The sequence below is a fragment of the Mus musculus genome, chromosome 16 (genome assembly GCF_000001635.26).
Source record: "Mus musculus strain C57BL/6J chromosome 16, GRCm38.p6 C57BL/6J".
Lineage (NCBI taxonomy): Eukaryota > Metazoa > Chordata > Mammalia > Rodentia > Muridae > Mus > Mus musculus.
In genome coordinates, this window is record NC_000082.6 from 86752089 (window position 1) to 86809006 (window position 56918).

Below are 56918 nucleotides of genomic sequence, written 5' to 3' on the forward strand. Positions count from 1 at the left end.
CTGGGCTAATATCCACTCAGCAGTGAGTGCATATCAAGTGACTTCTTTTGTGATTGGATTACCTCACTCCGGATGATATCCTCCAGATATATCCATTTGCCTAGGAATTTCATAAATTCATTCTTTTTAATAGCTGGTAGTACTCCATTGTGTAAATGTATCACATTTTTTTGTATCCATTCCCCTGTTGAGGGGCACCTGGGTTCTTTCCACCTTCTGGCTATTATAAATAAAGCTGCTATGAATATAGTAGAGCATGTTTCTTTCTTACTAGTTGGAATGTCTTCTGGGTATATGCCCAGGAGAGGTGTTGCTAGATCTAGTGGTAGTACCATGTCCAATTTTCTGAGGAACCGCCAGACTGATTTCCAGAGTGGTTGTACAAGCTTGCAATCCCACCAACAATGGAGGAGTGTTCCTCTTTCTCCACATCCTTGCCAGCACCTGCTGTCACTTGAATTTTTGATCCTAGCCATTCTGACTAGTATGAGGTTGAATCTCGGGGTTGTTTTGATTTGCATTTCCCTGATGATTAAGGATGCTGAACATTTTTCCAAGTGCTTCTCAGCCCTTCTGTATTCCTCAGTTGAGAATTCTTTGTTTAGCACTGTACCCCATTTTTAATAAGGTTATTTGAATTTCTGGAGTTCAGCTTCTTGAGCTCCTTGTATATATTGGATATTGTCCCCTATCAGATTTAGGATTAGTTAAAAATTCTTTCCCAATCTGTTGGTGACCTTTTTGTCTTATTGACAATATCTTTTGCCCTACAGAAGCGTTGCAATTTTGTGAGGTCCCATTTGTCGATTCTTAATCTTACTGCACAAGCCATTGCTGTTCTGTTTAAGTATTTTTCCCCTGTGCTCATATCTTCGAGGGTTTTCCCCACTTTCTCCTCTATAATTTTCAGTGTCTCTGGTTTTATGTGGAGTTCTTTGATCCACTTAGACTTGAGCTTTGTACAATTAGATAAGAATGGATCAATTCTAATTCTTCTAAATGATAATTGCCAGTTGTGCCAGCACCATTTTTGAAAATGTTGTCTTTTTTCCACTGGATGGATTTAGCTCCCTTGTCATAGATTAAGTGACCATAGGTGTGTGGGTTCATTTCTGGGTCTTCAATTCTATTCCATTGATCTACTTGTCTGTCACTATACCAGTACCATGCCGTTTTTATCACAATTGCTCTGTAGTACAGCTTGAGATCAGGCATGTTGATTCCCCCAGAGGTTCTTTTATTGTTGAGAATAGTTTTTCCTATCCTAGGTTTTTTGTTATTCCAGATGAATTTGCAGATTGCACTTTCTAACTCAGTGAAAGAATTGGTGTGTAATTTTGATGGGGATTGCATTGAATCTGTAGATTGCTTTCGGCAGGACAGCCATTTTTACTATATTAATCCTGCCAATCCATGAGCATGGGAGATCTTTCCATTTTCTGAGATCTTCAATTTCTTTCTTCAGAGACTTGAAGTTCTTGTCATACAGATCTTTCACTTCCTTAGTTAGAGTCACACCAAGATCTTTTATATTATTTGTGACTATTGTGAAGGGTGTTGTTTCCCTAATACATTTCTCATCCTGTTTATCTTTGTGCAGAGAAAGGCCACTGATTTGTTGGAGTTGATTTTATATGCAGCTACTTTGCTGAAGTTATCAGGTTTAGGAGTTCTCTGGTGGAATTTTTAGGGTCACTGATATATAATATCATATCATCTGCAAACAGTGATATTTTGACTTCTTCCTTTCCAATTTGTTTCCCCTTGATCTCCTTTTGTTGTCGAATTGCTCTGCTAGGACTTTAAGTACAATATTGAATAGGTAGGGAGAAAGTGGGCAGTCTTCTCTAGTCCCTCATTTAAGTGGGATTGCTTCTAGCTTCTCTCCACTTACTTTGATGTTGGCTACAGGTTTGCTGTATATTGCTTTTATTATGTTTAGGTGTAGGCCTTGAGTTCCTGATCTTTCCATGACTTTTATAATGAAGGGGTGTTGGATATTGTCAAATTCTTTCTCAGCATCTAATGAGATGAACATGTGATTTTTGTCTTTGAGTTTGTTTATATAGTGGATTAAGTTGATGGATTTCCGTATATTAAACCATCCCTGCATCCCTGGGATGAAGCCTACTTGGTCATGATGGATGATCATTTTGATGTGCTCTTGGATTCAGTTTGCGAGGATTTTATTGAGTAATTTTGTATCGATATTCACAAGGGAAATTGGTCTAAAGTTCTCTTTCTTCATTGGATCTTTGTTTGGTTTAGGTATCAGAGTAATTGTGGCTTCATAGAATGAATTGGGGAGAGTACCTTCTGTTTCTATGTTGTGGAATAGTTTGAATAGAGTTGGAATTAGGTCTTCTTTGAAGGTCTGATAGAACTCTGCACTAAACCCATCTGGTCCTGGGCTTTTTTGATTGGGAGACTATTAATGACTGCTTCTATTTCTTTAGGGGAGATGGGACAGTGAAGATCATTAATCTGATCCTGATTTAACTTTGGTAACTGCTATCTGTATAGGAAGTTATCCATTTCATCCAGGTTTTCCAGTTTTGTTGAGTATAGCCTTTTGTAGTAGGATCTGATGATGTTTTGGATTTCCTCAGGATCTGTTGTTATGTCTCTCTTTTCATTTTTGATTTTGTTAATTAGGATACTGTCCCTGTGCATTCTAATTAGTCTGGCTAAGTGTTTATCTATCTTGTTGATTTTCTCAAAGAACCAGCTCCTGGTTTGGTTGATTCTTTGAATATTTCTTTTTGTTTCCACTTGGTTGATTTCAGCTCTATGTTTGATTATTTCCTGCCATCTACTCCTCTTGGGTGAATTTGCTTCCTTTCATTCTAGAGCTTCTAGGCGTGTTGTCAGGCTGCTAATGTGTGCTCTCTCTAGTTTCTTTTTGGAGGCACTCAGGGCTATGAGTTTTCCTCTTAGGACTGCTTTCATTGTGTCACATAAGTTTAGGTATGTTGTGGCTTTATTTTCATTAAACTCTAAAAAGTCTTTAATTTCTTTCTTTATTTCTGCCTTGTCCAAGGTATCATTGAGTAGATATTCAGTTTCCACGTGAATGTTGGCTTTCTATTACTTATGCTGTTATTGAAGATCAGCCTTAGTCTGTGGTGATCTGATAGCATGCATGGGATAATTTCAATATTTTTGTATCTGTTGAGGCCTGTTTTGTGACCAATTATATGGTCAATTTTGGAGGAGATACCACGAGGTGCTGAGAAGAAGGTATATCCTTTTATTTTAGGATAAAATGTTCTGTAGATATCTGTTAAATCCATTTGTTTCATGACTTCTGTTAGTGTCCATGTGTCTCTGTTTAGTTTCTGTTTCCAGGATCTGTCCTTTGGTGAGAGTGGGGTGTTGAAGTCTCCCACTATTATTGTGTAAGGTGCAATGTGTGCTTTGAGCTTTACTAAAGTTTCTTTAATGAATGTGGCTGCCCTTGCATTTGGAGCATAGATATTTAGAATTGAGAGTTCATGTTGGTAGATTTTACCTTTGATGAGTATGAAGTGCCCCTCCTTGTCTTTTTTGATAACTTTGGGTTGGAAGTCGATTTTATTCGATATTAGAATGGGTACTCTAGCTTGTTTCTTCAGACCATTTACTTAGAAAATTGTTTCCAGCCTTTCACTCTGAGGTAGTGTCTGTCTTTATCCCTGAGGTGGGTTTCATGTAAGCAGCAAAATGTTGGGTCCTGTCTGTGTAGCCAGTCTGTTAGTCTATGGGAATTTTATTGGGGAATTTGTCCATTGATGTTAAGAGAAATCAAAGAAAAGTAATTGGTGTTATGTTCAAGCTGTCTCTGGTTGGAGCTTGATCCTCTTGTGATTCTTTTAGCCTCTGTCAGCACTCCTGGGAGTCCAACTCTCTCCTGAGTTCCAGTGGTCAGAGCACTCTCTGCAGGCAAGTTCTCCTCTTTCGGGGCAGGTGTCCTGCAGTCTGGAGCTCTGATCCACCTCCTGAGTTCTGGGGTCAGAGCCCTCCCTGTAGGCCAACTCTCCTCTGGCAAGGAATGTGCCCAGGGGTCTGGGTCTCAGCTCTGTCTCCTGGCTGAGAATGAAAGCCCAATGGGACCCTGAGCAAGAAGCTCTGTTGCTTTTATCGCCTATGTGCTCTGAGGTGATCAGGAGGTGCTGGGTGTGCTAGGGGTCCTGCGGTGTGGAGAGTCCTCTGGTGCCTTAGATGCCCTCAGCCAGGTTTATGCAGAAGATCGTGGGGCTGGCCCTGACCTGAATGGTTCCCAGCCTCTAGTCGGGTGGGGTTCCTTTGTCCCTGTTCCTGCTGGCACAAGACCCTCCATGATTCTTTGGAGCTGATGTTGTGTTCCACTCACAGGTGATTCTCCAGGTGATCCCGAGGTCCTATGGCAAGGAGAGCACTCTGGAGCCCTTAGCGGCCTCTGCTGGCCTCAGAAGGAAGATGGCAGGGGTGGCCCCAACCGGAACAGATCTAATTGGGTTTTTTTCATTGTTAAAATATTAAATCTTCAGCAGTGACATACTTCTATATTATATTTACTCACATGTTTTCTTATGTTGCCATCTTAGTCACAGCAGGCTGATTACTTTAACAACCTCAATTCTTTCTCTTTTTCTTTTTCTTTTTTTCTTTTTCTTTCTTTTTTTTTTTTTTTTTTTTTGAACAGGCTCCATGTTTATTTTTTAATTAGATATTTTCTTTATTTACATTTCAAATGTTATCGCCTTTCCTAGTTTCCCCTCCAAAAATCCCCTATCCTCTGCCCCCTCCCCCTGCTCACCAACCCACCCATTCCTGCTTCCTGGCCCAAGCATAGAAGGTTCACAGGACTAAGGGCCTCTCCTCCCATTGATGACCGACTAGGCCATCCTCAGCTACATATGCAGTTAGAGCCATGAGTCTCTCCCTGTGTTTTCTTTGATTGATGGTTTAGTCCCAGTGAGCTCTAGGGTTACTGGTTAGTTCATATTGTTATTCCTCTTAGGGATCTGCAAGCCCCTTCAGCTCCTTGGGTACTTTCTCTAGTTCCTTCATTGGGGACCCTGTGTTCCATCTAATGAATGACTGTGAGCATCCACTTCTATATTAGTCAGGCACTGGCACAGCCTCTCAGGAGACAGCTATATCAGTCTCATGTCATGGATCTGGAGGATATCATCCTGAGTGAGGTAACCCACTCACAAAAGAACACACATGATATGTGCTCACTGATAAGTGGATATTAGCCTAGAAACTCAGAATACCCAAGATACAATTTGCAAAACACACGAAAATCAAGAAGAAGAAGGAAGACCAAAGTGTGGACACTTCGATCCCTCTTAGAAGAGGGAACAAAATACCCATGGAAGGAGTTACAGAGACAAAGTTCAGAGCAGAGACTCAAGGCATGACCATCCAGAATCTGCCCCACTGGGGGAATCCATCGCATAAACAACCACCAAACCCAGACACTATTTCAGATGCCAACAACCTCAATTCTTATGAGTGTCACACAATCTATCTTTGATTCTCTTTCATGTCATGATCTACAGCACATTAACACTATTAAAAACGGACTTGTGGTTGCAGTCATCCATAATAAGTAGCATCAGTTGGGTGGCTCAGAACACAGAAATGTATTTACTCAACATCCTAAATGTTAGAAGCCCATGATCAAGGGTCATCCTTACCCAGTCCTGATGTGGAGTCTCTTCTTGGATTATGAATGGCTAACTCAGTATGATGGAGAATGTTATGCTTTCATTTTTGTTAGGTAACTCTCCTAGCAAAATGGAAGCCAGCCACCACTCTCACTCCTCCTTCACCACCTCCTTAAAGCCTCATTCCCAAATGAAATCACACTAAAGCAAATTTATGAATATTAATATATGAAAATATATTCAATATTCTCAATGTATGAACTGTGAGCAGGTACAGTTTGGTTCAGAGGAAAAAGCTCCTCTTTGTGCCCTACACTCTAGTAGTGTCCTTATGTTTCATCTTTCTCATAATACCCAAATCTTTTACCTATCAACAATAAAGGTGAAGGACCATAAGATGGCTAGAAAAGTCGGCATCTTTCATGAAAGGATTTTCACTTCTACCCACATTTGAGAATTCAGTCTTAGGGCTACAGTTAATTTCAACAGACTGAGAAGTCTAATGTAGACATAAACTCATGTACAGAAAGCACTGTGAAATTTTATATAAAAGCAGTTTACACCTCTATAAGCAATCCTAACTAAAGACATATTTAATAAATTAACTCTAAACCACTGGGGGAAAAAAGAATTGAGAAAATTTTCCAAATATAAGAACAGTAAAAACTCAATTTAATTTCTATACACTACCAATGAAATTGAATGGAACCAGGAGAAAAGTGTATTTGGGAATGGCAAGCTAGGCAATGAGGAGCTGACTCAGTCAAGAGCATGCTTGCTAGTCAGCATGGAGACTTGAATTAGAATCCACAGAATCCACATACAAAGGCAAGTGTGGCTGGAATTTAACTGCGACTCCTGTTGGTGGAGAGTGTGCAGGAGAATTGTTGCAGCTTGCTATATCTTAGCTACAGGTACAGCAATAGACATTGTCTCAAAAAGATAAAGTGGAGAATGATAGCACATGTCACTTTATGTCCTCTAGTGACAGCCACATGCTCATGCCCATACACATAAGACATACACACAAAGAATGCCAAACTAAAAAAATCTTTTTGGAATGATCGCAATGAAGGAAATTAATCATTATTGTAGTAAATTTAGAGATACTGAAGACTAGTAGCACAAACTAGGGGAGGCTATATATAGCATTTTAAGTCTGCAATAAAAAGAATCCTCCAATAAAACTGAATTACAAGGAAATGGTTATTAAACAGGATAGAATGAGTATAAAAATATAAAGAACCAAAAAGTCTGAAGTATGTGTGGTGGAACAGTTACCCAACTGACAAGTCCTGGATCGAAACAAAGAGAATTTCCTGGGATGGAAGGGATTTCCACAAACTCTCAATACTTTGGAATCTGAAGAAAATTTAGATCACTCAGGGTTAATTGAAATATTTCTTAGTGCTCAAAAACCTGGCAAAGAAAATGGTAGTACAAAAAACAGATCTTTATCTGACAGTGAATATGATGATAACAAATCAAACCAGAAAATAAGGTTGCTGGCAAAGATACTTGGCCAGAGGTGAAGAAATAGCTATTGCCAGAAACAGCAGGGAGCAAAGCTATTCTCCAAGAGATGGAAAGATTCAGGGGTGGACCAGTTGTCACCATCAAATGAAGCAAATGGTAAGTGTCCTCAAATTATAACTGTATTGGAGGTTTTTAATGTTGTTCTTGTTACTTGAGATGATTCTCATTTTGTAGTCCAGTACATGTGGGATCTCACTCTGTAACCCAAGTTAGCCTCAAACTCATAGTAATCAAGATGTTAACCTGAATGGGATGGAGCCACTCAGAAGATGAAGTTCATTAACTACTTCTGTGTATATGTATAACTTATATACCAGATGGTGTGTGTGTGTGTGTGTGCGTGCGTGTGTGTGTGTGTGTGTGTGTATGTGTGTGTGTAAAACACAAGTCTTGGTTTTTGACTTCTTAATATGAAATAATACTTCCTAATGAAAATCAACTTTCATATGTTGGTTTTCAAAATACTGTTGGAAGAATTGTGGAGATTTTCATTGTTTTGCTCAATAGCTTTGCTTCCTCTGGACAAATAAAAACATTCTATAACATTCTCAAAATACAAATAAAATATACTCAAGATGTATCCTCTGAAAGGTAACTACAAAAGTGATTTTATTTATAATAGCAACAAAATACAGACACTTAGAAATAAAGCCTTAAAGGAATATATAGTATGTATTATAAAACTTACTGATTATGGTTGAGGGAAACATTGAAATAATTTTCACAAAACAATCCTTATTTGGTTTAGAAGGCAACATTAAAAATGGCAATGCACTCTGTGATAGAGATATTTTTTTCTCCATTAATTAATTAATTAATTAATTCACATCACATTTGTAGCCTTCACCCTCCTCCCATTCCCTTCGCCATTACACTATTCCCCATTACACTATTCCCCTCACCTCTGCAGTTTTAATTTTAAATCTGACACAACTATAAATCACCTGGGAAATGAGTCTCAGTGAGTAGTAGTCTAGATAAATTTGTCCTGTGGGTATGTCCTGTGGATTCTCTGGATTACTTTACTTGATTTTGGAAGGCGCAGGCTGACAATGAACAAAGCCACTGTGTAGGTTTAGCTCTAGACAGTATAAGAGAAGAGAAAGCTCGCTCAGCAGTAAGCATGTTTGCCATTATTTCTGTCATTCATTTTCGATGTAGCTATCACTCCCTTGCAATGACAGACTATAACCTGCATTTGTAAGCTAAAATAAGCTCTCCTCTATGTTGATTTTTTTTTGTCAGAGTGTTTTACCAGAGCAATAGAAATGAAACTAAAACATACTCCAAACTTGTCTTGAGATTCAATACAATGTCTGTAAAGAGGCAGGTGTCTGTTTTACACAAGATGTCTTCTAAATGTGATTGGTACTTAACTATAATTCTGCTGTGCTTGCCAGTATCTTGAATAATCTGTATAACAACTTAGAGTTTAGGCTATATAACAAGACCTCATAACATAAATAATTATATGGTGATATGAAAATTCATATAGAAAGTCAAAATAATCTAAAATTGTCTTTGAAAAGAGCAAAGTGTTTAAAAATCTCACACCACAGTCTGAAAACTTATTGTAAAGCTATGAAAATCCAAACTAGTGCTGGCATAGAACAGAAAATACATTAACAAAACCAGACTTAGCACCCAGATAGAAGCTTTGAAATTGAGTCATCAAATTTTACCCAGGGCATAGATATATTCCAGTGCAAGAAATAATCATAATTTCAACCAATGTTGACAGGATAGAAAGATGCTCACATGCAAGAGAATGATCTTGAATATCTCTGTGTTTCAAACAAAAATATTGAGTTAAATATAAAACTTTCACAGTATTAGAAGAAAACACATATCCTTCTCCTGACCTTTAGGTAAGATTTTTCTTATGTCTGACACCCACAAAAGAAGCAACGTAATTTTAAGGTTTTCTAATTGAAACTTAAGTTGTGTCAAAAAACACAATCAAGAAAATGAAAATAAGGATTGGAGACAGAGGTTGAGTGAACATATGTTCTTTCAGGAAAATCATGCTTTGCTCCAAACATCTATGTGATGGCTTGGAAGCATCTCTAACTCCAATTTGTGTGATGTGGTGTTCTTATCTCACCTCAACAGACATCAGGCACAAACGTGGTACACAAATATGCATACAGACAAACACCCAGACACATAAAATAAAAATAAATAATTTTTAAAGGAAACTAGAAATGAAAGCTACCAGAGGGATACAATAATGACAAACAGTACATATATCCCATAATGTGTAAATTCACTCCCTAGTGCATACTATAAAGCCAGCATCATGTTGGTATCACTAACATGGACATTTTTTTTAATTAGGAATTTTCCTCGTTTACATTTTCAATGCTATCCCAAAGGTCCCCCATACCCACCCCCCCCACCCCCCACCCACCCATTCCCACTTTTTGGCCATGGCATTCCCCTGTACTGGGGCATATAAAGTTTGCAAGTCCAATGGGCCTCTCTTTGCAGTGATGGCTGACTAGGCCATCTTTTGATACATATGCAGCTAGAGACAAGAGCTTCGGGGTACTGGTTAGTTCATATTGTTGTTCTACCTAAAGGGTTGCAGATCCCTTTAGCTCCTTGGGTAATTTCTCTAGCTCCTCCATTGGGGGCCGTGTGACCCATCCAATAGCTGACTGTGATCATCCACTTCTGTGTTTGCTAGGCCCCGGCCTAGTCTCACAAGAGAGAGCTATAAACTTTACATTCAATAACTCATTGGGATATAAATAAAAATATCCTCAAAATGTCTGAGCAAAATCATTCTTACCAACAGTTAAAATTATTGTAACACAAAGCTGGCAAGAGTTTACAATGCAGCTGCAACTCTGGAAAGCTGTTTGGCAATTCTTCAATATGCAAAACTAACCATGTGCCCTATCAATCCTAGTCATATAAGTACATCCCAAAAGAAATAAAAATGCATGTCCAAAAGCATGTGATCTAATGTATACAGCGGCATTGGCATTATCCATCAGGGTCTAAATGTGAGATTATCACAGATGTTCATCAACTAGTGAATGAATAGACAAAACTACACGTGCACATGTGACGAAATACTATTCAGCAATAAAAAGAACTAATGGACTGATTCATGACATCATGTGGTTGAACCTGGAAAATGTTATGTTAAATGAAGGAAGTAATTCAGGAAATGTGGATATATATGTGTGTGTGTGTGTGTGTGTGTGTGTGTGTCTGTGTCTGTGTGTGTGTGTGTCTGTGTGTGTGTGTGTGTGTTTTCTTAATCTGTGTCTATGTGTCTGTGTGTGTCTGTGTGTGTCTGTGTGTGTCTGTGTGTGTTTTCTTAGCATGGAGAACTTGAGGCATAGTGGCTTAGAATCCCAGGAGACTAAGACAGGGAGATCTCTGAGTTCAAGGTCATATGGGACAAAGCATGGTTGGCACACACCTTTAATCTGGGCCACACCTTCTGCTGGAGATCTATGTAAGGACATTGGAAGAAGGAAGACTCTTCTTTGCCTGCTTGCCTTGTAGGACTGAGCAACTGCTAGATCCTTGCACTTCCATTCACAGATGCTGCTGTCCGTTGTTGGGGAGTTGGACTATAGACTGTAAGTCATCAACAAATTCCCTTACTATATAGAGATTATCCATAAATTCTGTAACTCTAGAGAATCCTGACTAATACAACACAGTTTACTTATATCACATAGATAAGGAATTCCACAGAGACAGGAAGTGGATCAGTGGTTGCATGTGGTTCAGGGGATGGAGTGACTGAAAAACAGCCTATCACTAACAAAGGGCTTACTTGGGGGAGATGAGAATTTTATACTTACAATTTATATATCCACACATAAAAACAAATTGAGAGAGAAAGGTCAGGAAAAAAAACTTACTCTTCCATTGATGACAATTTGATAAGCTTTATGATTAAGGTTTTTATTCTACTAGTCAGGAAGGCCTGATTTATATAAAAGAGTTTCAACCTCATGTTAGGCCCAGGTTTGTATTAGTAAGCAAATGAGAATATCTTGTCAATTTTATTTAACCTTATGCTTGTTTTTAAATATAACTATTCAAAAATGTATGCCACTTACAAATATAAATTTATGTGTAAACAAGTTTACCAAACAAAGAACGACTGTGGTTTTAGTACATGCAATGTAGCAAACATGTATATTTATATTTGAACTTACTATGTAGATGGCATTTCCTACCACTTCATGCAATGTAGTAAATATGTGTATTTATACTTGGATTTACCATATAGATTGCCTTTCATACCACTTCATATGTTTTCCTTAAAATTCTTGAGCCAGAGATTGCATGTGATATTTTTATTTCTCTGTAAGAAGGCAGAGTGAGTGTAATTCGATGATTTATCTAAAGCCACCTTGTGAAGTTTTGGTGGGTATGATTAGGGGTTGAGGGAGTGTACTTGATCCCCTCAGATCCTTAAGACCTGTATTTGTTCTTCTGTGGGTTTGCATTTTATATAAAGTTACATCTTCTCAAACTCTTGCCATTACAGGTGGAGGCCTAAATGATTAACTTGAACCAATTTGTGGCAGGCAACAAAAGGGATAAACCATGCCTCTCTGCCCCCTCTACTTCATGCTATTGTAGTTTTACTCCATAGCTCCAATTGCATCTTAAGGCTCACCTCTGAAATTTCCAGCCATGAGTCTACTATAACTCTGTGTCTAGAACACCTGTTCTGGTTGTTTTGTCTATAGGTGGGTGATAACTTTTTTATCTGCTGATTTCCAAAGGACCCTCACTCCTTTATTCTAATCGATTCCTATAACAAGTAACTTCCATTTTAATAATTTTAAATTATTTTCATCTTCTGTCTAGATGCTAATTGCTATTTTATATGATCAGTGATGTTTTAATCTGTAAAATCATTAAGCCCGAACCAATTTGTTATTGATTAAATATTTTCACCATTTGCCTAGAATGAGTCATAACTTTGAATGTTGATGGTCCTTCATATACAACTGACATAAAATATATTTGCTAACTTTACTTGTATTCCCTATATTTGAATTCCTAAAATTTGCCTATAGGCTCTTTCAACTACAGTACGAGAAATAGTACAATGAAAAAAAAATTACTGATTACCAGTTAAAATGAAAGAAATAGAATAGACTTCCTGTGCAGCTCTGAAGAATTTCATGACCGCAGCATTCTTTATCTTCAGCTCTGACCAAACAGGAGAGTTCACCTGACACTGGAGTCTTTAAGAAATAGCATGGGCTAGGACCATGCCTGGGCTGCCATAGAGTTCCTGATAAACATGAAAAACTGAAATTTTAAAACAATGAGAATTTGGGGAACAGTGAAACAGATTTCAGCTGTGAAATTTGTTGGTATGCAACTAATTATTTTGGATGACAAGATTTTAAAAATCATTTTTATAAGTACATGTGCGTGTAGTATGTATAGATAGCTATGAAATGTATATAACTCATATATGTCATTAGATCATTCCATTGGAGTATACTTTTCTAAGATCTTTATATTTTACACTTCAGAAATTTCAAACAAAACAGTGAGTCCAGACTTTAGTGTTTAAGGGGTGAGTGTGTTTATAGTTCGGGAGCAAATCTACAGATACAATCAGAAATAAATAAATTCTGATGACCCACTAACTCCTGACCTCTTTCCAGTCCACACTTGCCCAGGTCTCCAGCAACACCTTTCTACTCTCAAATGCTATGGAGGCAACTGTGTCAGATTGTAGATGTAATTAAGATCATGAACTACTTGTAATGTTATTGCTGTTGTTGTTATTATTGTTGTTAACATAATCATTAATTCAAACCATTTTGTCACATATAGCTGCTTGTTTTTACAGCTACATACTATTTTGTGTACTACATCATCTTTACCCATCAATCAATTCATAAACCCTTAGGATGTTTTGATTTCTTCTTTATAAAATAGTTCATTTAAAAGTATTTGTAAAATGTTCAATTAACATGAAATCAGTGTCAAAGGATATTAAAGTAGCTCAAGTGATGTCAACTGTGCTGTTTTTCATCTTTTACAATGCTAGGTGCTTCAGATGAGCTGATAACTCTGAAAAAATTAGCAGATTATACAACCTCTTTAAGTATTCCTTCCTAAATAAAGTAGATTAGCATTCAACGATCCCGATCAGAGTCATTCTTATGCCTTGACTTCTTGTACTCTTTCAAATTGTTTGTAAAGACCTTCTATACAAACATCACAGGAAATCATTGATACATGCGTGCATATGCACACACACACACACAGACACACACACACACAAGACTAAAGGGTGTGGATAAACAAGGTTACATTGTCTCTAAGGCTATGGAGAAAGAGATGGGACAATGGAGAGCTTGGGAGCAAGTCTACAGATACAGAAATCAGTTTCACACAAGAAAGGGCAGCAATGTAGGAAAGGGAAGGGTACAAAGTGATTGCAGAATCTTCCCTAAAATGAATGCTTTGAGGCAATTTCAATATCTGAATAACAAAAAGATTGTTAGCAGTAAATAGGACACTAAAAAAAAATCAATTATTCATGTAAAACAACTACAGCTGACTTCCACATTATTGAAGGAAATGTATTTGTCTGCTTCACTCCAAGTGTACATTATTTTTAAAGGAATGTTACAGAATTCAGCCAGAATGGAACATGAGAGAACATTATGTAAAAATCACTTCTTGTTTCAAATCTCTCAAAATCCCTGAGCCCTGTATCAGTACAGGCTCCTTACGAGGATGGAGTTCGGAACAATGTATAAAGCACAAGCGTTTGCTGTAACGATAGTCATTCTTGATTCACATTTTCATAACATCCTATTGTAATGTCCCTACCATGTTTATGCTGAAACACAACAAGGCTCTGTCAGGGATCCAACAAATGTGAAGGAGTTGGAGTCAATGTGGAATTCTCGATGTTAATATTTCCTTTCTGACCAAATGAGCTCCACATGTTTTCTGCTGCGACGAATCTCCTTCCTGTGGAATTAGGCATGCTCTGACTCATTCTTTATTTTTTGAGCACAACAATTTAATCCAGAGTAGTCCTCATTTCACATAGCCTGGGGCTCTTGGTTCATCGCTGTCTGCTGGCATTAGTGCTAAGCTACAGGGCAAAGGTGTGGAATTATAAGAGAAAGGTTCTCAGTACCCAGGTGCAGGCAAAAAAGCCTTGGCCAGTGACCTGCTAGAGAAAGGCTGTAGGTAGCCTGAGTCTGAAGAGAAAACACTGCTCAGATATCTGTTGATCTGTAGGTGTGATGAAATGCTCCAGAACAAATTTATGACATTTACATTAGACCTTTGGATTTAAATACGATGTGGCTAAATCTAAACAGCAATAAAGTGGAGCATGGAACTCCAGTGTGAATGTAAGGAGATGGTCATGAAGCTAAGGAATAACGGCAGAGATTCAAAACTAGCTCTTCAGGCCAAGAACTGGGTCTGAACCTTTTCACTACTCCTTCTAAAGCAGGTTGTTGCATAGGACATGAGAGCACAGATTAAAACATGAATAATGTTTTAATTACAGGTCAGAAAACTCAAGTGATTGTTAAGTCAGCAAAGCTGAGATAGCAACAGCTTCATCTACAACCAGCTCAGGTCTCAGTATCCTTTATCCTAGGCCTATCATTGTCTCCATCACTTCGATCACTCATGAGAACTAGATGCAGCCCATCACAGAACTCTGTAGAGTTTATAATAGTGAGCAAATATGGCACTAAGCAGAAAGTGAAAGACAGTAGGTATTTAAAGGACTGAATCATGCATTTTTATTTTTGTTGCCACCCTATCTAACGTGGTGTTCCAAGCATGATGATCCAGGCTGTGACCTACAGACTGTCTAGGTTTCTCTATTTCTATTTTCTTGTGAGTCACAATCACTGAAGAGGCCTGGTGCACGACAGGATTACATTGACAATTTGAAGAGCTTGTATGCCAGATAATGGAAGGGTAGTAAATGGCTGAGTGCAAGAGTGGGGAAAATGTCTTTGTGATTGGGAGGCTCATCAAGAAGTTCTTATGGGGTTCCCACACCAAACAACAACCTGATAGGCTGATGCTTTTGTTTCTATCAAATTTCAGAAATCGAAACCAAATGTGAGCAGAGCTAGCAAAACTTGAAAGCACATGTACAACATGTGACCCTGGGGGCCAGGAAAGTTTTTCAGAACCCTATGCTATCGGAGTTGCAGTGTGAGTGTGAGACACCAGATGTGGGTGCAGGAAAGAGAACCCAAGTCTGGAAAAGAAACCAGTGCCTTTCTCTTCTCTCTCACACATCTCTTCTCTTTCTCAGGCCCCAGCAGACATGTATATTTTGTTTTCTTCCAACTTATTAATCAGAAACTTCAAAACACAGAGACAACAAATCTAGAAACATTCCTTTTTGTTTGTTTGCTTGTTTTCTAATTCAATAACTCTTTTTATTAGATATTTTTTATTTACATTTCAAATGTTGTCCCCTTTCCTAGTTTTCTCTCTGAAAATCCCCTATCCCCTCCCCCCTACCCCTGCTCCTCAACTCACCCACTCCCACTTTCTAGCCCTGGCATTCCCCTACACTGGGGCATAGAACCTTCACAGGACCAAGGGCCTCTCCTCCCATTGATGACCAAGTAGGCCATCCTCTGAAACGTATGCAGCTAGAGCCATGGGTGCCACCATGTGTTTTCTTTGATTGTTGGTTTAGTTCCAGGGAGCTCGGGGGGTACTGGTTAGTTCATATTGTTATTCCTCCTATGGGGCTGCAAACCCCTTCAGCTTCTTGGGTATTTTCTCTAGCTCCTTCATTGGGGACCCTGTGCTCCGTCCAATGATTTTTACCACGTCAAAGCCCTTAGGGGTTATTTCAGACATTTCTGTCAGCACATGGGGATGTTCTAGTATAACACAGGTCACCAGACATTTTTATGAATATAAATGCTTTCCATGGTTTATGCAATTAAAAATAAATTGGCAAAATAGATGTTCAGTTACTTAAAAGATTAGTATGAAATAGGAATATTTCATGTATTTATTTTTATATATTCCAAAAATATTTCCAATGTTAAGGAAGTCAGATGAAACAAAATCTAAAACAAATGTAAATCATAAACTAAAATGAGTTCCATCGAAAATATTTCCTGATCTATTTAGCTTTTTAAAATCAAAATTCTTATCTAACTTTATGCATTTCTGTCTGTGATTGTGGTTATTTTCCATAGCCCTATGGCAGCCTTAAAACTATTCTCAAAATGCCTTTCAGTCGAGTTTTATGCTTCGACTAATGAAGTTCACAGATGTTGCAAAGGAAGCCCTGTTGGAATCAACCCAAATCTAAATAAATAAAAATCCCTTCCATTACTGTGTTGCATGATGGTTGTACCATATCCATTTCTTCAAGCCACAGCTTTACCTAGAAACACTCAGGGGATGTGATTGTCATTTTCTACCAGTGCTAACAGCTGATCATGTGACCAATGCTCATCCCTCATTCAAAGGCAGTTATTGTCGTCGGATACAATTATATAAAACTAATTTCCCTATGGTCAAGGTAATGAAGGAACTTAATGAAACCCTCATTCTGCTGGCCAACCTGCATCATAAACGCAAGGCCTCATACCCTATCCTGATGTAGGGAGGTAAGGTGAACACACTGTTGGGAGGAGGACACTCAAATGAATGATTGTCTCATCTGAACACTGACGATGTGACACTGAAACATCCTGAGAATTGCAGGAACTACTGTCTCTCCCCCGGGGCCTGTCTGTGGAGTAGGAAAAGCAAAATGAAACTGTGTCCTTACCTTTGATCACAAGTGTGTACCCATGACACTTCTGAAATCATGAATTACTACACAATGCCATCCAATAAACCCCGTATGGACTTTACACTTAGAATCCTGAGTCATAACATCAGTATCTGTAAGTACATTACACAGGTCAAGTCCAGAGAATCAAATCACTGAAGAAGATGTTTATGCTATTTTTTAAGTGTAGAAAGCCAAATTCCCAAAAGACAGTATTTTTAGGTTCAAATTTGTTTTATAGGAAACAGAAAAATTATAGTGGTGTTATTCTGATTAAAAAGAGCTGTGTGCATGATTCACTATAGCTGGCAGATATCCCTCATGAGCGACCCAGTGTGACCCCTTGAGTATTTATTCAAATTAATGTAACAGAACTAAGGGGTTTTGTTTTTGTTTATTTGTTTGTTTTTACTTTTTGGAGAAAGTTTTTGCTATGTATTTTCTTAAATCAGGAACTATAGTGAGCTCAGGCAGTAGACAGCGAGCAAGCAACATCCTCCCTGTCTTCTCCTTCAGTTCCTTCTTCCATGGTTTCTACCTTCAGTTTTTGACCTGATTCCCCTCTGTGACAGACTGTTACCTCAGAGTGCAAGATGAACAAACCCTGTCTTACCATATGTTTGCTAAGTGGTTATTTTTATGTGTGTCAGTGTATGTGTGTATATATATGTTGGTGTCTGTGTATGCATCTGTGGTGTGTGCCTGTGTCTGTGTTTGTCCATGTAGGTGTGTGTTTACACATTACTGTGTGCAGATGTGTGTCTGTATGTGTATCTCTGTATGAGTTCCACACTTTCTCTTTATATAGCTGTATCCTGATGATCCCTTACATTAGTTCCATAAATTTGCTACTTAGCCATTGGGAAAGTGGTTCAGTGGAAATATTATGCAGTTATCTGTGTGATTCATTCACTGGGCATCTTTCAGTTAAACACTTATTTGGATCATATTGTAGTTATTTTAATTTTCTAAAGAATTGCTATACTGATTTCCATATTGGGGATCAGTTTTATTCTTGACCCATCAGTAATAAGCCTTCCATACTGCAATACTTAACAGAGTATTTTCTACATAAATAAAACTTTATGTAAGCCATAATGCATTGCCCAGTATGGAAGCTGATCTTTTGACAACTCACATGCCCACCAAAAAGACGAGGCTGACAATAGAGATGTTCCCTGATATTTATAGTATAATTATTACATTATAATATTAAAAATTTTAATACAAAGAGAAAAATTTTATTTCTTTTCTTATGTTCCTGCCTTGTGACCTTTGGAGTTCTTGATTTCTTGTCTTTCCTCTTTCTTCTTTCATCTTACTCCAAGTTTCTTTTTCCTGTAAATAAACATAAGAGAAGACAGACATTACTTCAGTTGACTGTGCATGCATGGCAATCAAAGACCAGAGTCTCTCATGATGAAGATCATCCAACTTGATGTCCATATCATGTTAGCCCACATGGGATGATGCAGGCTACAGAAGATGAACTCTAGGACTCCCCTGTGTCCTTAGGCTAACCATAAGGCTGTGATACTAACAGATGTCTCTACTTGGGCAACAATTCTAATTTAGTCTCCATCCCGAAACTTCAGTACCATAGAAACATAAGTTCTTAATCCTGTGTGAGCATTAACTTCCTCATCTCTAAAGCAAGATTATTTTATGGTAGTGTAAGTTAATGACCACCATAAAAATTCTAAATATCAGAGAAAGTATTTTTGTGTTGTTTTTCTCTGTTTTTTATTTGTTTGTTTTAATGACACAGTGACAGTTGTGTCATAATCTCTTGAAAGTGTATCTTCCAGAGTGTAGATACAATGTGACTACCCTTCTTCCTGTTTCCTACCTTTCCTATCATGATTGACTATATCCACCCCAGGAACTGTAAGCCAAAATAAAGAGAAGGGATTCAAAAAAGAAAGAAAAGAAAAGAAAAGAAAAGAAAAGAAAAGAAAAGAAAAGAAAAGAAAAGAAAAGAAAAGAAAAGAAAAGAAAAGAAAGGGAGGGGAGGGGAGGGGAGAGGGGGAAGGGGAGGGGGAGGGGGATGGGAGGGGGACAGGAAAGGAAAGGAAAGGAAAGGAAAGGAAAGGAAAGGAAAGGAAAGAAAAGAAAAGAAAAGAAAAGAAAAGAAAAAAGAAAAGAAAAGAAAAGAAAAGAAAAGTGTATCTTTCGTGTGCAAGCAATGAAAAGAATGAAATTCTGTTCTCCGATGATAAATCTCACATTGATGAAGACTTAATCTGACTGGCTACTAGCATCTCATAAATGTTTTAGGGAATGTGGAAATATTTTTGAATTGTCTCTCTTTAAAATTTTGAAGTGTATGAATGTATCTATGAGTGAATTTCATGTGTTCTACTTACATGCAAAGGACTATGAATGCCAAAAAGGGCACTAGAAGAGGAATCACAAGTGATTTTGAGCTGCCCAATCTGTGGGTATGAGAACCCAACCTGTGAACTTGGTAGGAGCAGTAAGTGCTTTCAAACATAGTGAATTCTGAAGGTGTTCTAGTCATTTTCCTATATAAATATCAAGTTGGATATCTTAGGAAAAAATAGAGCAGGAATATAGACTCATATACACATGATAAATGCTTCCCTGTTCTATACCTAAGAGATCCCATTTGGCTGGGAAATGGAGGCCTCTGGCTTTTTCTTTAAGTCTGAAAGGTATACCTTAAACACTATGTTAGCAATAAGAGCTTCAAATTTTAAACATGAATATTATTTAAATATAAATATTAAATGTATAAGGCTGCTACTGCATACTTGAATAGAAAAAAAACGTGGCTTGCATCTTTACATCTAGCCTATCAGAGTATGAGAGAAAGAGAAAAGCCACTACAATTTAAGACTTGCCAACTCTGCTTTACAATTCTGCAGCATGGTATGGAAAAGTGAGTGGCACTGGGAAATACTAGACCTGAACTCATCTTGAAGCAAGGAACGGTTATTTCAAACAGTGGGAAGGTCCACTAGCAATTATATCCCAGTAGTATCTCTTATCTTATAGAATCAGACTAATTTCACTCCTGAGATGTGGGCTAGGGAGAGAAAAATGGGTTGGGAGAGATAGGTGAGCATACGTAAGTCATACTTTGGAGTAACTATCTATAAGCCTTGTCTCTAGAAGATTTGATGCTGGAATAATTCATTATCCTCTCACATCATTATTTGGCAATTTATAAGTATGTAAGGGAATAGCCAGTAAACTCAAAGCATTTTGTATGAGCTCTACTATGTGGCAAGAACTCATTTCTATTGAATAGTGTGAAAACTGAAGTTAATTGATGTGTTGAAGTTCAGAATAGACTTCAACTAGCAAGAACTAAATTAGACAATCACAGAAACTAATATTGTCACATATATGGAAAGTGAGCTCATAAGTGTATAAGTATCCTTTATATAGTAGATGTATTGTTTTCTCTGTCTTCAAGGCTTACTGAGAATAAACTCACCCTTTCTAGTTCATTCTGGGTTCTTGCTGGTTGGTTGAGCTCAGCTGTTCTGGCTCAAACTCCTCTCCAAGCTAGATTCAACCTAGCTTCTCTCAGCTTCTCACTCAATTTCTCTGCTTGGCCTCAAACTAACTCTGTCAATTTTCCTAGTTTCCTGGGCACTTATTCTATGGCTTCAGCTGCCTATGCTGACCTGCACTGAACTGGATAAACTCGGGAAGCAACTCAACTCCAGTTCACTGCATTCCCTGCACTGACTCCCAACTGACTCACTCTTCCTCCCTGTGCAGCTCTTAGACAGCTTCTCTTTCCTGTATTGTTCAGCTCAAGAGAACAGACTGTATCCAATCTCTGAATCATTCTGTCAGATTGTTCTCTGACTAATCATTTTGTCTGCCCCTTAATCAGACACCAGCTTTAGACATCTAATTAGATAAACTAATTTTACCTTAAATGTGTTTACCAAGGGCACCTCTATATTTTGCATACATGTATGGAAATGGGACAATAAGCCAATGTATGGAGCCACTTGCCTCTTATCCAGCTTTCCAGAGGTTGATGCAGGAGGACTGTAACATTTTAGTTCACTGTGACTATATAGCAAAAATTGTCTTCAAAATTAAGAAAATATAAAAATGAAACCCAGTAACCTCTAGATTTAAACTATATTATTAGGGTTGATTGTTTTTCTATTGTTATTGATATCCAGCTTTAATCCAAGGTGGTCAGATAGGATGCACACTGTTATTTCTTTTTTATATATTTTTGAGATTTTTTTGTCTTTAGATGTAGTCAATTTTGGATAAATTTATAGAAATTGTTAACTAACTCCTTCAGTGTGTTTTCTGGCTTCTACTTGAGCACACACACATAAATGTAAGCAAATAAATAACATAAGAAGCTCTTAGGATCCCCAAACAGTGTTATATCATACTTTGGCCAGTGAGATTTAAACTTTAAGAACATAGAATGTGACTTCCTATAAAGTCAACAAGAAAGGGAATATCATCCGGCATTTGCACGGCAGCCTTTGAGTATAGACCATTCCTCTCTTCCCTTTGCCTGCTTCAGGATATGCTGAAGTGGAGATGTTTGTTAATTATTGACCCAAAAATTAAAACTGGTCGTTTCTCAGACTAGCTTGAATACTGCTCCCGCTGGCTTTAGCTATGGTGGTGGAAGGACTACAGCTTTCATTTCGGCTCTTTCTTTTCTTTTTTTTTTAATATTTTTATTATGTACTTTCCTCATTTACATTTCCAATGCTATCCCAAAAGTCCCCCATACCCACCCACTCCAACTTTTTGGCCCTGGTATTCCCCTGTACTGGGGCATACAAAGCTTACAAGTCCAATGGGCCTCTCTTTCCAGTAATGGCCGACTAAGCCATCTTTTGATACATATGCAGCTAGAGTCAAGAGCTCCGGGGTACTGGTTAGTTCATAATGTTGTTCTACCTATAGGGTTGCAGATCCCTTTAGCTCCTTGGGTACTTTTTCTAGCTCCTACATTGGAGCCCTGTGATCACTGACTGTGAGCATCCACTTCTGTGTTTGCTAGGCCCCGGCATAGTCTCACAAGAGACAGCTACATCTGGGTCCTTTCGATAAAATCTTGTTAGTGTGTGCAATGGTGTCAGCGTTTGGAAACTGCTAGTGGGATGGATCCCCGGATATGGCAGTCTCTAGATGATCCATCCTTTCGTCACAGCTCCAAACTTTGTCCCAGGAACTTAGGATACCCAAGATAAAAGATACAATTTGCTAAACGCATGAAACTCAAGAAGAACGAAGACCAAAGTGTGGACACTTTGCCCCTTCTTAGAATTGGGAACAAAACACCCATTCCCACTCTCTCTTATCTGGTGTTACTTCCACACTCTAATCAAGCTTTTAAAAGTAGAGTTTATTTTGGTTTATTTAGAATATCTTCCTCATCTTTGAGTTGTATGTAAAACTTACATAATCAACTACACAATGAAGTGGTATCATTACTTTCTCTAACTTAGTCTTTCAACACTTAATTATTTTCAGGAATGATGTGTAGTTTTCACAGAATTAATTCAAGCTGAGATATATTTTACTTTCAAATGTCAATTTGGGGGAAAGTTTTGTATGTTATTCAATATGTAATGATGACCATAAGTAATACAAAGAGCTGCTTTTCTAGTTCAGTTTTCAAACATAGTCATTAGCACCTAGTGATGTTTCCTTTGGAGAAATGGAGTGTATGGGTGACATGAAACCTAACATTTACACATGATCACTGAGTGATGACTGTAACACTGGGAGGAAGCTAACTGAAGCTCAAACATTTCAAGGAAGCACTGCAGAGAAAGTATGTTGTTTTATTTACCTTGAAGTCTTCCGTTTGAGAAGACTGACCATTGTGACTCAAGCAATGTAAAATGTAGCTTGCTCTTTGCCAAAAGACAGCCTGAGAAATGATTATCAACCCAGCAGTGGTAATGATTCAATCTTCTAATTGCTTCAAGTGCTTTCTGGAGAGATGTGGAGGGTAAATTAGAAATATTACTCTGTTCTATGTATTCTTGCACATGAAACTCTACTCAATATTATAGGTAAATAATTATAAAAATAGGTATAGGCCATCTTCCCCTTTCCTCCCTCCAGCCTCTCCCTAATGTTCCAACTCTCAAATTGAGAGCTTATCTCTCTGCCCCCATCTCTCTCTTATAGACAGATAGATAGATAGATAGATAGATAGATAGATAGATAGATAGATAGATAGATAGATAGATAGATAGATATGGTTCTTATTATGGTTATAATATATAATATACAGTTTAATATATACAAACCTATCACATTAATATACATATACACACATACATATACATATGCACATATACGTATACATATATTTAAACATACACAAATATATAAATACAACCTGGTAAGTCCACTGTTTGCATGTTATAGGGCTAATTACTCTGTATTTGACAGCCAAATAAAACAATAAAAGTATTGTCAATGCACTTGGTTGTCTCTCATAAGTTGAAGGTAAGTCTCTACTGCTAAAGACAGTGCACATTTAGGACCCAGGACCTTAGTGATTACAGCTCAATCTAACTTAAAATCCTGCAGTCTAGCTTTCACATTTCCCCATTAGCAGAAGGTACTATACAAGCTGCCAAGGGAGAGAAGAAATTACTAGTCTACCAATCTGTGACACCTATGAACCACAACAGTGACCAACAAGGAATCCCTAATCATAAACTAGTGTCCCTTACATGGTGGTAACCAAAACCTCCCTAATTGGACTTAAGACCCACATCAATAGAAGGGAAACTGTACTAGAAACCACACAATGTTTCTGTAGAGCCATCTGAATTAGGAATCAGAAATGATCATGGGTGAAAGAGTTTCTTCTGTCTCCCTAAGCTTTCCCTGAATAATTGTTCCTTACTTTTCAAAATCATCAGTAGTTTTGTAATACTCAAAGAATTGTGAAAGAAACATGTAAGAAATGCAATGTAAAATGATATGTATTGGGAATAAAACATACACAGTGAAGTAAAAATATGATAATCTAAGTAAATATTTACATCTATGTTATTGTTAGAAGACAGCACAGGAGAGAAAGAGTAATATCTGAGAGTAATTGTAAAATGAAGTGTGTACATGAAGCTTAGCTTAGCAATCATTTGTCAAATGCAGTCATGGGCTATAATAAGTAACAGGCAAATGTTTCATAAGTGCTACAGTATGGAATTTACGTGTAATTAAGATTTATGACAATCTCCTCGGCATGTGGTTTTACTTTGGGCACATGTGGATTTGTCAACAAGTGGAATAGCAATACATTTTTCCTTCAAGTTAAAAGCAAGCTATGTAATGGTTTTGTTGTCCAGAGATATTCTTCTATATAATTGGCTGTCTAAAGACACTACTGGACCCCTGGGATTTCATCAAATTTAGGAAAATATACATTCCATACATCTCTAGCAGGATTGTTTTGCTTGTTGCTATTCACCACTTGTCTTAATTCAGGTCTATCTTCAAATTTCCTCCACATACAAAATGCATGTCATCTTTGTGGCACAATATTAAAATTTCCGTATGAATCTAAATCTATATGTCATACTCTATATATACTCTGTATATATGTATATGTACAGGTATACATATATACATATATACATATATATGTATACATACATATATGTGTGTATATGTGTGTGCATATATGTGTGTATGTCTTTCTTTCTTCCTATCCCTTTATTTTTCTCCTTATCTCCCTGTCGTCTGTTCTGCTGAGATCAAATATAATTTTTCACTAATCTGATGTAATTCTTCTACCACTAAAGCTATATCTCCAAATGTTCCCACTGTATTCTTAAACCCTGTATATTTAGTAGATTGTAGGAAGTATTGTATTTTAAGCAGACTTTCAAATAATTTTTATATGGATTCAGGTTATGAATTTCCGGTTCATACCGCATAGTTAATAATTCCTTGCTGTCACATTACATTTTGATTTTCAAAAGATCCCTCTTTCAATTAGTCATGCCTCTTTTGAGGATGTAACCTATCTTACTTATGCAAAGTAGTCAATTAATATGGAATTTGTTCAAATGCTTTCATGTTGAATTTTATATATATATATATATATATATATATATATATATATATATATATATATATATATATAGTGTGTGTGTGTGTGTGTAATTGTAATTTAGAAAACTGACATCTGGGAGGGGGCAGCATTTGGAATGTAAACAAATAAAATAATTTATTAATAAAAAATTGACATGACAGATAATATTGCTTCCCTGACACATATCTACTTTGGCTTTCATTCTATACTTCCCCAAACTATGCCTTTACTTTCAGTTAAGATGTTAACAATCACAACATTCATGGTATCCCAAACAACCCCAGGAATTGGATACTGTGAGTATACTAATATACTCAAAAAGGTTGGGGTAGGTAGGCAACTTTTGTTCAGCAAGACATGAAAGATTTTGACAAGCTGAAGAATTTTCCTAACCATAAAACCACTGAGGGGCTCTGGTACAACACTGCTACCCATGCCCATTTCCCAGACTCTCCTGCTTTCATGTGACCACAGTACTCAGTTCCAACCAACCAGACATCTACAGGAACATATGGAGGGGTTTTAAGAAAGCTTTAGTTTCTAATGAAAGACAACTCAAACATAAGTCACCATCACATCTCATCTGTTTCTTCCTTGAACATAGGTATCTGTGTCTAGGGTTACCATGGAGGCCCTGCCCTTAAAGTTGAGGAGTGGAACTAATGTCATTATTTGCTTTCCCTCTTTAAGGTATGACAAAAAATAAATATCTTTATGCCGGGCGTGGTGGTGCACGCCTTTAATCCCAGCATTCAGGAGGCAGAGGTAGGAGAATTTCTGAGTTCGAGGCAGCCTGGTCTACAAAGTGAGTTCCGGGATAGCTAGGGCTACACAGAGAAACCCTGTCTCAAACAAACAAACAAACAAACAAACAAGCAAAAATAAATATCTTTTGCCACTAATAATCAAATTGTCAATTCACTTTCTTGCTGATAATTTGACACACAAATATGTTATTCAACTAATTCCATTACAAATGTTCTCATGTACAAATGCTAATGCAAATTTGAATAAATCGTTCCTACATTACCCTGTGTTGTAGACATATGCTCTCCATAGATGTATGTGAACATCCATGGAGATGTATGTTCATTATTAACTAAAGGTTCACTATTATAAATAGAAGGCACTAATATGAACAGTCATGCACACTGTAAGTACAGTGTATAGAGCAGTGTTCCACAAAAGCACAGTTCATAAAATGAAAGAAGTCTGAGACTATTTGGAAGTTTACCATGGAAGCATTAAAGGGACCTGACATGGTTTGTAATGGTAGTTTCTCTAGTCATCCACAAGGTTTCCTAAGACAGAGAATATGTTCTCCCTTCCCTACTTAATCCTCAGCTACAAGCCAAGGTTTAGAACAAGAGCACTGATGAAGGATTCTTGAAATTGATTTCAATATATCTAATTGTGATCTCTAGAAACAAACAATGAAAAATTGGAATAGCACTACAGACTTCCAGAAAACGATCCTTCAAGTACAAAAAAATAAAATAAAATAAAATGAAACAGCTTTCATGTTTTCTTAAGAATCCTCTTTTCCTGGCAGAACATATTTTTCTAAACTCCATGTTGTGTGCAAGCTCTTCTCCAGATGTGTCCTTGTACATTAGAGGCATGCATGAAACAAAGTTCAGACACTTGTCTTTCTGTAAACATTTTAATATGTTTAGTAAAGATCACACTTTGTGACAGAGTATCAGATGGTCAGATTACATCTGAATAATCGTGTCTATATCATAATTAGGCTGTCTGAATGATGATGCATGTAAGTGGCCAGAGCCAGCAAAAAAGTGGGAAGCAATTAAATTATGTAATGAGGATTTAATTATGTTGACATGGTGAGGTTTTTTTTTATTCTGACTTTACTAAAGCATTGTGGCTAAGATAAAGACAAGTTCTCCATTTTTGGAAGCTACTTCATATTATCAATTCATGTTTAGTTTTTTAGCAACCATTTTAAAAGCACTTGTGTTGTACAAGGATAATGTCCTTAGTTCACTTCCTTCCTATCTGGATTTATATAAATGATGTTTATAAACCAGGATGAGATTTTATATTTGAAGTCTAAGTTTGATTGGCTGTTGCTTCAGACTTAATATGTGTTTTCTCCCCCACAGTCTTGTTTTATTTTCAATGTCATATTTATGTGCCTATGCACATGTATGTGACTCTCCTATGTGTCTATAAATCTAGAATGCATATGTGAGAGAAATCAGGATGGTTATCTTCCCGAAGTTGGTTTATCATTACTTAATATTATTATCATGTGGCCTCTTTCTAGATGGATTCAAAACACACATACAGGTACATGCTCTCTCTCTCTCTCTCTCTCTCTCTCTCTCTCTCTCTCTCTCTCTCTCACACACACACACACACACACACACACACACACACACACACACACACACCATTAAGGAGCTGTTATCAGTAGAAACAGGTATGCAACCAAAATCCAATTTGTTGGACCAATGAGTTTTACCAGGGTTGCTTCCAGAAACATGAGTGAGAAGCTAGTTACAGGAGAAAGATTCAAAGACAGAAGTATTAGCAAAGGGACTCTGGCTAGCTCATGTGTGCTGATCATGGATCAGACAGGCTTTGCCCTGCTCCATGATTCTCTCTGTCTTAGAAAAAAATTAACTTATACCCCTAATGCTAGTCCTCAAGGTCCATTCTCTTATTTGGACACTTCTTCCTCATAAGACTAGTTACCAAGATCCATCTATCAAAATATTAAAGTCCAGCAATTAAAAGCCCTCTTTGGCTCACTGAATCAACCTGCCTGAATAAAATTAAACATCTCCTTCTAACATGGAGTTTCCCATTGTATTTTTATAAACTGCCATTGTTCTGTGTGCCATGTCTGTCTTGTCTCTATCCAGAAGCAAGGCTTTGCTATATCTAGTTTCATTGTATCTCATATGTTATAATGCAATGTAACATGTTTGCAATTATGAACATTTTAAATTTTCCAACCTCATTGCTTTGATCGACTTTTTTGTTTTCAATCTCCCTGCATTTGTATGTTTTCTGTAGTTTCTCTTATTGTTGGTTTCATTTTTCTTCCATAACAGCAAATAAACTAAAACAGTTATTTAAATTATCTCATAAATAATATAAAATACCTTGGCGTGACTCTAACTAAGGAAGTGAAAGATCTGTATGATAAGAACTTCAAGTCTGCAAAGAAAGAAATTAAAGAAGATCTCAGAAGATGGAAAGATCTCCCATGCTCATGGATTGGCAGGATCAACATTGTAAAAATGGCTATCTTGCCAAAAGCAATCTACAGATTCAATGCAATCCCTATCAAAATTCCAACTCAATTCTTCAACGAATTAGAAAGGGCAATCAGCAGATTCATCTGGAATAACAAAAAACCTAGGATAACAAAAACTCTTCTCAAGGATAAAAGAACCTCTGGTGGAATCACCATGCCGGACCTAAAACTGTACTACAGAGCAATTGTGATCAAAACTGCATGGTACTGGTATAGCGACAGACAAGTAGACCAATGGAACAGAATTGAAGACCCAGAGATGAATCCACATTCCTATGGTCACCTGATCTTTGACAAGGGAGCTAAAACCATCCAGTGGAAAAAAGACAGCATTTTCAACAAATGGTGCTGGCACAACTGGTGGTTATCATGTAGAAGAATGCGAATTGATCCATTTCTTTCTCCTTGTACTAAGGTCAAATCTAAGTGGATTAAGGAACTCCACATAAAATCAGAGACACTGAAACTTATAGAGGAGAAAGTAGGGAAAAGCCTCGAAGATATGGGTACAGGGGAAAAACTCCTGAATAGAACAGCAATGGCTTGTGCTCTAAGATCAAGAATCGATAAATGGGACCTCATAAAATTGCAAAGCTTCTACAAAGCAAAAGACACCATCAATAAGACAAAAAGGCCACCAACAGATTGGGAAAGGATCTTTACCTATCCCAAATCGGATAGGGGACTAATATCCAATATATATAAAGAACCCAAGAAGGTGGACTCCAGAAAATCAAATAACCCCATTAAAAATGGGGCTCAGAGCTGAACAAAGAATTCTCACCTGAGGAATACCGAATGGCAGAGAAACACCTGAAAAAATGTTCAACATCCTTAATCATCAGTGAAATGCAAATCAAAACAACCCTGAGATTCCACTTCACTCCAGTCAGAATGGCTAAGATCAAAAATTCAGGTGACAGCAGATGCTGGTGAGGAGAAAGGGGAACACTCCTCCATTGTTGGTGGGATTGCAAGCTTGTACAACCACTCTGGAAATCAGTCTGGCGGTTCCTCAGAAAATTGGACATAGTACTACCGGAGGATCCCAAAATACCTCTCCTGGGCATATATCCAGAAGATGTCCCAACCGGTAAGAAGAACACATGCTCCACTATGTTCATAGCAGCCTTATTTATAATAGCCAGAAGCTGGAAAGAACCCAGATGCCCCTCAACAGAGGAATGGGTACAGAAAATATGGTACATTTACACAATGGAATACTACTCAGCTATTAAAATAATGAATTTATGAAATTCCTAGGCAAATGGATGGACCTGGAGGGTATCATCCTGAGTGAGGTAACCTAATCACAAAGAACTCACACAATATGTACTCACTGATAAGTGGATATTAGCCCAGAAACTTAGGATACCCAAGATATAAGATACAACTTGCCAAACGCATGAAATTCAAGAAGAACTAAGACCAAAGTGTGGACACTTTACCCTTTCTTAGAAATGGGAACAAAACACCCATGGAAGGAGTTACAGAGACAAAGTTTGGAGCTGAGACAAAAGGATGGACCATCTAGAGACTGCCATACCCAGGGATCCATCCCATAATCAGCTTCCAAATGCTGACACCATTGCATACACTAGCAAGATTTTGCTGAAAGGACCCAGATATAGCTCTCTCTTGTGAGGTTATTTCGAGGCCTAGCAAACACAGAAGTGGATGCTCACAGTCAGCTATTGGATGGATCACAGGGCCCCCAATGGAGAAGCTAGAGAATGTACCCAAGGAGCTAAAGGGTTCTGTAACCCTATAGGTGGAACAACAATATGAACTAACCAGTACCCCGGAGCTCTTGTCTCTAGCTGCATATGTATCAGAAGATAGCCTAGTTGTCATGATTGGAAAGAGAGGCCCATTGGTTTTGCAAACTTTATATGCCTCAGTACAGGGGAACGCCAGGGCCAAGAATTGGGAGTGGGTGGGTAGGGGAGTGGGGGACGCTGGTATGGGGGACTTTTGGGATAGCATTGGAAATGTATATGAAGAAAATACCTTATTAAAAGAGAGAAAGAGAGAGAGGGAGAGAGAGAGAGAGACCAGCATCGCTGAGGTGACATCTTCTGGGAAGTGTTTTCTGAAAACACAAAGAGGCTGTGTTCCAGAGATAGCCAAAGTTGTACCTTGTGCTGCAGCAGGAATTGGTAATGTGTAAGAGTCACCTAGGTGGTACTGGTTTGAAGGCATGAAGGCTTCATGCCGAGCATCTGAGGCTTGGCACTGTGAGAGGCCATGGAAGGCCATTGGTGAAGGTGCAGCCTCAGTTGCAATTGATGGCCTAGGACTGAAGGGGTCATGCAGTGTTTTGGAGATGCCAGAACCATGAGATGACCACCAAGAACAGTATCAGCAGTCGAGTACAGGCAGCTGGAGCTTAGAAGACAATGTGTGTGCTACAAAAGGCATGACTAGAGAAGTGAACCAAGCCTTTGGAGGAATCCAGAAGATTGTGAGTGGATCCCAGACATTGGACAGTTGGAGTTTGACTTTGCTTTTGATTGTGACTGTGCCCTGATATTTTTCCCTCTTGAAGGAAGAATATATTTTAGTGGAGCCCACAGTTAAGAGGCTTTGAATTTTAAAAGATATTGGACATTTTAAAGGGACTAAATTATTTAGATCTTGGGGATGACTAAGAAAGTAAGGATTGAGGCTTAATAGTGATGTGTTTGTATGTCAAGTTGACAAGGGGTCAATTGTACTGGCTGTTTTTCTGTGTCAACTTGACACAGGCTGTAGTTATCACAGAGAAAGGAGCTTCAGTTGCGGAAGTGCCTCCATGAGATCCACCACCCAAAATGGGCCTGGTCATTTTCTCAATTAGTGATCAAGGGGAACAGGCCCATTTTGGGTGGTGCCATCTCAGGACTGGTAGTTTTCGTTCTATAAGAGAGCAGGCTGAGCAAGCCAGGGGAAGAAGCCAGTAAAGAACATCACTCCATGGCCTCTGCATCAGCTCCTGCTTTCTGACCTACTTGAGTTCCAGTCCTGACTTCCTTTGGTGATGAACAGCAGTGTGGAAGTGTAAGCTGAAAAAAACCCTTTCCTCCTCAACTTGCTTCTTGGTCATGATGTTTGTGCAGGAATAGAAACCCTGACTAAGACAAATTGGCATATGTATCTTTAGGTTGGGTAAATTTTCCTGCATGATTTTGTTGAAAATATTTTCTGGTTCTTGTAGCTGGGAATCTTCTCTTACTTCTATCCCTATTCTTCTTAGGTTTGGTGTTTTCATAGTGTCCCAGACTTCTTGGGTGTTTTGTGTCAGGAACATTTTAGATTATCATTTCCTTTTACTGGTTGTATCAATTTCAGCCAGTACAGTCAACAGAAACACCACAACTGTGAATGATTATAGGAAGGGCAGAAAGAAGATGCAAGAGACATAGATGGAAGGGCTGCTGGTGGATACCATGCAAACAATGTGTGTATTTTCTCAGTGTCTTTTAAAGGCAAACAGCACAAAATATGACCAATCCCAGGAAGTTAAACAATGACCACACATGTTTACTTGGTGAGTTTATGGTACACAGTATTTGTGCTTGACAAAGGACATTTCCTTCAGGCTAGGACAGTCTCTTGAGAACATATGTGTAAGCTGAGGAACTTGGCAGGGTACAATGCACATCTTAATTAAAAACAAAGACAGATGCAGGCAGACTCATTCATGATTAATCACAAGCAAGAAATCAGCCAAAGATAACTCAGGAAGTGCTCTCCACATATCTCCCTTTTCCTAATCTATATAAGACAAAGCTGTCTCACCTATTGGTGCAGAAAGGATGTCCCTGATTTAGAAGGAAGTATGGCCTTTACCCTACCCATCATCAGTACATGAATTATAGCACTCACGCTCTGTCTTAGGTTGATCCCTCTCTGAGAGACTCTTATCTATCTTTCTTATCTGTAAGAGGCATTTTGTCAGTCACAGAGCAGAAATGTGTGCCTGTCTTAGCTTGTCATTTGAAAACATAGCTCTTACCCATCATTGGCATGCAAATAATCTTATATTTGTGGCCTGTCTTAGGTTGAGAAGGTTTTCAAGATGATCTTACCCATCATTGAGTACCAACTTCTGCTAGGGAGAACTTTGGAGCCTGGATTTATGTAACTCTGCTTTGACATCTGTAGAAGCCCTGATGATTTCTCTCAAAAGCACATGTAATAGACATGCCATGAAAAGGATCATAAAGCCAAGTCCTGCTGTGCCCAATGAGAGAGAAGGGAATGAGGACTATGGAGGAAAAACAGCCTGTAATTTTTTTCAGAATATCATTTGTAATGCTATTCATGTCAAAAACAAGGATTTGCATTTCTTAAACTTACAACCTCCTTATGCAGGGCTAATATATCTAAAGAAGTATTAGTATTATCTCAAATACCCTAAAGTTGCCTTTTTACTCTAGTCCAGTTATGCTGACTCTCATTGTGCATTTTTGGACGTATACAAATCTAGAGCTATTAAGCATGGCATTCCAAATGGCTCTGACTTTTTCATTCTTTGTACTTCATCTCCAGTGATCTGCACTATATAATGTGTCAATTCTTTGTTCTAGCTGCTTATCCAAATCTTCTTGTGTTCTCAGGGCATTAATTACATATTCTGCAAGATGATTAACAAAACTGGTTATTTGTACATCTGTGTTTAAGGTAATGCAGAAGTCATAGCACTGGCTATAAGAGTTATGGGAGCAACAACGGCAATCATCAGCTCAACCATACATTTACTCCTTGCCAGAGTGTGAGCTAACCCTTCCAATATTTGTAAGCCTTTTTCTGAATAACCATGATTCAGATAAATTTACAGGAATCATAATAAAAGCATTTTAATGTACTACCATTACCGGTTGACTCTCATACAGTGTAGAAACACAATTGGACAAAAGACAATTAAAATAAGAAACATTGAATTCATTATCAAAGCTAATAAAAGACTTAACACTCCCAACTAGTAAGATTAGGTGGGGTAACACAGGATGTTACATTTTCTTTAACTTCAGAACCTGTTCATTTTTATCCACAATGAACGTAACATCATACAAAGCAGGTGCCAATTCCCAAATATGTCTCTTATAATGTCCAGAACCAGCCCTCCAAATGCCCACTGTCATTTCCTTTTGTCCAATATTGGATTGATTTCCTGACCAGTCCATGGTCACATTAAAGGAAAGAGGAGGGTCATTATAACAAATTGTCCACTTGATTGATTTTTTTGAAGGCAGATTCTGCAGTCTTCATGTTCTCTGTCCTGCAAGGTCTAAAAGCCAGAGGCAAGGCAGCTTGTCCAGTCTGATAATAGATATTTCCATCTTAATGCTTTATACTACAGCCTTCTTCCAAGTCTGAGGGTGCACAGAAACACATCCAGAATTTGGTACTATGTCTAGTAAAACAAATTGGTAGTCCCTCACCCATTCAATGTAATTCTCCAATTTGGAATACTTTTTACTCTCAAACCAAGGTGAGTATTGTAGAGGTCACAATTATTTCTGGCCTTGACTATACAGAAGGATGTAGCAAAGGTGGGTCAGGAACATATGTTCAATACAGCTTCCCTGTCACCATTGTCAGTTCACTCAGCAAGATCACCGTCAGCATCATTTTTTGGACCAGCATTGGCACATCTCACCAGTTACTCTGGCAGCTACCTGGCACTTTCAGCATCCTGAGAAAAAAACATGTATGTGCCCTCTTCCCTATATTAATACGGATCAGGGTCATGCCATATGCCAGTAAGTGGATCCTTCCATTTCACCTAGGCATAAACATGCTTAGTTGTAAGGTGCCATAGACATGTAGCAGCAGAACATCTCTTGGCATCCAAGCTCAAAAAATTCAAACTAAAATTTTGTGGTAAAGAAATATACAAATCCTCACTGTTTAATTTTTGTAACTGATTATTTTAGAGCTCCATGGGCTCATTCCATTATCCCCTGTATGCAAAATTATGTATATTATATATATTATAACTCATATTTTATAGATTTAATTCATATGATTTATACTTACTGTATAATATATACTAACATAATCATAACAATGTATATAATTTATACTCATAAAATATATAACTTATGTTTTATAGATTTAACTCATTTAATTCATATTTTAACATATCTAATTTATATTTAATTATATAAATTTCATTTAAAGCATACAATATTTAATGCATATCATTTATATTTATTATGTGTAATATATTAATGTATTTAAATAATATTCAATGTATATAATTCATATTTAAATTATATGATTCATATTTAATGTATAATTTATATTTAATATGGATAATTTATTTAAACACATGCATGTGTGAACATGCATGTAGCTGTATACATGTTTCAATGTATATAAATTCTAACTTGTATGATATATGTTAGTTTTTATAATTTATATTTGGGGCCACCTGCTGGATTGGATCAGAACAGGCAGGTATCATTATCGGGATTCCATTTGGCCTATGAGAAGCAGATCCAAGTTTAGGACTCTTGATTCCCTGAAGTTTATGTGAACATCAGTTTACAAAAGGATGTACATTAGTATCTAGCATTGTATTGAAATCCATATTTTAGACTATAGTTAACAGGTGTTGGTTAGATAACAGGAGTAGACTTAGACCTCTGAGACCTAGGAAAAGCTATAGGCTTGGGTTCAAAGCCACAAAACATTCATTCCTCAATCCAGAAGGCTCAATATACAGATGGAATGGAGATGTTTTTAGGATGATGAGAAGCATCTTTAAGTTTATGTTCAGAAGAAAACTAAAGAGAAATTAAAATCTTGAGCTTGTGACTCACCTATACCAGAGCACAACATTTCTGCCTCAGCTGCAGTGTCCCCAGAACTGAGGGCAGGACAGCTTCTCTGAAACCCACTTCTCTCCCTACCCCTAGTCATGATCCAAAGAGTAAAAGTATCTATGGGCACTACCTACTACATGCACTTAATAAGAATTTAGAGTTCTTTCTCCAACTTTCTTCTAGGTTACCATATCTATTGTACCTTTCTCAAGTAACCAAGGACAAACCTTTTCTACAAAATCTAAAACATTATGTAGTTGTTGCCCTACTTCAGTGAAACATATTAAACATTTGCACAAAAAGCATATAGCTGTTTCCATTTCCATTCTTTTCATTTCTCTCCCTCTCTGTCTCTCTGTCTCTCTGTCTCTGTCTCTTTCTCTGTTTGTTTCTGTCTCTCTGTCTCTCTCTGTCTCTCTTTCTGTCTCTCTGTCTCTCTCTCTGTCTCTCTCTCTCTGTCTCTCTCTGTCTCAGTCTCTGTCTCTCTCTCTCCCTCTCCCTCTCTTTCTGACCTTTTTAATAGTTCTCTTACCTTTTTCAATCTCCTTTACTTTTTCTGAGCTCCCTTATCCATGTTTTCTTAAGTCTTTTTACTCCTGAGAAAAACCGCACTGATTGCTCCCTTTTCCTGAGCTCCCTTCTGTCTTTCTGAGAGCTCACTTTTTCAACACTGTTCTTCATGGCTCCCCCATAGTTGAGCCTCATGCTGAACACCATTCTACCAGAGCAAGCCATTACAGTCAACTGAGAAAACACAACTAGGAGAGTAAGGATGATTATAGGAAGGGCAGAAAGAAGATGCAAGAGACAGAGATTCTTTTATTTGTGTTGATTGTGTATCTTGTAAGAGACAAGTTTCTTCTATTGTGTCATTCACACCTGAGATACCCTGTTCCATCTCTTATATTCTGATGGTGATGCTGTGTCTGAAGTTTCTGTTCTCTTACCTAGGGTTTTTCATCTCCAGGATTCCCTCATTTGAGTACTGTTTATTGCTTCTATTTCCATTTTCAAATCTTGAACAGTTTTATTTATTTCATTCCCCTGTTTGGCTATACTTTTGCTGTGTTTCCTTAAGGAATCTATACATTAGTCTTTAAATGCCTCTTTAAGATTGGGTTGAAGGTCATTTTCTTGTGCTTTAGCTGTGTTAGGATATCCAAGGCTTAATCTGGTAGGATAGCTGAGCTTTGGTGGAACCATGTTGCTCTGACTGTTGATTGTGTTCTTATGCTAGCCTTAAGTCATATGTATTTTCCAGTTATTATAGGCTGAGATGCTAATTTCTGGGTTTCTTTGTTAAATGGATTTTTTTGTGATTTTTTTCCTCTTGGTTTTTATTTACTCTGTCTTCAGAGAGTGACCCGGAGTTCTAGTGACTAGTGAGTCCTCAGTTCTAGTAAGTAGAATGTTTATCTTTGTGTGTGTATATATATATATATATATATATATATATATATATATATATATATATATATATCCTACATGGCCTCTGGTATTTTGGACACTAACCTTGCCTCTTAGGGCTCTATTACCAGCATAGCCAACAGTTCCTGGTACCACAGTGGCCTCCTGGAAGACAGTCTGTGTTGTGGGCTGGAAAATGGAGTCTAGGGAGTAGGGTGCCATTTAAGGCTTTTGGGTGTGTGTGTGTGTTTTTTCTTAATTTCATTTTTATTAGGTATTTTCTTCATTTACATTTCCAATGCTATCCCAAAAGTCCCCCATACCCTTCCCCCCACTCTGCAACCCACCCACTCCCACTTCTTGGCCCTGGCGTTCCCCTGTACTGAGGTTTTGGGTGTGTTTTAAGAGGACTTTGCAGGCAATGTCTTGGTGAAGGGGTATTACCTGCTGTTCTTGGTGCCAACAGGCTTCCAGGAAAGCGAGCAGAGTTGTAGGCTGAAAAATGGGTGACAGAGTGAAATTTACAGCTGTTGGGTGTGCTTTAGGGGGTCTTGGCAGCCAGGAAATTGGGGAGTGAGGTCTTACTTGGTTGTCTCTGATGCTGTCAGGCCTGGGAAAGCAGGCAGAGTTGTAGGCCAGAAAGTGGAGCACAGGGGACAGGGTCAACTAAAGGTAATTAAAAATACATTATAGTACTGATGGGGTGCCTTCGTGACAGAGTGGAAAGCATAGATGCCATCCAAAGACAAAGACAGTAATGCATCTGCTCACGTGTCAGCATTATGAGTTTTCTAATACTCCCAATGCAAGTGAAAGACATTCCTAGAACACAAGACACCATAGAATGCTTGACATATGCCTGAGTCTAAGCAACACAAAAGATCGTGCCCAGACCATGGGCTGCAAAACTAAGCGTGACCTGAAGAGACCCCTGATACAGAAAGATAATAGCTGGTAATGTGAGGAGAACTCTAAGCATTGAGACAGACTCTGCACAGGCATAAACTGAGACAGGCTGACTCCATGACAGGAGACTACGCCTATATCTCTGTTTCCAAGAACGGGGCAAATCCAGGCAAGTTAGAAGCTTCTTAACACCTGGCCTGAGGCAAGGGCAATGGGTCAGCTGCAGTTTACCAGACTTCGGCAGAAACAGTTCCCAGCCCCCCACACCCTAGCAATGGTTCTGTAATATCTTTAGAGATAGAGCCAACAGATTAAGATAGAGGGCACCTACTCCTCCCCCTAAATTCCCCTAATGTGCTTTAGTCAGGCCTATGAGCTCATTTGGACATCTCCATCTTGGAATATGGTACACCCCAGCATGCTGGACTTCTGCAGAATAAAACACACTGCTTTTGCAAACTAATTGAGTCCGGAGTATCATTCTGCCATGAATCATGGACACTTACAAAACCAAAGGGAAGTCCAGAAACCACAAACTCAAATGAACCAATATTAACATTTTTTATTGGATATTTTCTTTATATTTCAAATGTTATCCTCTTTCCCGGTTTCCCTCCCTCCCACAAACACCATATCATATCCTCCCTTTCCCTGCTTCTATGAAGGTGTTCCTCCACCCACTCACCCACTCCAAATCCCCACCCTTGATTCCCCTATACTGGGGCATCTATCCAGCCTTTATAGGAACAAGGACCTCTCCTTCCATTGATACATGAAAGGGCCATCCTCTGCTACATATGCATCTGGTGTCACTTGTACTCCTTGGTTGATGGCTTAGTCTCTGGGAGTTCTGAAGGGTCTCATTGGTTGATATTGTTGTTCTTTCTATGGGGCTGCAAACCCCTTTAACTCCATCAGTCCATCTCTAATGCCTCTATTAGGGACCAGCTCTCATTCCAATGGTTGGCTGCTAACATCCACCACTGTATTTGTAAGGCTCTGGCAATGCCTCTCAGGAGACAGCCATATCAGGCTCCTTTCAGCAAGCACTTCTTGGCATCCACAATACTGTCTGTCTTTGTTAATTGTATATGGGATGGATTCCGAGATGGGACAGTCTCTGAATGGCCTTTCCTTTAGTCTCTGCTTTATACTTTATCTCCATATTTGCTTCTGTATTTTGTTTTCCTTCTAAGAAGGACCGAAGCACCCACACTTTGGTCTTCCTTCTTATTGAGCTTCATGTGGTATATGAATTGTATCCTGGTTATTTGGAGCTTTGTGGTTAGTATCTACTTATCAGTGAGTGATACCATGTATTTTCTTTTGTAACTGGGTTACCTCACTCAGGATGATATTTTCTAGTTCTATCCATTTGCCTAAGAATTTCATGAACTCATTGTTTTTAATAGCTGAGTAGTACTTCATTGTGTAAATGTACCACATTTTCTATATCCATTCCTCTGTTGAAGAACATCTGGGTTCTTTCCAGCTGCTGGCTATTATAAATAAGGCTGTTATGAACATAGTGGAGCATGTGTCCTTATTATATGTTGGAGCATCTTCTGGGTATATGCCCAGGAGTTGTATAGCTGGATCCACAGGTATGTCCAATTTTCTTAGGAACTGCCAAACTTATTTTTAGATGGGTTGTACCAGCTTGCAATCCCACCACCAATGGAGGAGCATTCCTCTTTCTCTACATCATTGCCAGAATCTGCTGTCACTTGAGTTTTTTAATTTTAGCCATTCTGACTGGTGTGAGGTGAAATCTCAGGGTTGTTTTGATATGCATTTCCTTGATGACTAAGGATGTTGAATATTTCTTTAGGTGACTCTGGGCTAAATATTCCTCAGTTGAAAACTCTTTGTTTAGTTCTGTTCCCCATTTTTTGTAGGGTTATTTGAGTCTCTGGAGTCTAACTTCTTTAGTTCTTTGTATATATTGGTTATTAGTCCTCTTTTGGATGTAGGTTTGGTAAAGATCTTTTTCCAATCTGTTGGTTGTCTTTTTGTCTTATTGACAGTGTCCTTTGCCTTACATAAGCTTTGCAATTTTTTGAGGTCCCATTTGTTGATTCTTGATCTTACAGCATAAGCCATTGGTGTTCTGTTCAGGAATTTTCCCTCTGTGCCCATATCTTCAAGGCCCTTTCCCACTTTCTCCTCTATTAATTTCAGTGTATCTGGTTTTATGTTGAGGTCCTTGATCCACTAGAACTTGAGCTTTGTACAAAGAGATAAGGATGGGTCCATTTGCATTCTTCTACATGCTGACCTTCAGTTAACCTAGCAGCATTTGTTGAAAATACTGCTTTTTTCCCCACTGGATGGTTTTAGCTCCTTTGTCAAAGATCAAGTGACCATACGTGTGTGGGTTCATTTCTGGGTCTTCACTTCTATTCCATTGATCTTCCTCCCTGTCTCTGTACCAATACTATGCAGCTTTTATCACTATTGCTCTGTAGTACAGTTTGAGGTCAGGGATGGTGATTTCCCCAGAAGTTCTTTTATTGTTGAGAATAGTTTTTCACTATCCTGGGCTTTTCGTTATTCCAAATGAATTTGCAAATTGCTCTTTCTAACTCTATGAAGAATTGAGTTGGAATTTTTATGGGGATTGCATTGAAACTGTAGATTGCTTTTGGTAGGATGGCCATTTCTACAATAATTCTGCCAATCCATGAGCTTGGGAGATCTTTCCATCTTTTGAGATCTTGTCATATAGATCTTTCACTTGCTTTGTTAGAGTCACAAGAAGGTATGTAATATTATTTGTGGCTGTTGTGAAGAGTGTCATTTCTCTAATTTCTTTCTCAGCCTATTTATCCTTTGAGTAGAGGAAGGCTATTGATTTGTTTGAGTTAATTTTATATCCACCTACTTCACTGAAGTCGCTTATCAGCTTTAGGAGTTCTCTGGTGGAATTTTTGGCGTCCCTTAAATGTATTATCATATCATCTGCAAATATGTTGACTTCTTCCATCCAATTTGTATCCCTTTGATTTCCTCTTGTCTAATTTCTCTAGCTAGAACTTCAAGAACTATGTTGAATAGATAGGGAGAGAGTGGACAGTCTTGTGTAGTCCCTGATTTTAGTGGGATTGCTTCAAGTTTCTCTCCATTCAGTTTGATTTTGGCTACTGGTTTTCTTTATATTGGTTTTTACTATGTTTAGGTATGAGCCTCGAATTCCTGATCTTTCCAAGACTTTTAATATGAAGGGATGCTGAATTTTATCAATTGCTTTTTCAACATCTAATGAGTTTATTTATGTAGTGGATTACTTTGACTGATTTCAGTGTATTGAATCATCTCTGCATCCTTGAAATGAAACCTACTTGATCATGAGTAATCATCATTTTGATGTGTTTGTGGATTCAGTGGGCAAGAATTTTATTGAGAATTTTTGTATCAGTGTTCATAAAGGAGATTGATATGAAGTTCTCTTTCTTCATTTGGTCTTTGTGTGGTTTAGGTATAAGTGTAATTGTGGCACCTGCAACCCTATAGGTGGAACAACAATATGAACGAACCAGTACCCCCCAGAGCTCAAGTCTCTAGCTGCGTATGTATCAGAAGATGGCCTAGTCGGCCATCAGTGGAAAGAGAGGCCCATTGGTCGTGCAAACTTTATATGCCTCAGTATAGGGGAACACCAGGGCCAAGAAGTGGGAGTGGGAGGGTAGGGGAGTGGGTGGGGGAGGGTATGGGGGACTTTTGGGATAGCACTGGAAATGTAAATGAAGAAAATACCTAATAAAATTTTAAAAACATGAACTGGGTAGTGTAACTTCTGTTTCTAATTTGTGTAATAGTTTGAAGAGTATTGGTATTAGGTCTTCTTTAAAAGTCTGATAGAATTCTCCACCAAACCCATCTGGTCCTGGATTTTGTGTTGTTTTGGTTTGGTCGGGAGACTATTAATGACAGCTTCTATTTTTTTAGGGATTATAGGACTGTTTAGATGTTTATCTGGTCCTGACTTAACTTTGGCACCTTGTGTCTAGAATATTGTTCACTTCATCTACATTTTCCAATTTAGTTGACTATAAACTTTTGTAGTTGGACATGATGAATTTTTTTAATTTCCCTGGTTTTTATTGTTATGTCTCCCTTTTCATTTATGATTGTATTAATGTGGATACTGACTCTGTGCCCTCTGGTTAGTCTGGCTAAGGCTTTAACCATCTTGTTGATATTCTCAAAGAACTAGCTCCTGGTTTTGTTGATTCTTTGTATAGCTCTTTGTGTTTCTATTTGGTTAATATCAGCCGAGTTTGATTATTTTCTGCTGTCCAGTCCTCTTGGCTGTATTTGCTTCTTTTTGTTCTAGAGCTTTCAGGTGTGCTTTCAAGCTGCTAGTGTAAGCTCTCTCCATTTTCTTTTTGGAGACACTTAGAGCTATGAATTTTTCTCTTACCACTGCTTTCATTGTATCCCATAAGTTTTGATATGATGTGTCTTCATTTTCATTAAATTCTAAAAAGTCTTTAACTTCTTTATTTCTTCCTTGACCAAGTTATCATAGAGTGTTGTTCAGTTTCCATGTGGATGTGTGTTTTCCATTGTTTTGTTGGAATATAAGACAAGTCTTAGTCTGTGGTGATCTGACAGAGTGCAAGGGATTATTTCAATCGTCTTGTATCTGTTGAGGCCTGTTTTGTGGCCAATTATATGGTAAATTTTGGAGAAGGTACCTTGAGGTGCTAAGAAGAAAGTATATTCTTTTGCTTTAAGATGTTATGTTCTATAAATATCTGTTAGATCCATTTGGTACAAAACTTCTGTTTCACTGATTCTTGGTTTAGTTTCTGTTTCTATGATCTGTCCATTGCTGAGAGTGGGGTGTTGAAGTCTCCCACTATTATTGTGTGGGGTGCAATGTATGCTTTGAGCTTTAGTCACGTTTCTTTTATGAATGTGGGTGCCCTTGCATTGGGAGCATAGATGTTCAGAATTGAGAGTTCATCTTGGTAGATTTTTTTCTTCGATGAGTATGAAGTGTTCTTCCTTACACTTTTTGATATCTTTTGATTGAAAGTTGATTTATTTGATATTACAGTGGCTTTTTTCTTGTGACCATTTGCTTGGAAATTTTTTTTCCTGTCTTTTACTCTGAGGTAGTGTCTGTCTTTATCACTGAGGTGCAATTCTTGTATGCAGCAAAATGCCGGGTCCTGTTACATATCCAGTCTGTTAGTCTATGTCTTTTTACTAGGGAATTGAGTCCATTGATGTTGAGATATTAAAGAAAAGTGATTGTTACTCCAGGTTATTTTTGTTGGTAGCGGTGGCATTATGTTTGTGTGCCTATCTTCTTTTGGATTTGTTGAAACATTATTTTCTTGCTTTTTTCTAGGGTGTAGTTTGCCTCCTTGTGTTGGTGTTTTCCATCTACTATCCTTTGTAGGGCTGGATTTGTAGAAAGACATTGAATAAATTTGGGTTTGTCATGGAATATCTTGGTTTCTCCATTTATGGTAATTGAGATTTTTGCTGGGTATAGTAGTCTGTGCTGGCATTTATTTTCTCTTAGGGTTTGTATGACATCTGTCCAGGATCATCTGGCTTTCATAGTCTCTGATGATAAGTCTGGTGTAATTCTAATAGGTCTGCCTTTATATGTTACTTTACCTTTGTTCCTGACTGCTTTTTAATAGACTTTATTGAATTATTTGGTATTTTGATTATGTGACAGGAGGGATTTCTTTTCTGGTCCAGCCTATTTGGATTTTTATAGGCTTCTTGTTTGTTCATGGGCATCTCTCTAAGTTAGGGAAGTTTTCATGTATAATTTTGCTGAAGATATTTACTGGCCCTTTAATATGGGAATCTTCCCTCTCTTCTATACTTATTATCCTTATATTTGGTCTTCTCATTGTGTCCTGGATTTCCTGGATGTTTCTGGTTAGGAGCCTTTTGCATTTTGCATTTTCTTTGACTGTTGTGTCAATGTTTTCTAAGGTATCTTCTGCCCCTGATACTCTCTCTCTTCTATATCTTATACTCTGTTGGTGATGCTTGCATCTATGACTCCTGATCTCTTTCCTAGATTTTCTAACTCCAAGGTTGTCTCCCTTTGTGATTTCTTTGTTTCTCTTTCCATTTTTACATCTTGGATGGTTTTGTTCATTTCCTTCCCCTGTTTTCCTGTAATTCTTTAAAAGGGTTTTTTATGTTTCTTCTTTAAGAGCTTCTAGCTGTTTATCTGTGTTCTCTGTATTTATTTAAGGGAGTTATTTATGTCCTTCTTAAAGTCCTCCATCATCCTCATGAGATGTGACTTCAGATCAGAACCGAATCTTGCTGTTCTAGTGTGATAGTGGATCCAGGACTTGCTATGGTGGGAGAATTGGATTCTGATGATGCCAAGTAACCTTGGTTTCTGTTGCTTCTGTTATTATGCTTGCTTCCTGCCATCTGACTATCTCTAGTGCTCCCTGCCCTTGTTATATCTGACTGAAGCCTTTCCTTCCTGTAATTCTGGTTGAGTCAGAACTCCTCAGAGTCTAGCTGTGACTGTGATCCTGAGATTCTGGGTGTATCAGAGTTCCTGGGAGTCAAGCTGCCTCTGAGACCCTGAGATCCTGGTGTGACCAAGCTCCTGGGATCCTGGGATGCTGGTATCCTAAGGTCCTGGTCATGATAGGGCACCTGGTAATGGAGCCTCCTCTAGGGCTATGGGACTGGCCTCTACCAAGTTAGTGCCCAAGGTAGACTGGCACAACCAGAAGGAACTTGAGCCACTGGTCGGAAGTCGTTCCTGCATCCCTGGATCCTGCTGGTCCCAATTACTCAGATAACAGATAACTGGAACAGATGTTGTGTTCTACTCCCTTGATATTAACTTTTAAAGCAACATTATACTGAGTCTGTGTGATGGCTATTATTAAAAACTCCTGTGCAGGCTTACATTGAAAAATGGCAAGTGGAATAGAAATAAATACAAAAATGTACATTAAAAAATGAATTAAAAAACCATAATGCTGCAGTCAAAACTTGCTGAAAGAGATATAGAGATTAGTTCCATTAGGAGAGCCTTCCTCTGCTTCACTGTAATATAAAGAAAGGTACCCTCAGGCAAAGACTCACCCAGCTAAACTTCTATCTTATAAAAGAGCCAAAGATATTTTCTGCTCTTAAGAGAGTAACTATGTGATAAAGTGTGTAGAGCATAGCTTACAGAAAGCAGAATAATTAAACACAGAGACTTTTTCCTTCTAGGGAAGGAAATGAGACCTTTATACCCAGAAGGCTGGAGTGGATGTTGTCTAACAACCTGGTGATCTTTTGCTCTTTTATGGAGCCAGCCTTCACCTGAATCCCTCCCAAATCCTGAACATTGTTTAGGCCCTGATCCTGAGCTTTGTTGGGCAATGGAACCCATTATTATAAAAAGAGGTGCCATAAATTTGGCATTCTCGGTCAATAGAACCCATCTTTCTGCTTACTAGAAATTCTTTTTCATTAGGCCCTTCCCTGAACATTGTTCTCTCTGTTAATAAAAACTCAACTCTTATGGTAAATGTCACAATTGTTTTGCTAAAAAGGTGTAGATTGCAAAGGAGATTCACTGTAGTCATACATAAAGTTTGCTATGATAATTTTCAAGTGGAAACTTTTCTCTAAAGTTTTAAACTGTGTTCAAATGTTAAGAAAAATAAACCAGTTGGTCAGACTCCAGAAGTTTTTGACCTAGCGTGGGCTGAAGTCATACTGACCAGAGCTTCATTTCTTAACCTCACCAGGATCATTTTCTCTGCTGGCTGTGTCACTTGCAGGGAACGCTGCAAGAAAGCTGGTGCTAATGTGATTCAAGGGGGTTAGGGTGTACCCCTAGCTGACAGCCAAATTTGGCAGTCCTATTTAAATTATGATAGTTTAATAGACATGAAAGATCTGAGGAAACGGGTTTTTAAATCCTCCTCTGTTGCTTTAGAGAACCACAAACACCATTTATGAAGCTGTGAATGTGAAGCCTAGGGTGCAGTAAAGGTGCCAAGATATAGAAAATGGCAGAACCATGGGATAGAAGCCAAGGAGAACAGGGTACAGGGAATGGTACCAGCCCAAGAGACACATGTTACAGTGTTACAGACAACAAAGCTGTAAAGTAAAGGCCATCTATGCTCTTTGACAAGATTTGGTGTCTTCACTGCTGGGTTTTAAGCTTGATTTGGTTCCGTATTTTCTCATTATGCTCTGATGGTGAAATGAGCCAATTCAAGCCAGGTTAGAATATATTAAATGCAGTTGTTTGGAGGAGTGGCTCTCAGGTAGGTGAGTTCAATGGCCCCAAGGATAAGGCCAGGGATGTCACCATGGGTTGAGAGGAGAAAGAAAGTGTATGCACTCAGCACACTTAGGCAGAGGAGAGAGAGAAAGAGAGAGAGAGAGAGAGAGAGAGAGAAAGAAGAGAAACAGCAGGGTGTCAAAATGTCTGGATGATATAGGGCAGAGCCTCTGTGGGAAGGACACCCCTGCCTCTGGACTGGGAAGTTCAGGATTGGGGGCAGAGTATGCCAAGAAGGGACTGCAGGATGCTGGGAGAACATGGAGGTCAGGTCTGTTTTGGTATGTAAAGTATGCACCTCTGCCCCTTGTTCTGGATTCTGAAACCAAAAGCTGTATTCCTTCCTTTAGGAATAGTGGAGAGAGAGAGAGAGAGAGAGAGAGAGAGAGAGAGAGAGAGAATATATAATAGTATATACTACCATACACGCACACAATGTGCGTGTGTGTGTGTGTGTGTGTGTGTGTTTTGTGCCATTATATGTTGGAAGAATGTAATTTGCTTTTGCATTTTAAAGAATCTTTTAATTAAGAGAGTTCCTTGAGTCTCACAAGAGACGTTGGACTTCAGATTTTTAAATATGAAAGGCTATGAAGACTTTAGCATTTGGACTTTCTTAATCATCATATGGCCTGAAAACTATGAGGTCCGGGTTCATAAAATGTGGTTTGAATGAGAAAGGTCCCCATGGTCTCAGGAATTTGAACAGTTCATCCACAGCAGATGGCACTGTTTAGAGAGCTTTAGGTGATGTAGCACTGCTGTAGGAAGTATGTCCTTGGAGATCATCTTTAAGAACCATGCCTACCAACAATTTTCATGGTTTCTGCTCCATTAGAGACTCTAAGCCTCTGGAATCCTAATCAAAATAAACTCATCATCATGGTATTCTATCACAATAACAGTAAGTAACACTAAGATAACACCCAAGATGAGAAATGACGCAGCTTAATAAAAATCTAAATGAAAAGGAACTTTTACGAGAGATTCCAATGAAATCAGGAGGGTTGTTTGAGAATGTATGAAACAACCCCAGACCTTCAAATCCTGGAAAATCTAGAAAAAATAGGAAAAGTCTTAGAAACATATGACATACAAAAATTGAAACAGGAGGATATAAGTAAAAATGATCACCAATTCTTCAGCTCTTACCTCTAGGTACCTGCCTTGAGTTCCTTCCCTGCCTTTCCTGGATGATGGTTTACAAGCTGTAAGATGACACACACCCTTCTCTCCTAGTTGCTTTTGGGATGGTGTTTTATCACAGCAAAGGAAACTGCTGCAAATGAGACAGGTGGAGAGGAGGAAAGGCATCATCCTTCATGCATTCTTCCATTCCTTCCCTCAAACCTCATCTCTTCCGAAACTCTGTTGTGTCTACCTACAAGACTGAATCAATAAGCTCTACAGTGGCAACAAATGAATAGATCTCAGATTAAGCCACTTAAACAACCCCAGTAGAAGTATTGGAAAGCCATTCTTCATTGTCTGTTGTTTATCAATCACTGCTGCCCTGTTACTCAAACTCTATTAAAGGCTTTGATGCTACATGTGCCTATTATATCACAGCACTATTGGAGATATTGAAATATATTAAAGTTTTAATTTGGCATTACTTAATGTCCCTAATGTCAAAAGAATTTTAAGTAGAAATGTATTAATTTACATATATGTGTATATATACATACATATATATATGTATATATATTTCTATCAAAGGTATTTCTTCAAGTCAACCTGTGTCAGCTAAGTTGTATATGGTTTTCTTAACTTATATACTTCATACGAATTATAATTGTTAAAGAAGATCTGATTATTAGAATTTTACATAGAAAAATAATACAATCCATCATTGTACTCAAAATATTCACCTAATATAAATTTGGGGTTTTATAATGTTAAGTACTGTAAGAATAAAAGGATATTATTAAATAAAATTGTACATAAAAGAAGTTAATACTCTGCTATTCTAAATTTCAATGGTTGTGTGTTATGCAACGATACTTTAATTGATTATATAAAACATTTTCCTGAGAAATTATTACAATAAGATATTTTCTTCAGAAGTGCTTGTTCCTAGATTTTCTAATCTTTTACAAGATAAATATAATAATTTATTCTATAAAGATTCTAGGACAGTTCAGCTCTTACATAACCAAGCCTGAAAAGTAATTATTATTGAATTACTAATAATTATTAATTATTATTAAGAGGATCAAATGTCTTCTGAATTTTCAAAATTCTCTAGGCAGTGCAGTAAATGTGTACTAAGGAAAGACTGGGAAGGTAAGATGTTACTTAATATGTCCGAATAAAAAGAAAATTTGATGTATAACAGCACTCTGTTCTTTGAGAACTGCTCCTAATGCATGTTATGTTCTAGTTGCTAGTTTCCTCTCTCTTTTACTCACACTTGAAAGGTAAAACTGATTAACAATCCATAGGGCATGCTGTTGCGTGTGAGCATGCTTATGGATGCATGAACACACTGGCACAAGTGATGGGTGCTAAAATGTATTTTTAGCTCTTACATCAGTTCTTTCTTTAGTTCTGACTTCAGATATGAAGGTGTAAACAAATAAAAAAATTGATTCACAGCTCTCAGACCAGAATGATATTTATATTTTTTGCATGCTACTACTGCAGTGTCTCTGCACAAAACGCCTTTTTATGCTTACAATATTAAAATGGAGAAAAAGTAACCATACTTTTGTTACCAGCTGCATTAGAAAAAATAAAAACAGAATAATACAACAGTTGCTGAAAACATTTCTGCAAACTTGCCAACACCAAAAACTAGGACTATGTCATGTACGTATTTGAACTTTTTGTTCTCTCACTCACTTCAGGAATGAAACTGTGGCCAAATGTCTCAGAATTGGGCCCTGGAGACTCTCCTCACTCTCTCTTGTCAAAGAAAAATGTGAAAAATGATGGACAATCTTCACATGTTCTTCCAAAACTGACACACTTTAGTTTTGTGCTTAGTGAACCTTAAAATTTGGGATAGAATGAACTTAGGGGTGAGAAAATCTTGGAAAAATTAGTAGAATTCTTCACAACCTTATGAAGTATTTTGTATAAAATGTCCTAATCTTTACTCAGAGAACACCTTTTTTTCAATAATAAGTGCCTAACTCTATGCATAATTGGTATCTCATGATCAAAACACTTGTTATTAGAACATGTAATGAAAGGGTTTCTAGCTTTATTTCTGTTGCTGTGATAAAATAAAATACTCTGACCAACAGCAACTTATAATACAAAGCTGTTTATGTGTCCTACAACTTAGAGGTCACAGGCCTTCAGTCAGGAAAGTTATGGCAGGAACTCAAGAATTTGATTAAGAACCAATGAGGGAGTACTACATGCTGGCTCATCCAATATTACACTCACCTAACTTTCTTATACAACTCAGGACCATCTTCCCAGGGACTGCTGCTGCGCACAAAGAACTGTCTGCATTAGTTCATAATCAAGATAACGTCCTCAGAAAAGTCCACAGGCCAATCTGATCTAGACAATCTTTACATCAAGGCTTTCCTTAGATGACTCCAGCCTGTATCAAGTTGACAGCTGGTACTAAGTAAGACAGGAGAGAAATCATCCATTGTTTACCTAGCTCTCGTAGGTCCAAATTCTAATAACTTTCATGAGCCAGTCATTTGTACCTGGTAAAGAAAAGGGCAGCAGATATGGCAGAGAAGCACCTGAAAAAATGTTCAACATCCTTAATCATCAGGGAAATGCAAATCAAAACAACCCTGAGATTCCACCTCACACCAGTCAGAATGGCTAAGATCAAAAACTCAGGTGACAGCAGATGCTGGCAAGGATGTGGAGAAAGAGGAACACTCCTCCATTGTTGGTGGGATTGCAGGCTTGTACAACCACTCTGGAAATCAGTCTGGCGGTTCCTCAGAAAATTGGACATAGTACTACCGGAGGATCCAGCAATACCTCTCCTGGGCATATATCCAGAAGATGCCCCAACTGGTAAGGACACATGCTCCACTATCTTCATAGCAGCCTTATTTATAATAGCCAGAAGCTGGAAAGAACCCAGATGCCCCTCAACAGAGGAATGGATACAGAAAATGTGATACATCTACACAATGGAGTACTACTCAGCTATTAAAAAGAATGAATTTATGAAATTCCTAGGCAAATGGATGGACCTGGAGGGCATCATCCTGAGTGAGGTAACACATTCACAAAGGAACTCACACAATATGTACTCACTGATAAGTGGATATTAGCTCAAAACCTAGGATTCCCAAGATATAAGATACAATTTGCTAAACACATGAAACTCAAGAAGAATGAAAACTGAAGTGTGGACACTATGCCCCTCCTTAGAATTGGGAACAAAACACCCATGGAAGGAGTTACAGAGACAAAGTTTGGAGCTGAGATGAAAGGATGGACCATGTAGAGACTGCCATATCCAGGTACCCACCCCATAATCAGCATCCAAACGCTGACACCATTGCATACACTAGCAAGATTTTATTGAAAGGACCCAGATGTAGCTGTCTCTTGTGAGACTATGCCGGGGCCTAGCAAACACAGAAGTGGATGCTCACAGTCAGCTAATGGATGGATCACAGGGCTCCCAATGGAGGAGCTAGAGAAAGAACCCAAGGAGCTAAAGGGATCTGCAACCCTATAGGTGGAACAACATTATGAACTAACCAGTACCCCAGAGCTCTTGACTCTAGCTGCATATGTATCAAAAGATGGCCTAGTCGGCCATCACTGGAAAGAGAGGCCCATTGGACACGCAAACTTTATATGCCCCAGTACAGGGGAACGCCAGGGCCAAAATGGGGGAGTGGGTGGGTAGGGGAGTGGGGGTGGGTGGGTATGGGGGACTTTTGGTATAGCATTGGAAATGTAAATGACCTAAATACCTAATAAAAAATGGAAAAAAATAATGAAAGTTAAATTACATTATATTTAATAAATATAGAGTTGATATTTATGCACAAAAAAAGAGCAGCAGATATAATGTGCACTGAACATTTCCCTCTTGTGTCTTCACTGGTTTGACCTCCTATCTATCCTTCCATGTTTTCTAACAGCCATACTGAACTCTTACCGTAAGTGTTTTATCTATGTTACACTTATTTTTATTTATAGCACTTTCATATTTACTCTATTGTTCCCTACTCAATGTCAAATGTTTTGTGAAATTTCTCCAGAACTCTTTCTTTGCTCTTCCTGTTCTGGAACATTAAGCCAATTTTCATTGTCCTTGGTACATAACTACTGATCTGTGTGTCTGTCAAATCAGGAAACGATTGGTCCTTTCACGTCTCATTGCTCTATACTTCCTATTCAGTTCAGTGCATGACAAGAGGTAGCTGTTCAGTTGGCTGAACATTAGGTTTCTCTTGTTAGTATATGAAAACTCTTGCTTTACTTCCTTTGAACACATGATATAATGCAACCTCATATTTCTCACTATGCTTTGCCTCTGAGAAGATCCTTTTTGTTTACTTCCTCCACCAGCATTGAAATTCATAGAATTTCAATGTCCCTAGAATGGGACACATTTCAAATAGAGAAAGTGGAAAACTTGAATTGTAACTGAAAAAATATTACTGGTATTACTGTGACCCCTTAAGCCAAGAGCTGGATGGACTTGAGACAGAAATATCATGTTCCACTAAAGCTTCAGTTGATTGACCAAGTAGAAAAGGTAATCTAGATTAGAATTCTATCCTACAGAGCAAAGTATCCCTCTGTACAATGCTGCACATATAATCAGAAGTTTTGAGAATAAGTCTATTATCACAATAATTCACTATAACTTTTATATCTGACTATCATACATTTTAGGGGGTATATTCCCAAAAGAAGCAACACTCCATCAAAACACACAGTTATGTTCTGTTTCATTAAAGGCTTTGGCTTTTTTCCTCATATGACTCAAGTCACAGTGAAATTGAGGTTTTGTTATACCATTGGAACCAGTAAATCTATGAATGGAACCCAGGAGATTTCCTACTTCTTAATAGGTTCTTACCAAAATTCCTGGGCAATAGACACAAATAGTAACTCAATGAAAACAGCACCATGGGATAGACCATTTAAGATGAGCTCAGCACTTACCACTCATCCAAGGGGCAGCCAGAGGTAAAATAAAATGGCCCAGGAAATTGAAAAGGAAATTACTCAAATTAGGTGTGATGAGTCCTCTCAGAAATGGGAGCTGAAGCAAAAAAAAAAAAAAAAAAAAGTTATGCTAATTACCATTTTCTACTTTCTATTCTCCTTTGCATCAACGCTTTTTCTGAGAACCCTGGGAGTTTTACTTTCAAGTCCCTCATGGGCAACAAGCTCTTTCACCATGTAGGTTCAGTGAGGTTCAGATAATGAGAATTCTTATAAAGTGTGAGAAGAAAAAAGAGTGAGAAAAAAGCATGCATACTCCTTCCTCTGGATTGGTGAATCTATCCCTCCACCAAACACTAGGTTCATGTAACCACTCTGTTTTTCATACTCTATTCATGCCTATAAAGATCTTGTGCTACAAGAATTGTCTATGTTTACCAGCCTCTACATAGTATTCCTCTCTTAACTGGTTTCCTTAAACTTGGTTGATTTCAATGAACCTAGAAGCAACTCTCATTTACTAATTTTACAAATGCTATGTCTGCTGGAAAGGAAAAAAATTAAACAAAGGGACAAAATCTGATAGTGTTGCCAACAACCAAAAATTACATTCTTATCTAAAATACTTATCAAACTTTCTTTTACTATGCACTATGTTAAACAGCCTATTTCCAACATGCTCTTGAAATGGGAAGAAAGATAGCTTACCCCAAGTTAAGTAAACCATGAGATTGCTGAACATAGAGGAGTTAGAAAGATCCTGTAATTACTGTAAACATAATTTTAAAAGTCAATGGGGGAGGTTGTGGAAGGGCATATCATTTGAGATGTAAACAAATGAAATGCTTTTTTATAAAGTCAATAACAAGGGGTTAAGAGAGGTTAGGTTTGGATTCACTGAGCCACACCTGAGTGTATCCAGTCTCAGGTAAGTCAACATGCTCTCAGAGATGAGAAAGGAAAAGAAAAAACAAAACAAAAATAAAACTAGCACTAACTCTGAACTTTCTAGTTTTAGAAAGCTTGAGAAAAGTTCAGGTGACAATGGTACAACTTAAAGATCCCTGTAGGAAGCGAGCAAGAAGCAATGCAGCACACTCTCCTCTCTGTGTGTACATAGCTGCCCAACTGTGTGATTCCCAGCTGTAGCCTTACCTGTACTTAAAGCAGAAGTTCCTCTTGGATGCTCATAGCATTGTTGGAAGGGAGAGGATGAAGAGTAAAGAGTGGCTCAGGGAATCTCAGAAAGTTAGACATTGTTGTTAACAAATCATTGCAAGCACCCCACACTCAGTACAGTCCTTCTCCCTGTGCACAGTCCACACTCACAGTAGAGTCCTCCACCCTGTGCACACTCCACACTCAGTAGAGTCCTCCACCCTGTGCTAACTCCACACTCACAGTAGAGTCGTCCACCCTGTGCTAACTCCACACTCACAGTAGAGTCGTCCACCCTGTGCTAACTCCACACTCAGTAGAGTCGTCCACCCTGTGCTAACTCCACACTCAGTAGAGTCGTCCACCCTGTGCTCACTGCCTGGCTGTTCTGCTGACTGCTAATCTGAAGAAAAGCCTGTCTAACTTCTGAGCTGGCTCAGAATCAGGAGTCTGACCACACTAGATCAACTCTTTAGAATGGAGATACAAGTTCCATGGCAAACCCTGTGGGTAAAAGTATAATGTACTTTGTAATTTATAAACATGATAAGGCTGTGAAATTGATAGATCATAAAAATCTCAGCAGAGAAATCAGGAAACTAAGAAGAAATAGAAATAAAGCACCAGTATAAATTTGTTTTGAAGTCATGATCGTAACCTCAGAAGAAGTCAAGTGACATTGCATTCCTAAACTAAATAAAGTTGCCAACCTATAAAAATCAGTAATGGAAAAAAAGGCTTATAAACTATTATCAGAGTCATCAAATGAATTAGAATAATAAAAATATCAATCTAAGATTAATAATCTAAAAGGAAAAGATAAATATTCCATTAAAGTTAAAATACCAAGAAATAACAATAGAATATTTGTTAGTTTTTATAAATACTTAATATATATATATATATATGTTAGATAGATTAGATAGATAGATGATAGATGATAGATAGATAGATAGATAGATAGATAGATAGATAGATAGATAGATAGATAGATAGAGAAAGATACATAATACATGCATACATACATACATACATACACACATTCATACACAGACAGACAGACAGACAGACAGACAGACAGAGACAAAGAACCTGCTGAGCTTGATGCTGGAGCCCTCTGGCACAAATCGAACAGTCACTGAGGGGGGAGTTAGGATGATTAAAGGAAAGAAAGAAGAGACAAGAGATAGATTCACGATGGGGCAGGGGCAGTCAGTGAATACTGTAGCCCCCAAGGTTATTTTGCATAGCCTTTTTATACCCTGCATTGTCTTGGGAAGCAAAACCACAAGCTATCACAAACAGTGCTGACACACACATAATATACCTATTCCCATCCAGAGGCCTCCCGGCTCCTTCCACCAAGGTTAACAGAACTTTCAGCCCCTCTCCTTGAACCTGAAGTATATCTCCTCTTGGTTCCATGAGTCAGCAGGCCAGGAAATCTGCCTGACTGCACACCATCCTGCCAGGCCAGCAGGCCATCCTGCCTGACCTGTTTTGACTTGGACTAGTAGACAAACTTTTGCTCTACTAGAGAAGCAGGCAAATGGCTCTAGACACTTTGAATCCGTTCAGTGTTGCTTGTACCTGTATGATTCCAGGGCTTCCCACTTGGCTAACAATTAGAGGGCTTATTCTTGGGAAAGACTAACTGTGCCTCTCTCTTAAGCCACCAATTTCCTGTAATTCTTTGGCTAGGAATCGGACCTCCTGAGAAATAATCTTTTACATCAGCATACCTATTGAAGTTGCATTTGTTCAGAACTTGTTTCTATTGCCATAGTGTTGAGATATCATAGTTGTAACTTCTCTCTAATTTCCAGGAGACACAAGCTCGCAGCAGATTTTCTAGCCTTCTAGCTTTTACAATCTTTGATCTCCTAGATGTTTTCTAAACCTTAGGTACAAAATGTGTATTGTAGATGGATCATTTGGGGTTGGGCTCCCCATGATCCATTGATCTTTGCATTCTGGCCAGTTATGATTTCCTGTAATTGTCTCCTTTTGTTGCAAACACAGACAACTTAGATAAGGGGTGAGAGCTATACTTCTTTTTTGGGTATAAACATAAGTTTAGAATACAGTTAGGAATTAACTCTGATTTAGTAAAGTTGTAGATTCTTTTCTAAGGTCCATAACCTCACTAGTCCTAGATCCTTGGCTCTGATTATACCATGTGTGATCTTCCTCTTATTGAATGGGCTTTAAGTACAATTAGACAGCTGTTGGATTTAAGTGTACAATAGTGACACCGATATCTAAGTATCATTATTGAGTGTTGAGAGATATCCTACCATGCTTGTCATTACTGAGGTTCATAGGTGTCACTACTGGGTAAGACTATTGATTGATTCCCTCTCTTGGCAGCTTGGAGAGCTGGACTTTGGGAAGGATGTTTCAGACATCATATTATTCCTTATATCATTGTATTTTGAAAAGATCACAAATCACAGAAAGTACACTATATTTTAAATTTTCAAGAGATTATTTTTCATTTAAGTGTGAAAACAAACTTTTAAAAGAATCATTTTAGACTATGATGCTCTAGTATCCATGAGTTTTTCCTGCAGAATAAAAATATCACAACTGAGACACAAAAGAACAAGTAGGAAAGATTGTATGGATCTGAGAGTCATTCACTGAATGGACTCTTGGAGAAAGAGCCCCTTCTATAACTGTTTCTTATAATTGCAAAATCAAATAACAATTATGAATAAAACTACTGAGCAAGGATATGGTTCAAATATATTTATTAAGAAAAAAACCTTCCTCTAAGCAACCAAATGACTAAGAGGGAACAATCAAATTACCATTGAATTACAAGATAAGACCAAAAAATATGAGCTCAATGCTAAGATAGATAACATGTGTGTGTGTGTGTGTGTGTGTGTGTGTGTGTGTGTTCATGGGAGGTAAGGCAATAAAAATGTATTGTGGCATATGTGTGGAAGGGAACAGCATTTATAGGTTGGTTTCCTGCTTCTACCATGTGATTAGTAGGGATCGAATCAGGGTCAACAGCCTTGGTGTAAAGTGTCTTTATAATCATTTTGTCAGCCCTTAAGTAATTCAATTTTGTCTACAACCTTGAGATGAAGAATATACTAGAATTAACTCAACATCTAAAGAAAGAGTTGATTTAGTAGTTTATTCACATTTCCATTTGGAACAAAGATTTGTAATATTCTTATAGGTGATGAAACATATTCATGTACAAAAAGTAAAATATATCTATCAATATATAAATTAGAAGTAAATCTACCAGAGACATTCTGAGAAGAAAGAACCATGATGGGGATCAACTCTCTTACTCCTGGAATCTCTTGAGTGCCCCCTAAGGCTTCAGATTCACTATTGACTACGGAGATCCAAAATTATCCTTCAAGACACTTCCACAAGAACACGGAACACTTAAATTATATTTAAACAATGGACATACTTCACTGTTTGATCTTTTGAATGCAAGATAATATGATTGATATCAGGGTGATGAGCCAACAACACTGAAGATATTCATATAGGTATGGACACAGAAAGAGAAAGACAGAGAAGGCAACCAAGGTCATGTGCTTGCAGTTCCCATGCTCAATGAAAGCCTTATAGAAAAGAAGCAAATGAAAGCACTGTGTGATACTTACAGACTCAACCTGCAATCGACTATGGCATTTTTCACCATTTGACCTTTGAGAAGCTTCACGTTCCCACATCTATAATAGATGACTGAAACATTTAAAAATTAACTAAACCGTGTGATTCAACCTTGTCCTGCACTATTCGTCAATGCAACAAATGACAGAGATGTTATTATAGAAACATTAATTCCCAGAAATGACATGCTTACAAATAGTAACTCAGTTAATTAATTTCTTT

General features: G+C 38.0%; 1 long non-coding RNA gene across 1 annotated transcript; it reads right to left on the bottom strand.

Moving 5' to 3' along the window:
- Positions 1 to 17837: 17837 nt before the first annotated feature.
- On the bottom strand, positions 17838 to 54425 carry Gm32461 (predicted gene, 32461). Its single transcript, NR_153789.1, has 6 exons — positions 54373 to 54425; positions 51885 to 51984; positions 49164 to 49349; positions 46920 to 47046; positions 22790 to 22934; positions 17838 to 18309 (listed from the first exon to the last, which is right to left on the bottom strand). It is a non-coding gene; the product is annotated as a predicted gene, 32461 (long non-coding RNA).
- Between the last annotated feature and the right edge of the window lie 2493 nt (positions 54426 to 56918).